The sequence below is a fragment of the Haematobia irritans genome, chromosome 3, assembly GCF_050003625.1.
Source record: "Haematobia irritans isolate KBUSLIRL chromosome 3, ASM5000362v1, whole genome shotgun sequence".
Classification (NCBI taxonomy): Eukaryota; Metazoa; Arthropoda; class Insecta; order Diptera; family Muscidae; genus Haematobia; species Haematobia irritans.
In genome coordinates, this window is record NC_134399.1 from 63,731,313 (window position 1) to 63,803,401 (window position 72,089).

The 72,089-nt window shown below is 35.3% G+C and overlaps 2 protein-coding genes across 2 annotated transcripts; one reads left to right on the plus strand and one right to left on the minus strand.

The window, feature by feature from the left end:
• The first annotated feature begins 1,248 nt into the window (after window positions 1-1,248).
• LOC142228561 (uncharacterized) lies at window positions 1,249-13,031 on the plus strand. The gene is made up of 2 exons (XM_075299018.1): window positions 1,249-1,580; window positions 10,659-13,031. Exons 1-2 carry the CDS (start codon window positions 1,578-1,580, stop codon window positions 12,855-12,857), a joined length of 2,202 nt encoding a protein of 733 aa, XP_075155133.1. The 5' UTR covers window positions 1,249-1,577; the 3' UTR covers window positions 12,858-13,031.
• A 24,810-nt stretch (window positions 13,032-37,841) lies between these two features.
• LOC142230960 (uncharacterized) lies at window positions 37,842-47,581 on the minus strand. The gene is made up of 4 exons (XM_075301578.1): window positions 47,545-47,581; window positions 46,402-47,478; window positions 41,670-42,047; window positions 37,842-38,598 (listed from the first exon to the last, which is right to left on the minus strand). The coding sequence occupies exons 1-4, from the start codon at window positions 47,545-47,547 to the stop codon at window positions 37,933-37,935; spliced, it is 2,124 nt and encodes a 707-aa protein (XP_075157693.1). The 5' UTR covers window positions 47,548-47,581; the 3' UTR covers window positions 37,842-37,932.
• Window positions 47,582-72,089: the final 24,508 nt, after the last annotated feature.

Consider the following 72,089-nt stretch of genomic DNA (forward strand, 5'->3'; position numbering starts at 1 on the left):
TGCATTGGCTTTTTGTTTTTAGATTGATTAACAATTGATTGTTTGAAATTAATTTTTAACTAAATATTTAAAAAATGTCCATCACTTTTTTTTAACTGACTTAGTCTTACGAGTTTGATTAAAAAGTTAATTGTATCAATTATTTTTTTAATTAAAAATTTAAAAATTTTCAATCATTGACTTAATTAACTTAAAGTTTCTATCTTGATTAAAAGGTTAATTGTATCAATTAATTTATTAATTGAAAAAAATTTTCAACTTCAATCAACTTTTTAATTGGAAATATTTTGGTGATAATTTTACTGTGTATGTGCATGCATAAGGTTAGGTTAGGTGGCAGACTATTCAGTCCATTGTGATACCACAGTGGTGAACTTCTCTCTGCATGCATAAAAACTTTTCCATTGAGATTTAGGTTTGATTCTTTCACAATCAAAAAATTTTTTTGGTCGGACTTTTATGTTTTAAAAACAACGTGAAGATATTATGCTTAATGAAGTTATGTATGTGAGTTTACAATCCAACCAAATATTTATTGCAGAAACAGCCCATAAATATGATTTGTTCGATAACCGTTGGATGTAAATGAGCTTATGAATATGTCACCTAGGCTTGATGCGTAGGCGTACCGCATAAGATCTCAAGATCAAGACAACATTATTAACATCTGCACATCGACTGTATCAATCAGTGTAACATTATCCGGTAAATAAACGCCGAGTTCTGATGATGCGGGCGGATCTGTCATAGTAGTAGCACCACAGGTGAAGCTTGTTGCCTAAGGCTGATGATGATGGTAGCGATAATAAAGTTGCTAGTGGAATTGATCTATAGATCTTGTCAGTGATTACACACAAAACTCATCCATTTCATGGATATGGCCCGTTGTTGTTGTTTCTTCTTTAATTGACTGAAACACACAATTGTCATTAAATATGAGAATTCTGGCTGGAAAGATTCTTCGTTGTCATTTTGATGGTGGGCGCGGATAGTGGTGATCGTAACATGGCTAAGCCGAGTTCACACATTGGCAGGCGGGTGTGACTGATGGACACGAGTGATGATGAGTGACATTTTGGGCATGAACTTGTCTCGAGAACCGGCACGTTAACCACTGAGCACTCATTGTCTTTCTCAAATACTCTAACTCAGTTAATGTGAGCAGTGCGCATGAGCGCCTATCTTTTGTACTTAATACCCATTAATCGTTTGCCGTAAATCCGTCTGTACCTCATCTTGGTTGTCATAGTCGTCATCATCAACCTAACTAACCATCATCTTCTTCTGCCAGCTCTATTGGCACAACATTGGGGATTTGGCTAGTGCTGGTAGTTGGGCATACGTTCTGAAATTTGTTTCTTATATAAATGCGTGTTGTGTTGGTCAAAATCTAAACAGTTCTAATTTTACTATCGCCCAACGCAGTTGTGTGGATGTGAATCCTATTTCGCTCTCCAAGTTTTTGTATTATCGCTTCAAAAATCCGTTGGAGTTAAAAAAAAATAAAACGAAAACTTGAAAAAAATAATTTATTTTTCATTAAAATTTGTGGAGAAATACAGAAGGTGTCATACAGAATGGTCAGTGATGTGATTTTCGTTTTTTTTGTTTGTTTAATTTTTGGAAATAATAAAAAAAAAATGCAGACAGACAGACATATTATTAATGAAATTGAATCGCAATATATAAATATACTCTGTGTGTCCTTGAAGAAACATCTTATTTGTTTTTAAGAAAACCGTGAGAAAAAAACAAAAAAACAGACATATAAAAATAAGTGAAAAATATTATAAAGTGATTACAAATTATTCAAGTTCTGATAATTAATGGTTACTCGTCTGTCAAGGATAAAGGCCAAATATCATGGTTTGGTGTCTTTTGAGAATATAAATGGATAAAATATCATAAAGTGATTAGAAGAAAAAAGAACCAACTTGATTTAAATGGCATTTAAAAATGTGGAAAATATTAAATTGCATATATGGTCAAAAGAGTAATGAGTGACATAAAATAAAAAAGAGCATATATACATTAATGCCATGGATTGGAACTATTAAAAAATGTTTATTAATTCAATGATCGGTATAAAAATGGTAACAATCTATGCCGTCTCGTTTCGGAGATTAATATGAGAGCCACGATTAGCAGTTCCGTTCATCTGGAATAAAATTCCGCGACAGAATCTTACAATTAAAACCTATTGTCCTAATAGAAAATTTAGGCATTTCAGGACACTAAATTATTTAATTAAAGAATTTTTTATTTCTATTTTAAAATGTGGCTTCTTTAAATTTAAGACATTCATCTTTTTTAAATTTGCGTCCCCTCGTCAGACTCATGTACCTTTGAAGTAAGGCTAACGTAAATATAAACATTTTTAATTTAAAGAAGTTATTCTTAATATAAATGAAATAAGATATATCTTGAGAAGTCTGAAAAAATTTAAACTATGGAAATAAATAATTTGGATTTTTAATGACGTATTTATTTATTCGTATGTAAATAGTTTTGCCAATATATCTCAAAAAGAAAATGAACATTTCGGTAAAGAGTTTACATTTATCCCAATTTTAATGTTACAGAAACTCTATTTAAAGATGCACTGAAAAAATATTGACGATAATATGCCACCTTAATTTTAGGTTAGGCAATTTGAACAATATTAAGGACAGATTTCTTTAAAATAATGCAATTTTAATTAAAAATTTATAATCTTTGCTTTAAAAATGTTTGTCATTGAATTTAACTTAGGAAGTTTGCGTTCTTTCGTTTAAGTCGTATGTCTTTGAAATAAGCCAAGATTCCATTAAAGTTAAGAAAAAACATTTTAGATTAAAAGAAATCATCCATAAATTAAGTGAAATATTGAGTCTTTAGATTTAACATAAAAGGGGCTTCAAATATAGGCTAGGACTTATTCCGAGGATTTAACATCTTTGGTTTGAAGTCTTTTTGGAATTAAGAAAACATTTTTTACTTTGTTTGTACATGAATAGGATTATTAATATAGCCCGAAAAGAGAATGAAAATTCGATAAATGATATTTGTATCCTAATTTTAATTTTATTGATCCTAGTAAATCTATGAGAAGCCAGATAGTTCACTTAAATTTTTTAATTTAAAAAAATTATTATTTTAAAGAAGCTGCGTCGTTGACACGGAATCGGTACCAAAATCCTTACGGGAAGTTAAATATCTTTGGATTCAGGATCAGGATCCTTAGTACAATATGTTTTTTCTTTGTACAACTCAATGAATTTCAAACCTAAATAAACCAAAAATTTTTCTCGAAAGATCCTAAAGTTAAATCGGCAATGGTTTCGAATTTTTGAAAACATCATGTATTACCTTCACTTACCCAAAGTCACCATACCCGTTCAATTAGTGTGGGTAATAAATCCAATTTTGTGCAAATCGGAAAATATATTTATGTAAGAGCTACGTGTAAGTCTAAATACGATCGGCTAATAAATCAAAATCTGAAATTTGAGTAAATTTGGTTATGGCCAAATTTGTGAAAATCGAGCGATACAGATATGTGGGAGCTATATCTAAATCTGAACCGATTTCGATGAAATTTTGCACACTCAAAGGGTAGTGAATTAGATTACGATTGGCGTCGATCGGTTAGTAAAGGATACATACATATATATGGGAGCTATATCTAAATTTGATCTGAAATTCGTCCTTGTGTCAAAGCAACAGCATATTTCATCAACATCGGTTAATAATTGCGACCGGAATACTGCGATCAACAAATATATGAACAGACAGACTCAGGAGTTGATTCTGAATAGATCGCTATATATTTTATGGGGTCCAAAATCAATATTTCTGGTATTTTTTGGCAGATCAAAGTATTATACCGTGACCATATGCTATCAAAGTCCTTTAAAAACGAAATAACGACAACTATATTTTCCAAATTAAGACTCGACTTCCAGTAGAAATTATGCTGTGTTTCAAGTAAAACACGTCTTTAAAATAAAGTGTTGAAAAACATGTCCTATATTTGAACGATTTTTTGCTTTGTAGTCAAGATGCAAAAAGACAACAAATTTAAAGACAATTTCATTAAATTTAAATATTTTTTTGAATTATTAAAGTCAAGTTGACCTTAGCCCAAACATTTTTTTCTTTCATGTTATGATATCCATTTTTAAATCAAATCACTTAATTATAAGGACAATACGACTTCATTGAAAAGTTTATCGACTTTTGGTCAAGGAAAAAAACTTTATACTAAAGAAATGCGTCTTTTATGCTAAGCAAAATTTGCATTCGTATTTTAAAGACATGAAATCTTTGACCTCACGACAATATTTTTTTCAGTGTGGTTTAGGGTATATGTTAGGTTAGGTTAGGCAGCCCGATTTAGTTTCAGGCTCACTTAGACTATTCAGTCCATTGTGATACCACATTTAACTAAAAGTACCAATTACATATGGGCACTTTTAGTTTTAACCACTGAACCTTCACTATTATTTTCTTTTGTTGAACCAACCAGATTGTTCCAAAAAACATTAACAGACTGCTTAAGTTAATGTTTTCCAGGTCCTCCAGTAATTCGCTTACGCCTTACACAAAATGCAGGACACTCACACAAGAGATGTTTAATTGATTCCTTTTCCTCCGCATCATGACATCTCATACAGTAGTCATTATACTTCGCACCAATAGTTTTTGTAAATTCGCCTATCAGGCAGCGAACCGTTATCCGAAGTGATATCTGACGTCTTGAGAACACTAGAATATCTAGTGTGCGGTTCAAGTTTAAATGGGGCCATATTTGCTTGGTGTCGTTACAACTCTTGCAATTATCCCATCGAACATTTGCCATCATGACGGCCTTCTTACGCAGTAAGAGCTTGCTGGTTGCCAGAGACATACCAACAGATTCTAGTTCCCCCGGAATATGTAAGGTAGTTCCTAGCCTTGCTAACTCATCTGCTTCGCAGTTCCCCGGTATGTTCCTATGGCCAGGCACCCATATTAGGTGAATATTGTACTGCTCAGCCATCTCGTTGAGAGATTTGCGGCAGTCGATGGCCGTTTTCGAGTAAAGAAACACATAGTCCAAGGATTTTATTGCAGGTTGACTGTCTGAGTATATATTAATGCCAACAATTTTTGGAACATTACTTCTCAGCCAATTCACCATTTCTCTTATTGCTAATATTTCAGCCTGAAAAACACTACAGTGATCAGGTAATCTTTTCGCTATTCGAAGTTCCAGATCTTTAGAATATACTCCGAAACCCACTTGTCCATCCAATTTGGAGCCATCAGTGTAGAAATCTATATATCTTTTATTCCCCGGGGTCTGTGTACACCACGCCTCACTGTTGGGAATTAGAGTTTCAAACTTTTTGTCGAAAAGTGGTTTCGCCAGAGTGTAATCAACTACGATAGGCACATCTGGCATTATTTTGAGGGTCGAACTGTGGCCGTATATTTTTTTCGACCACAGCGATAGCTTGCGCAACCGAACAGCCGTTGTTGCAGCTGACTTTTTGGCCAAAATGTCTAAAGGCAATAGATGCAGCATGACATTAAGGGAATCTGTTCCTGTCTTAAAGCTACCGTTGCTTTCCTCGCCCTTTCTTCAATATTAAGCCTAAAGTTCAGCTTCCTGTCCAAAATAACGCCAAGGTATTTTGCACACTCACCAAAGGGAATTTCAATACCCCGTAAGGATATGGGCTTAACCGTGGGAGTTTTGCGATCTTTGCAGTACATGACTAATTCTGTCTTTGCAGGATTTACTCCAAGACCATTCTCTTTCGCCCATTTCTCAGTCATCCGGAGGGCACTCTGTATAACATCTCTGATTGTGGATGGGAGTTTAGGTTTAGGGTATAAAAATCCCCAAAATATAATTTGAATATTGTCAATATCGATATATTTGTATATTCTTTCTCTTAGGTTATTGCCCTGCGGGAAACTGGTGCAGATTTCCGGTTTTGACAGCCATAAAACTATTGCCTATACTCTAGTTGATCTCAAATTTTTAAATTTAAAATAAATGGAAATAGTTTACTTATCATACATTTTTCATTACAAATTTGTCATAATAAGTCCAAAATTTTAGTAAACCTAACGACCGTTGCTTATCTTACAGACCCAGGAAGTGAATACTATACATGTAAAAAATAATTATTTTCTCCAAAACTAAATGTTAGAGCAACAAAGACCGTTTGAAATTTTCTTTTTACTGTTAAAAAAATTTTGGAGGAAGAATGAATTAAACCAAATATTACCAACAGTAGCGGTAATTTCGTAATAAATTTGAATGGGGAACGTATTACGGAATCGTATCATGTGAAGTATTTGGGTGTAACTTTGCAACGTAATTTGAATTGGAATCTTCATATAAGTAATTTGAGTTAGAATTTTCATATAAGTAAATTGAAGAGGAAAATTGCACCAGCAGTTGGGATATTATATAAGTTGCGCCATAAGTTAAACCAGAAATCTAAGTTTCTGATATCATTCTTTAATACAATCGCATCTTAATTATATGGCAGTCAGTTACGCTTATAATAATGCTAATCAAAATCTGGAGGCTCTACAAAGAATGCAGAATAAAGCACTGAAGTCTGTTTTTAATCTCCCACGTAATTATTCAACATTGACATTATTCAAAGAATTTGCGAGTTCAGTTTTGCCATTAAATGGACTGCATAATTACGGGCTTTTGGTTTATGTTGTCAAGTGTGTCAAGGATATTGGAAATCACCCAATATCTTTCACGCAAAACCAGATTAATGTAAATACGAGAGGTAGAATGAATTTAAGAGTACCCCTTTGTAGACTAGAAAGGACCAAGCAACGAATTGATATTATTGGAGCAAATGCTTACAATAATCTTCCTCCTGAAATAAAAGCACATACGAGAATTTCAAGTTTTAAAAGATCATGCAAAAATTATATTCTCGACACAGTAGAAACACTTTTACATTAAATTAAGGTAGTTTAATTGATTTCTTAAGTTTTGTAATTATGTGAATTACTATTGCAAATTTTTGTACAATCATGAATTGTGAATAGCAAGCCAACTAGCCCAATAATGCCTTGTGGCGCTGGGCCAAAAATTGTAATGGATAAAGGGTGATACGGTCAAAATTTGGTCAAGGGAAAACGCGTGTAAATTGGTGAAATCGTTTATTTAAAAAATCAAATTAAATTTCTTTTCAAGTTCAATTAGTATAAAATTCAGGAAAAATATTCAGTTAGGCTTTCGCTTTTCCAAATCCGAATTGCCGGGCCTCACGCTTGACACCTACCATCAGATTTTGTACAGCCACCTTGTCCACCTTCTTCGCCGCAGAAAGCCAGTTTGCCTTGAACTGCTGCTCGTCCTTAGCAGTTTTTTGGTCTTCTTTATGTTCCGCTTGACAATAGCCCAGTATTTCTCAATCTGACGGAGCTCTGGCGTGTTGGGAGGGTTCTTGTCCTTGGGAAGCACCTGCACGTTGTTAGCGGCGTACCACTCCATGGCCTTTTTACCGTAATGGCAAGATGCCAAATCCGGCCAAAACAGTACGGAACAACCGTGTTTCTTCAGGAAAGGCAGCAGACGTTTATTCAAACACTCTTTCACGTAAATTTCTTGGTTGACAGTCCCGGAAGCTATGAAAATGCTGCATTTCAAGCCACAGGTACAGATGGCTTGCCAAACCAGATTTTTCTTTGCGAACTTTGACAGTTTTATGTGCTTGAAAATATCTGCTACCTTTCCCCTTCCTTTTGCCGTATAAAACTCCTGTCCCGGAAGCTGCTTGGCTTTGACGTAGGTTTCGTCGTCCATTACCACGCAGTCAGATTTCGTCAGCATCGTCGTGTACAGCCTCCGGGATCGCGCTTTGGCCGTCGTATTTTGTTTGTCATCGCGATTTGGAGTCACTACCTTCTTGTAAGTCGATAGTACGGCTCGTTTTTTGGCTCGATGCACGGTTGTAGACGATACACCCAGCTTATTTGCGGCATCTCGGAGAGAGAGGTTAGGGTTTCGCTTGAAACTACCGGCAACTCTCTTTGTCGTCTCAGCGGCTTCCGGTTTTCGATTTCCCCCCCGATCCAGACTTCCAGGCTGTCGACAAACGTTCCCCAAACACTTTAATTACATTTGTAACGTTTGATTTGGCAACTTTTAGCGATTTTGCCAGCTTTGCGTGCGAGTAGCTCGGATTTTCGCGATGCGCGATCAAAATTTTGATACCCTGCTCTTCTTGCTTGGGCGGCACTTTGGCAACTGAAGAGTGAATTCCAAAATCAAAATATGAGCAACATTCTACACACACACACCTTCAAAATGAGGGATATTCAGGTTTTTTAAATGCAAAATTGAAAGAAATACGTCAAGTTTATATTGACCAAATTTTGGTTGATTTTTTTCTGTTTGGGGCAGTCTATTCGAGCTTTTGACTTCAAAGAGAAATTGCAACTCTTCAATCATCGGGCGCATTGAACGCATGGTATGTAATTCTAACTTAATTGTTTCAGTTACAGAAGAGAAAGTAGTGAAAACTCAATGAACTATTTCCATATAAGGAGAGTGCAATATAAAATTTAAGTTAATATATAGATCTCATGTATCGAATTGTTATTGAATTTTGTGAGGACCACCGTTGTAATCATAAGCAAACAGCCGGGGCACAACTTAATCAAACTGGAGTTCAGGCAATTTGGGGCATGTAGGGAAAATTAGAAGTCCTTAGGGGACTACCCAAGTGACCACACATATGCAGGAGCATATATCTCTGGTTTCTCAGTGTAGTCGATTTGATTTAGCCCAAAAGTTTAAGGCTAAATACAGGCGAAAAAGAAATTTTCATATGTTTAGGTGTAAAAATTATAGTTTGGAACTCAAATTTTTAGCACATTATTTTTAAGCGCAAGCATATAATGTTCATAAACAAGTATAACATGTTTGGTACATTACATTTTCTTAAATATAATATCTCTGGATGCAAATACATATTAATTTAGAAATTTCGTACAAACACATATATGTTTAGAAACGCCAGAGAGAGAGAGAAAGCGAGAAAGAATAAAAAAGATCGGTGAAAAAAAATTTTCCATTGAATTAAAAAATTATACATTTTCAGTGATTACATTAGTCCACCGGATCAAACTTTTTTAATTTATGGAACATTTCTCATTTCCGCTATTCAATAGCTATAAAGTCTAAAATTTCAGCAATCCATACAATTAAGATTGTGTAAGTTGCTGAAATGTTTAGAAATTGGAATTAACTATTTGGGGCTTGAAACATACTAAGTTTGCATAGTACAAACATTTTATTGTTTGGACATATAACAAGTGGGCTGATAAGTCCCCGGTCTAACAAAGAAAAACAAATTTTTTTGTCAAAATTCGTTTTTATTATTCAACATAGTTCCCTTCAAGAGCGATACAACGATTATAACGACCTTCCAATTTTTGATACCATTTTGGTAGCACTCCTTCGGTTTTGCCTCAAAATAGGTTCGGCGATCACCTCTTCATTGCAGCCAAATATTCTCTCTGCGAGCATCCTTTTGAGGTCTGAGAACAAGAAAAAGTCACTGGGGGCCAGATCTGGAGAATACGGTGGGTGGTGAAGCAATTCGAAGCCCAATTCATGAATTTTTACCATCGTTCTCAATGACATGTGGCACGATGCGTTGTCTTGGTGGAACAATACTTTTGTCTTCTTCATATGGGGCCGTTTTGCCGCGATTTCGACCTTCAAACGCTCCAATAACGCCATATAATAGTCACTGTTGATGGTTTTTCCCTTCTCAAGATAATCGAAATTATTCCATGCGCATCCCAAAAAACAGAGGCCATTACTTTGCCAGCGGACTTTTGAGTCTTTCCACGCTTCGGAGACGGTTCACCGGTCGCTGTCCACCCAGCCGACTGTCGATTGGACTCAGGAGTGTAGTGATGGAGCCATGTTTCATCCATTGTCACATATCGACGGAAAAACTCGGGTGTATTACGAGTTAACAGCTGCAAACAACGCTCAGAATCATCAACCAGTTGTTGTTTTTGGTCAAATGTGAGCTCGCGCGGCACCCATTTTGCACAGAGCTTCCGCATATCCAAATATTGATTAATGATATGACAAACACGTTCCTTTGATATCTTTAAGGCCTCTGCTATCTCGATCAACTTCATTTTACGGTCATTCAAAATCATTTTGTGGATTTTTTGATGCTTTCGTCGGTAACCACCTCTTTCGGGCGTCCACTGCGTTCACCGTTCTCCGTGCTCATTTCACCATACTTGAATTTTGCATACCAATCAATTATTGTTGATTTCCCTGGGGCAGAGTCCGGAAACTCATTATCAAGCCAAGTTTTGCTTCCACCGTATTTTTTCCCTTCAGAAAACAGTATTTTATCAAAACACGAAATTCCTTTTATTCCATTTTTTTTCACAATAACAAAAGTTGCTTCACAAAAGACGCTCTATTTCACAAACTAATTGACTTACAGACGTCAAATTTTGACACGAATCATTTGAAGGTTGGTACTATATAAAATATGTTACAGAGGCGATTTTTTGAGGGTGAACTTGGCGTTTACTTTTCGTCAAAAGTAATACCCACTATGTCTTTATCAAACGACATACTAATAATCTTATGTTTCTTTCTTTTTGTATTGCAGAAACTCTTTTTGGCGCTAGTCGCCCTCATCGCTTATGCTGGGGCTGATGTCTCCCATTTGGAAAACAATTATTTGCCACCACACACAGTGGCATCTGAATCACAAACAGTGACTTTTTCTCCCTCTTCGGGTTACTCATCCGCTAATGTAGCAGGTCGAAGTAATGCAGGTAGCGCCGGCTATAATTCTGGAAAAACTGGTTTTGGTTTTAATACATCGGGCTCCTCTTCAAGTGCTGCTGGCCGCTATAGCTCTGGCCAATATCAACAACAGTCTGCTGCTCCCGCTTATTCGGCTGGTAGAACTACTGCAAGTGCAAGCAGCTCTTCTTCGCGTACCGCTGTTAGTTACAATACCGGAAAATATCAACAGCAAACTGCAGCGGCTGGACCAGCCCGTGTTTCTTATTCTACTTCAGGTTCTACAGGTATTGGCCCTGGTCCCGCAAGTCAATCATTTACAACCACATTCAATAGCCAAAGTGGTTACTCGACCGGTGGTAAACAAGCTTTTGCTGCGCCAAGTGGTCAACAAGCTTACACCACTCAGACATATTCTGCACCGACTGTGCAACGAACCTATACTGCATCTGCACCTTCTAGACAGCAAACATACACCGCTCAAACCTATTCTGCTCCTGTAGTACAGAAGGCATATTCTGCAGCTCCAGCTGCCCAACAAAGCTATACTGCACAAAGAACTTATTCCGCTCCAGTAGTACAACAAACTTATAGCACTCAGAAGACATATTCTGCTCCCGCAGCGCAGCAGGTTATCTCAGGTCCTGGAAAATCATACAATAGCTACCAATCATATACAGCACCAGCTACTGGTCAGAAAACTTACTCAGCTCCTGCTGCTCAAAAAGTATCCTACTCAACTTCTTCGACCTCGCAAACCTACACTGCCCCAGCAGCTCCACAAACCTATACTTCCCAGAAGGTTACCTATTCCGCACCTGTAGTTCAACAAACCAGTGCCGGCCCCGGTAAATCGTATAACAGTTATCAGTCATACACCGCTCCAGTTAGTCAGTCTTTTACAACATCGTCTGCTCAACAAACGTATTCTGCTCCAGCTGCCCAACAAACTTATAGAGCAACAGCTGCTCAAAAAGTAAGTTACAATGCTCCAGCAGCTCAAAAGTTCACAACTAGTACCCAACAAACTACATCAGGACCTGGTCCTGCTTATAACAGTTATAAATCGTATAACGCCCCAACAGCACAAAGAGTGACCTATACATCGGGTGGAGGGAGTGTTCAACAATCTACAGCTGGGCCTGGACAAAACTATAATAGTTACCAATCCTATACCGCCCCTGCAGCTCAAAAGGTTACCTATTCTACTGCTAGCAATACCCAGCAATTGACCGCCGGCCCAGGTCAAGCTTATAACAGTTATCAGTCATACACTGCCCCAGCAGCACAAAAAGTGACCTATACTACGAGTGGCAGTGCACAACAAGCAAGTGCCGGCCCAGGTAAAGCTTATAACAGTTATCAGTCATACACTGCCCCAGCAGCACAAAAAGTTACCTATACTACGAGTGGTAGTACACAACAAGCAAGTGCCGGACCAGGTCAGGCCTACAACAGCTACCAATCATACACAGCTCCAGCAGCCCAAAAAGTTACCTACTCATCTACTACTGGATCCCAACAAGCAGCTGCTGCTGGACCTGGTCAATCCTATAATAGTTATCAATCATACACAGCTCCCGCTAGCCAACAATCATCGTTCTCAACTGGAGCAGTTACTCAGCCATCCTACAGTGGTGCATCAACTCAACAAGCTGTAGCTGGTCCTGGTCAATCGTATACCAGTTATCAATCTTACACTGCCCCTGCCTCTAGTGGTCAGAAGACTACTTATTCCACTGCTCCAGTAGTTCAAAAGACTTACAAATCTGCCTCTACTCAATCTTACACAGCTCCTGCTAGCCAGACAACTTCCTTCTCCACTGGTGGCAGTAGCCAGCAGACATTTGCTGGCCCCGGACAATCGTATAACAGTTATCAATCCTATACTGCTCCAGCGACTCAAAAGGTAGCAGTATCGGCTCCAGCTACTTCCTCGGCCTCTTTCAGAGCTCCAGCTTCCCAAGCCTTTACCAGAGGAGGAAATTCATATTCATCATCATCGTCGTCATCATCCATCGACACAAAATACGCTGCCAATGGTGGCTATGTCTATTAAATTGTGATTCTTTTATACGTCAGTCAGTTGATTATTGGCGACTAATGGATTTGTTATGTAACGAAATTTATAATTAGGACAATGAAATTAATTTTCACCTAACTTTATACTCTACGATGTCTTTCGAAAATTTGAAAATTTTACGAAAATATAGATTAGATTATTTTTTCCAAACTAATTTGTTTTTATATATGCTGATTGCACTGGAATGACGAAATCCAAAATGGGGCAATGGGAAGAGAATATAAGGTGGGTATGGAGTAATCGTGGAAAACAAATCACAAAATTTTCGGTGTTTCTTAGAAGGAAGTAACAAATTTTCTGAGCATTGGATGATGCTCAAGAAGTCATACGGGTAAGGAAATCGGTTTTTATAGGAGGTTATACCGAAATGTTGTCTGATAGTCGTCATTCGCGAGGCTTGGCTACCTAATGCAAAACTTTTCAAGCAATTAGGTCTGTTTATTCTATAGTTTCTTAGTGCTCAACCGCAATTGGAGGATGTCTTTCTTCACAGAGTCCCAGCAACAAATATTGGAAGTTGTTCCACAAACATTTCTTTAAACGCGCATTCCGGAATCCCTCATCAAGTCTTTCCCACTTCCGATGCAGTCCTTTTGGACAAGTCCACAAACATTTCTTTTAAAGCGCATCCCGGGATCCACTATCGATTAGACTTCACATCCGATACAATCCTTTTGGACAAGTCTTAGAAAGTACGGAATTAGGCCATTTTATGTGAAAATTTAAGTTTTGGACAATTAAATTTCGCAAAAAAAGAATAAAAAATCATTCCCGTTGGGATTTTAACCTGTGCCGTTTGACTTTTTCACTTCCATGGAAGTTCTTTTGAGAAGGTTATGCAAATTACGATAATTTTTTGTTGATTTTTAATGAAAAAATATATTTATACAAAAATGTATAATGTATAAAAATAAAATAACAACGATGTATAACATAAAAAAATAATTTTTAACAAAAATACTTAATTAAAAAATTGCCTCTGATGAGATTTGAACCAACGTTCTTTATTTTTTCATTCATAATAAGAAAGAACATCTCACGAAGTAGTTAGAATGTCATCCCGTGGTGTCCTATTAGGTTCATATCACAAACATTTGAATGGACATTTTGATGCATCGTGTTCAATGGCGTGGCATCGTGTTGTGGCTGAGTGTGCTAAGGCGTTCTGTTGTGGTGCCAACAGACCCCGGTTCAAACCCCGGTGGAAGCGAAGAAGTTTTTCAATTTGTAAAAATTAGATAATCAGAAAATAAAAGTGTAACAAAAAATACTGATAAAAATAAAAAGTTAAATTGGAAAACATTTTTTGTTTTTTATACCCTCCACCATACGATGGGGGTATATTAACTTTGTCCGTCCGTCCGTCCGTACGTCTGTTGAAATCACGCTAACTTCCGAACGAAACAAGCTATCGACTTGAAACTTGGCACAATTAGTTGTTATTGATGTAGGTCGGATGGTATGGCAAATGGGCCATATCGGTCCACTTTTACGTATAGCCCCCATATAAACGGACCCCCAAATTTAGCTTGAGATTGCTCTAAGAGAAGCAAATTTCATCCGATCCGGCTGAAATTTGGTACATGGTGTTAGTATATGGTATCTAACAACCATGCAAAAATTGGTCCATATCGGTCCACTTTTACGTATAGCCCCCATATAAACGGACCCCCAAATTTGGCTTGCGATTGCTCTAAGAGAAGCAAAATTTATCCGATACGGCTGAAATTTGGTACATGGTGTTAGAATGTGGTCTCTAACAAACACTCAAGAATTGGTCCATATCGGTCCATAATTATATATAGCCCCCATATAAGCCGATCCCCAGATTTGACCTCCGGAGCCTCTTAGAGGAGCAAAATTCATCCGATCCGGTTGAAATTTGGAACATGGTGTTAGAATGTGGTCTCTAACAAACACGCAAGAATTGGTCCATATCGGTCCATAATTATATATAGCCCCCATATAAACCGTTCCCCAGATTTGATCTCCGGAGCCTCTTGGAGGAGCAAACTTCATCCGATCCGGTTGAAATTTGCAACGTGGTGTTAATATAAGGCCGCTAATAACCATGCCAAAATTGGTCCATATCGGTCTATAGCAGTGTTGCCAGGTGATTTTTGATTCTTCCCCCCAAATCTTATGAAAAAAACCCCTAAATTGGTCTAAGCTTTTTTCACAAATTTCAGAGTATAAAAGTATAAGAAGTGGTCCCAAAATTACGTGAAAAAAATTCTGTAGTGATACACTTTAAAAATTAAATTTAACACAAATATATATCCTGAAAGAAGAGTTCTTTCCTGAGAAACGAAATTTTAGAAAAACTAAGTTTTCTTTTGATGCTAAAATTTCGTTTGAAGTAAATAAAAAATAAAATTTGCTATTTAAGAAAATACTTTAAAACAAAAGAGATTTTCGTTTGTTTAAAATTTCATCCCTGAGGAAAGTATTTTTTTTATGGATGTAATAATACAATATGTATATTAATTTAAAAAGCGGGCTTACTCTTAAAAAGCTTTCAGCTGCTAAGTTAAAATACGATTGTTTTTAATTTTGTCAAATATTAAAAATGCCCTTTCAACAGAAGAGTTTAAAAAAGATTTATTTAGGATCTTCTTGTTGACTTTCCGCATATTTTTTCTTACAACTCATGCTAGAATTGTTCCGAATTTGCTTGAGAATTTTACCCCCAAAAATCCCCCAATTAATTGTTACCCCTAAAAATCACCCTAAACGTGAAAAACCCCCTAAATTTGGGGGTTTTTCTATAAAATTTCTATAGAAAATTTTGACAAAATTTTATTTCTATAGAAAATTTTGTCAAAATTTTATTTCTATAGAAAATTTTTTTCCAATTTTTTTTCTATAGAAAATTTTGTCAAAATTTTACTTCTATAGAAAATGCTGTCAAAATTGTATTTCAACACTGTTAGAAAAAATGTTTTTCATATGTTCCGATATAAACAAAATGTGTTTCGGGCACAATTTTGAAACACAATACATTTAAGTGCAAACATGTAATGTTCCTGAACTAACACTAAATGTTTGGGACATCTATGTTAATATGTTAGAATATATCATGTTTGGGACATGAATGTTTCATAAAAATCATATGTGTGAATGCAAACATATATAAATTTACAAATTTCGACTAAACATAAATATGTTGTGATATTTTATTCAAAGCGACAGAGAGAGTATAGAGAAAGAAATAGAGATGGAAACCGGGAGAGTTGACGAAAGATATCAACATAACACAGCGAAAGAATCAAAAGACAACAATTTCTGTGAAACCGCTTGTATGTTGTTTCGGAAAACTGTTTTATGATCAGGCCAAAAATTTGATATGCTTAAGTCTAAATATTATTTAATTTGAATAAAGAGAAAAGACATTCGGAACCAAGAGAATAGACATTTGAAAAACAAAGATCATATGTTTTCGCCTTGAGAGCAGCATTTTATGTATGTGTGGACATGTGTTTTGTTTATCATTTTGGCATTATGGGCACAATTTTTCGTTAAAAGAAATCAGGGGTCTCCATAAAAATAACGAAAGGGCACTATACTCTCTTTAGAGTTGGGACAGTAAAATGAAATAAGGAGGAAATAGTGAAAAATTACACAGTAAAATGTATAAAAGCAATGTTTAGTTCCTCCTTCTTAATAAGTAGTCCACGAGGGGTTGACGCACACCTTCAAATATAAAAGCGGGCATAAAGTTCGAGTTTTGCAGCTAAAACAATTTAAAAAGTTTATTTTCTTTAAAATTAATTATTAAAGAAAAATAAAAGGAATTTAGGAGCGATGGTGTTAAATGCTAGTAAAAAAACTGTTCACGCCTAAATAAATGTATGTTTATATTATAAAATTATTTATGTATGTTTATACTCGACTCCACGTTCTTCTTTTGTTAGAGTTATTGAATTCCTTCCAACAGTTTTTGTTACAAAATTGTTACTTTTGCAATAAAAACAAGTAAGTAAAGTAGAAAGTCGGACGGGGCCGACTATATCATACCCTAAACCACCATTACAGAATTAGTAATCATAAGCATTTGTTAGGTAACATATAGGTCTGGGAGATAAACCGCAGTTGCATATTTAAGAAAATTAAGGGGTACATGTCTATGGGTGCTTTGTGTCAATCTGACTATAGCTCATAGTCAATGTTACCAGGGAAAATGTTCGGTTTACCCTACAAGGACAAAAAAAAGTTCCCTACATTCCCAAACAATTTTCCCTACCATATTTTTCGTTAAATTTAAAAAATGTTACAAAACAAAAATGGTTCTAAGTACTTTATTATCTTAAAACATGAATATGCAACGTATATAACTTAGAATATAAATTTGTATTACGACCACGGTTGCCACAGTTGGTAGAATTCTACCCAAATTAGTAATCTTTTTTGTTAAATCTCTATAAAAAATAAAATTTTGGAAAAAGTTTCTATAAACAAATTTTTGTGAGAAATTTTTCTATAGAAATAAAATTTTGAGAAAAAATTCCACAGAAATAAAATTTTGAGAAAATTTTGAAAATTTCTATAGAAATACAATTTTGACAAAATGTTCTATAGAAATAAAATGTTGACAAAATTTTCTACAGGAATAAAGTTTACCACACATTGTTAAAGATCAATTCTTGCCGGCTTCTAATTTCCTCCTCTAGAGCCACCAAAATGTAAACATTATTACAAATTGTGTTGAGTGAAAATGTCCTACATTGTGACCCTACGTCCCTACAAGACGCTAAATATTAGAAAAACCCTAGATATAGGGAATTTCTCCTACTTCTAGCAACACTGGCTGTGTTGATATTGCAACTACGAGTTTAGTATGCCACTAAATTGAGCCCATTATTAAAAAAGAGAAAATCGCCCAATTAGTGTGGGTAATAAATACTAATTTGTAAAAATCGAGCAATATTCTTATGTAAGATCTACAAGTACGTATAAGTACGATCGGCTAGTACATCAAAATTTGAAATTTGAGTAACATTGGTTAATAAATAAGAGTACTATGGCCAAATATGGGACAATCGAGCGATGTATATATATGTGGAAGCTATATCTAACTCTGAACTAATTTGCATAATATTTTGCGGGTTTGATTAATACCACAAAAGGTTACCTTGTGCACGATTTGAGTAAGATCAGTTAAGAAATGAGGCCTGTATGGTCAAACATAAGGATATTAGGGGCGAATTTTTCAAAATCGGGTGATACATATATGAGAGCTATATCTACATCTGAACCGATTTCGATGAAATTTTGCACATATAGTTAGTACTATAGAGGACTGGATCTAGCCAACTTTTAGTAAGATCGGTTAATAAATAAGGGTTCTATGGCCAAATTTGGGAAAATCGGGCTATACATATATATGGGAGCTATATCTACATCTAAACCGATTTCGATGATTTTTTGCACATATAGTAAGTGCTATAGAAGACTACATTTAGCCAAATTTGGGTAAGATCGGTTAATAAATAAGGGTTTTATGGCCAAATTTAGAAAAATCGGGCGGTACATATATATGGGAGCTATAGCTAAATCTGAACCGATTTCGATGATTTTTTGCACATATAGTTAGTGCTACAGAAGATTATATTTAGCCAACTTTGAGTAAGATCGGTTGATAAATAAAGGTTTTGTGGCCAAATTTGGGAAAATCGAGCGATACATATATATGAGAGCTATATTTAAATCTGAACCGATTTGGATGAAATTTTGCAGACTTGAAGGGCGATGGAAAAGATTACCTTTTGCCAAATTTGGTGACGATCCGTTTGAAAAAACGCGCAACGTGACCCCATTTGTCGAAATCGGGCAATACATATATATGGGAGCTATATCTAAATTTGATCCGATTTCTTCCAAATTCAATAGCGTTCGTCCTTGTGCCCAAAAAACTCCCTGTACCAAATTTCATCAAAATCGGTTAATAATTGCGACCGGAATCCTGTGAACAACAAATACATGGACAGACGGACGGACGGACACCAAGCGCTAGATCGACTCAGGAGGTGATTCTGAGTCGATCGGTATATATTTTATGGGGTCTAAAATCAATATTTCTGGTAGGCACATTTTTTGGCCGATCAAACTTATTATACCCTGACCACTATGTGGTTTAGGGTATAAAAAAGGTGCCAAGAACTAAAATATTTAGGGGAAGTGAAAATTACGAGTATGTTAGGCAATGAGCACAATCGTCTTTGGGAAAAATTCTTCCAAGCATATAATATTTTTCGGCTCAAAATGCTTCCAAAACATATAATATGTTCACATAAAACAAACATATTAATGTTTCGGCAGTATCCAATAATATATGTGCTTCCTGCAAAATATGTTTGGAACATATGTTAAAGAAGCGGTTTTTTTTTGAGGGTGTATAGAAACTTTAAACTTAATTATATACGTATTTAATCGGTCTTTATACCCTAAACCACATAGTGGTTAGGGTATAATAAGTTTGATCTGCCAAAAAATGTGCCTACCAGAAATATTGATTTTAGACCCCATAAAATGTATACCGATCGACTCAGAATCACCTCCTGAGTCGATCTTGCGCTTGGTGTCCGTCCGTCCGTCTGTCCATGTATTTGTTGTTCACAGGATTCCGGTCGCAATTATTAACCGATTTTGATGAAATTTGGTACAGGGAGTTTTTTGGGCACAAGGACGAACGCTATTGAATTTGGAAGAAATCGGATCAAATTTAGATATAGCTCCCATATATATGTATCGCCCGATTTCGACAAATGGGGTCACGTTGCGCGTTTTTTCAAACGGATCGTCACCAAATTTGGCAAAAGGTAATCTTTTCCATCGCCCTTCAAGTCTGCAAAATTTCATCCAAATCGGTTCAGATTTAAATATAGCTCTCATATATATGTATCGCTCGATTTTCCCAAATTTTGCCACAAAACCTTTATTTATCAACCGATCTTACTCAAAGTTGGCTAAATATAATCTTCTGTAGCACTAACTATATGTGCAAAAAATCATCGAAATCGGTTCAGATTTAGCTATAGCTTCCATATATATGTACCGCCCGAATTTTCTAAATTTGGCCATAAAACCCTTATTTATTAACCGATCTTACCCAAATTTGGCTAAATGTAGTCTTCTATAGCACTAACTATATGTGCAAAAAATCATCGAAATCGGTTTAGATGTAGATATAGCTCCCATATATATGTATAGCCCGATTTTCCCAAATTTGGCCATAGAACCCTTATTTATTAACCGATCTTACTAAAAGTTGGCTAGATCCAGTCCTCTATAGTACTAACTATATGTGCAAAATTTCATCGAAATCGGTTCAGATGTAGATATAGCTCTCATATATGTATCACCCGATTTTGAAAAATTCGCCCCTAATATCCTTATGTTTGACCATACAGGCCTCATTTCTTAACTGATCTTACTCAAATCGTGCACAAGGTAACCTTTTGTGGTATTAATCAAACCCGCAAAATATTATGCAAATTAGTTCAGAGTTAGATATAGCTTCCACATATATATACATCGCTCGATTGTCCCATATTTGGCCATAGTACTCTTATTTATTAACCAATGTTACTCAAATTTCAAATTTTGATGTACTAGCCGATCGTACTTATACGTACTTGTAGATCTTACATAAGAATATTGCTCGATTTTTACAAATTAGTATTTATTACCCACACTAATTGGGCGATTTTCTCTTTTTTAATAATGGGCTCAATATTAGTGGCATACTAGCTCTGTAGGCGCAATATCAACACAGCCAGTGTTGCCAGAAGTAGGGGAAATTCCCTATATGTAGGGTTTTTCTAATATTTAGCGTCTTGTAGGGACGTAGGGTCACAATGTAGGACATTTTCACTCAACACAATTTGTAATAATGTTTACATTTTGGTGGCTCTAGAGGAGGAAATTAGAAGCCGGCAAGAATTGATCTTTAACAATGTGTGGTAAACTTTATTCCTGTAGAAAATTTTGTCAACATTTTATTTCTATAGAACATTTTCTCAAAATTGTATTTCTATAGAAATTTTTTTCAAAACATTATTCCTATAAAAAAATTTTCTCAAAATTTTATTTCTGTGGAATTTTTTCTCAAAATTTTATTTCTATAGAAAAATTTCTCACAAAAATTTGTTTATAGAAACTTTTTCCAAAATTTTATTTTTATAGAGATTTAACAAAAAAGATTACTAATTTGGGTAGAATTCTACCAACTGTGGCAACCGTGGTGGTAATACAAATTTATATTCTAAGTTATATACGTTGCATATTCATGTTTTAAGATAATAAAGTACTTAGAACCATTTTTGTTTTGTAACATTTTTTAAATTTAACGAAAAATATGGTAGGGAAAATTGTTTGGGAATGTAGGGAACTTTGTTTGTTCTTGTAGGGTAAACCGAACATTTTCCCTGGTAACATTGACTATGAGCTATAGTCAGATTGACACAAAGCACCCATAGACATGTACTCCTTAATTTTCTTAAATATGCAACTGCGGTTTATCTCCCAGACCTATATGTTACCTCACAAATGCTTATGATTACTAATTCTGTAATGGTGGTTTAGGGTATGATATAGTCGGCCCCGTCCGACTTTCTACTTTACTTACTTGTTTTTAGTTTAATATATACCACGTATGGACTATGTGGTATATATTACGGTGTTAGGAAGTTTTAAGATACCTTGCCATCGGCTTCAGTAGAAGTTTCTACGCAATCCATGGTGGAGGGTACATAAGCTTCGGCCTGGCCGAACTAACAGCCGTATATACTTGTTGTTAATATATATCCCCCGTATGTACTAACTTACAATTTAGAAGACGGTGTTAAGGATTTTATAAGATACCTTGCAATCGGCAAGTGTTACCGCAACCCAAGTAATTCGATTGTGGATGACAGTCTTTAGTAGAATTTTCTATGCAATCCATGGGGGAGGGTACATAAGATTCGGCCTGGCCGAACTTTCGGCCGTATATACTTGTTACTATCTTGCAAGTTTACGTTTTACTGGATTTTATGTTACAATAAGTTGGTAAAATATCTTTTTATGTTAAAGGGACTGTTCCCTTGTGGTCTTTTTGTTATTTTAAAGAACATTTTTGTAATAAAAAGACCTCACAAATGTAAGCGACTTTTTTTATCATAATGCGACTTTTTGTGCGACCTTTTTGAATATGCTACTTTTTTGCGACTTTTTCAAAATTTCCAACGGTAACACTGGGTATAGCGATAGGATTGGGGGTATACTAACTTTGTCATTACGTTTGTAACATACCGAAATATTGGTCTCAGACCCTGTATGTATTGTGAGTCGTGGTGAAATTTTGAGTCGATCTAGCGTTGGCCGTCTGTGCGTCCATCCGTCCGTCCGTTGAAATTACGAACTTGAAACTTGACACAAGTAGTTGTTTATAATGTACGTCGGAATGTATTGCAACTGGGTGGTATCGAACCACTTTTAGTTATAGCTTCCATATAAACCGAACCCCAAATTTAGCTTGCGGAGTCTCTTACAGAAGCAAAATTCATCCGATCCGGTTGAAATTTAGTACGTGGTGTTTGTATGCCGTTGCACTCATTGTATATGATCAGTAACTGTTAAGTACATCCTCAAAGTTAAGTACACCGTAAAAAAAACTCGCTTCTATAACATATACCTCAAACACATTCTGCTTCAAGCATATATATTTTCAGGATTAGTCCAACCAAATATTGTTTGTATTGTTCAAATATAATATGATTCACCTTTAGACATACATTTTAATGAAGTTTTCTTTGTGTATATATATTTTTAAGATGCCAATTGGTTACTTCCATTCTTTTGCTTGCAGCATACTCTCTACACTGAAAAAAACAGTGAACCCACCAGGAAGAAAACTTTTTATTAATTTTAGAAAATATTTAATATTTTTAGAAATTTTTAACTAAACAGTATTACAAGCGCTGGCATCGCGCCGATATCACAAAAATAAGTAAATATTTTTCGATAAATTCAAGAAAATTTATTAGACATAAATAATTTTTTTCACTTTTTAAAGAAAATTTTGTAGTTTGAAGGAAAAAATTGGAGTTCAAAATTGCAAGTATGTCTTTAGTGACATACGAAGTTTATGATGGACGCTTTTGTAGTAAAATTTACAAATTTGAAGAAACAATGAACTATTTTATGACAAATACGAATTTAGTAAATCTCTATCCTTAACTTGTGTATAATTTTTTCCCGTCTTTTAGTTCATTTAACTAACGTACGCAAAAAATTATTAGAGTAAATGAAACTTTCACCAAATATAATCAGTTCATGAACTAAAATATAGTTAAATTGGCTTTAGTGAAATAGTGAGTTCACTTTTTTTTTGAGTGTAGGTCTCTCTTTTTAAACACATATATGTTTATAGGATATTTCTAAATTTGCATCCAAACATATTATATTTACAAAAATGTTATGTCCCAAACATGATATGTTCTAACATATTAATAAATATGTTCCAAACATATTATGCTGGTTTATGAACAATATATGCTTGCACTTAAAAATATTGTGTATTTGAGTTCCCAACATATAATTTTTAACCCCAAACATATGAAAAACCGTCTTTTTCGTCCGTGTAGATATTTTTCCCAATACACTAGTCTCCACATATTTCAGTGTATACCAAATATTTCCTGCACCATTCAAATATGTAAAGGGAATTTCCGTAAATAATCAAAAGAAAAATAATAATAACATGAACAGATATAGTAACCTTACACTGTTAGAAAAATATGTTTTTCATATGTTCCGATATAAACAAAATGTGTTTCGGGCACAATTTTTAAACACAATATATTTAAGTGGAAACATGTAATGTTCCTAAACTGACACTAAATGTTTGGGACGCATATGTTAATATGTTAGAATATATTAGGTTTGGGGCATGAATGTTTCATAAAAATAATATATGTGTAAATGTAAACATATATAGATTTACAAATTTCGTGTAAACATATATATGTTGTGATATTTTATTCATAGACCGACAGAGAGGGAGTATAGAGAAAGAAATAGAGATGGAAACCGGGAAGGTTGACGAAAGATATCAACATAACACAGCGAGAGAATGAAAAAGAGAGCAATTTCTGTGAAACCGCTTGTATGTTGTTTCGGAAAACCGTTTTAAGATAAGGCCAAAAATTTTATATGCTTAAGTCTAAATATTATTTAATCTGATTATTAGAATGAGTATTTGGAGTAAAGAGAATAGACATTCGGAACCAAAAGAATAGACATTTGAAAAAAAAACAGCATATGTTTTCGCCTTGGGAGCAGCATTTTATGTATGTGTGGACATGTGTTTTGTCTATCATTTTGGCATTATGGGCACAATTTTTTTCTTGGTTCGTTAAAAGAAATCGGAACGTACGAGGAATAAGTCAAAATATTCAGGCAAAGGAAATTTAAAAAAACGGTGGAAAATATACAAAAATTACAAAGGGATATAAAAATAACGAAAGGGCACTATAGTCTTGTTAGAGTTGGGACAGTAAAATGAAAAAGGAGGAAAAAGTGAAAAATTACAGTAAAAAGTATAAAAACAAAGTTTAGTTCTCTTTATTAATAAGTAGTCCAAGAGGAGTTGACGGACACCTTCAAATACAAAAGCGGGCATTAAGTTCGTTTTTTGCAGCTAAAACAATTGAAAAAGTTTATTTTCTTTAAAATGAATTATTAAAGAAAAGTAAATAGAATAAATATAAATGTGTAAATTAAAAAAAAATGGTGTTCGGTCGGAGCAGGGATTGAACCCACGACCCTTTGAATGCAAGGCAGACATGCTAACCACTGCTCCACGTGGCCAACAAATGTATGTTTCTGCTAAATAATGTTATGTTTGCATGGGCTCGTGGGCGCTGCAAACTATGCTATATAAATGTAACTTATAACGATAATTGTCTACTGGTGACTATAACAGCTGCGTAGCCCAGTGGATAGTGTGTTGGCTTACAAACTGTATGGTCCTCAGTTCGATTCTCCGTCCAGGCGAAAGGCAAAATTTAACAAATTTATAAAATTGAATAATTTCTTCAACATTATTTGTATTACATAAAAAATTTCGTGTAAGTGAAAATTATGTGAGGGAATGAGCACAATCGTCTTTGGGGAAAATTCTTCCAAGCATATAATATTTTTGGGCTCAACATGCTTCCAAACATATAATATGTTCACATAGAACAAACATATTAATGTTTCGGCAGTATCCAATAATATATGTACTTCCTGCAAAATATGTTTGGAACATATGTTAGAGAAGCGATTTTTTTTGAGGGTGTAGAAGAGCTTAAATTGTAAATGTTTACCTTAAAGATTAAACCCAAACAAAGCGGAACAACATTACAAATTTTGTGTGTGAATCTCCGTAAATGATTAATTTTGCCGTACCCAAATTTGGTGGCAAAGACATTGGAGAATAACCAAAATTCCATCTGCGGCTTATAACATTCTCTGACGGACGACGAGTAACTGAACATGGTTACATCAACTCAACTGGTCCATAGCGATCAAGACCATTGCCCTTATAAAAAGGAAGTAACATAAAACGCCTATGTTCCACAGAAATAGCGCATAATTATAGCATAAATCACTAGGTAAGTGTGCTTCAAACAATGTGTGAACATCTAACACTCTATTATTTTCTTTTAAGATTTAACAAATGTCCAAACTCTGCTCGCACGACAATAGTGTTATAGTAGTATATGTTATAATGTTTTACTCTGTTTAAACCCTTCAGTTTTGAACCCCGATTTGTCAAGTAATGTTTAAATCTTTGAAGTGGTTGCTATAAAATTATTTAATTAAAAATATCGTAAATTTTTTCATATACATGCGCCTAAACGTATGCTATACTCTATTGACTTCAAACTTAGCTTCTTAAATTTGAGCTTTGTTAAGTGTAAGCAAAGACTTTAACCACCAGAAAATCCAATTAGTTGAGAAGGTTCATTAGAAGGTTCATTTTTACAAAACAAATCTTTCCATATCCATTACTTGCTCATATATGTCTTGTGGTAGGCATCCGTGTTTTCAGTATTATTCTGGATCTAATTAGGACGTCTCGAAAAATCTCCAATTTAAATTAAAATCCCTAAATACATTTTTGACAAGTTTTTATGAAAAAAAGAAGTAGGCTCTGTGGTAGAAAATCAGTACAAATTTAAATTTTATTGATATACCAGCTTGTGAGCTGCAATGAGATAAAGATTTCGAAATTCAACACCATCAGTTAGCGTCTTCCAAATGTGCGAGAAATTAAAATGGGAGCTCGAAAATTTACTTCTAAATACTCAAGTAATGAAATTGGACGGTAGATAAACATGAAGGTGAACCATTTTCATAATTTCTGTATTTATGGGACATATTGGCCAAATCAGTGATGAACACTGATGAGAGGGCAACATTTACAGAAAAATGTCTTAACTAAGCTGAGTAAAATCATAAACTAGCGTTTGTGCCCCCAAAGTAAAAGAATACAAAGTGTTATCTACAAAAGTAATAACTACCCTGCAAAAAATTTTGGAAGTTCTCCTAAAGGCACAACTTTAACAGCACTTCCAAAAATGTCCTCCCAAAGATGTTCTTTATTTTAAGTGCACAAGCAGTTCATTTGAGTCAATTTTTGTATAACTCACTTTTTTCATATTTTTAATAGGAAATTTAATATTTTATTGTTTCAAGTAGGTTAAAAATAGATTAAGAATTAATAAAATAGTCCAAAATTATTTATTATTTTGCCGAAAAAAATACTAAATCTTTTCTAGAAAAATTGCGAATTTTTAAATATATTTCATGTCAAATGTTCCAGACAAGCTTTTTAATGCATTAAAAATTTTAAAAATTATTTATTCGTCAAAATATCACAATACTTCTTAATTAATATCCACAACACTGGATTAGCATCGCACCCTAAGAAGTGATGATTCAGTGCAACGGCTGTTGAAATGGTGGACATCCGTCCTATGACAATCCCATGTTAAACTCATCGCTTCAATTTTGCACCACTTCCGGATCCAAAAAGAACATTTTCACTACTTTTTTGGTGATGCTTTTTTTGCTGGGTAATAATACCACTACAATCCTGTGTTCGTTTCTAGTCCAAATGCTGCATTTATAACCTGATTTATTGTACTGAACCATTAAAAAAAAATCCAAAAAATTCGTCCCCATCCACGAAAAATATCCCCAATACTGGCGACACTGGAGAGCATTTGCGTCAGATCCCATAATGAGAATAGGATCAAAGACCGTATTATCAAAGTTTTTTATTTGAAGTCTATAGACGTACATGTATTTGAAATGTATACTGAGGTGGTAGTAAATTTTATTTTTTAATTTTTGAAAAATTTTGGCAATTTTTATACCCTGCGCCTCACTGTGTAACAGGGTATTATAAGTTAGTGCATACGTTTGAAACACCCAGAAGGAGACGAGATAGACCTATGGCAATATTGCTCTGTGAACACATTTTTGTGATCAAAGTCCAGGTCGCAGTTTTAGTCCAATCGCCTTCAAATTTGCCGCCTATTGATTTTGAAAGAAATCGGTTCAGATTTAGATATAGCTCCCATATATATCTTTCGCCCGATATGTACCTATATGGGACCTGAAGTCAGAGTTTTACCCCAAATTTGGTTGAAATTTTGCACAAAGATAACAAGTAGTATTATAATCAAGTATGCCAATTTTATTGAAATCGGTTCAGATTTAGATATAACCGCAGAGGCCACAGTTTTGCTCTGATTTACGTGAAACTTTGTACAGGGAGTAAAGTTAACGTTCTCGATATGCATGCCAAATTTAAAATCGGTCCAGATTTAGATATAGCTCCCATATATAACATATGAGTGAAAACTCGGGGAAAGATAACATATGACCACAGAGGTCAAAGTGGTAATCCGATTTATGTGAAATTTTGCACAGGGAGTAGAACTAACATTGTAGCTATGCATGTCAAATTTGGTTTAAATCGGTTCAGATTTAGATATATCTCCCATATCCATGTTTTTCGAATTTTTCAGTGTAGTAAATTTCTACGCAGTGTAATCGGAATCAATTTTGCTTATTCAAATGCTTAAACAATTTAATAATATCACAAAAAATATCATATGAAAAACCTCTCACCGCACTGAAAAAACAGTGAAGAAAACTTTTGGTTATTTTAAGAAATTTTTAAATATTTTTAGAATTTTTTAACTAAACAGTATTACAAACGCTGGGATCACGCCGATATCACAAAAATTAGTAGATATTTTTCGACAAATTCAGGAAAATTTATTAGGCATAAATAATTTTTTTTTTTCACATGTTAAAGAAAATTTTGTAGTTTGAAGGAAAAAATTGGATTGCAAGAATGTCTTTAGTGACATACGAAGTTCATGGTGGATGCATTTGTAGTAAAATTTGCAAATTAAAAGAAATAATGAACTATTTTGTGAGAAATACGAATTTAGTAAATCTGTATGCTTAATTTGTGTATAACTTTTTCCCAGTTTTTTAGTTCATTTAACTAACGTACGCAAAAAATGATTACATAAAGGAAACTTTATCCAAACATAATAATTCCATAAACTAAAATAAAGTTAAATTGGCTTTAGTGAAATATAGACTTTTTTTGAGTGTGGTAGGCCTTTCGAGCAAAAATTAAAAATAAATCAGTGAGTGGCAAATACTTATGCTGATAACTTATATAACATAGTTCCTCTACTCTTATGAATATCTTCTTCCACTTCTCATTATATCCTAAATCACTTATGTTAGTGGTTAGGGTGTAATAACTTTGATCTGCCAAAAAATGTGCCTACCAGAAATATTGATTTTAGACCCCATAACATATATATACCGATCGACTCATAATCACCTCTTGAGTCGATCTAGCCTTGGTGTCCGTCCGTCCGTCCATGTATTTGTTGTTCGAAGGATTGCGGTCGCAATTATTAACCGGTTTTGATGAAATTTGGTACAGAGTGTTGTTTGGGCACAAGGTCGAATGCTATTGAATTTGGAAGAAATCGGATTAAATTTAGATGTAGCTCCCATATATATGTATCGCACGATTTCGACAAATGGAGTCAGATTTCGTTCATTTACTCACCGATCGGCGTCAAATTTGCCACAAAGTAATCCGATGGACCACCCTTTAAGTGTGCCAAATTTCATCGAAATCGGTTCAGATTTAGATATAGCTCCCATATATATGTATAGCCCGATTTTCCCAAATTTGGCCATAAGTCCCTTATTTATAAACCGATCTGACTCAAAGTTTGCAAAATTGAATTTTCTATAGCACACACTATATGTGCACAAAATCATCGAAATCGGTTCAGATTTGGCTATATTTATAAACAGATTTGGCTATATTTATAAACCGATCTTACTCACATTTGGTTTACTCTAATGTTCTACAGTACTGACTATATGTGCAAATTTTTATCATCCAAATCGGTTCAGATTTAGATATAGCTCCCATAATTTCAAATGTACATGTATGAACTGATCGTATTTAGACTTAGATGTAGCTCTTACATAAATCTATTGCTCTATTTTTGGAAATTTGGATTGATTACCACACTAATTGATGGATTTCCTCTTTTTTTAATAATGGACTCAATATTAGTGACATACTAACTCTGTAGGATCAGAATCAACTATAGCTTCTAATATCAGACATTTCTGTTCATATTGTTGTAAAACTCCCATAACCATGTACCCATTAATGTTATTAAATATGGAAATGCGGGTTTATCTTAAACCTGTACCATTGATACCCCACAAACAATGTTTACTAATTCAGTAGGGGGTGGTTTAGAGTATGATATAGTGGGCCCCGCCCGACTTTCTACTTTACTCACTTGATTATATATGTAAGCACCTGAAATATTAGGTGCACTATCGTGAGACCAAATATTTCATGTTCTTAAAAGGCGAATGCGAATTTTCCATAGCTAGAAGACGCATTTCTCTGATATAAAGTTTTTTTCCTTGTCCAAAGGTCAATAAACTTTTCAAGTAAGACGTTTTGTTCTTGCAGTGGTTCGTAAATTAAAGAATTTTTTTTTTTGACTAAGGTCAACTTGACTATAATAATTCTAAAAAAATACATACTTCAAAATTAATGAAACGTTTTTAAATTTATTCACTTTTTGTATCTTGACATTAATGTAAAAATATAAAAAAATAGAATATGTTTTTCAATACTTTATTTTAAAGACGTTTTTTACTTGAAACATAACTTAATTTCTACTTGAAGTCGAGTCTGAATTTGGAAATTTAAGTTATTGTTAATAAGTTTTTAAAGCACTTTGATAACACATAAAGCGAAGAGCTTTAATAACGAATAAATTAAAATTTGTTCCTACAATCAAGTATGCAAAACTCGAATTTAAAAAAAAAATATTTCTTAAATGTGACCTTACTTTAATTCTGCTTCTTTGGCTCGGAATCAATACCAAAATCATTACTGAAAGACAACATCTTTGGAACCATGCTTTTTTCTCAGTGTATACTCTTAGAGTGTTCCTGTAAACGCCCCAATCTTCCGGTACTCTAGCGGATATTCTTTCCTAACTGACGAGAAATTTTTGATTAATTTCACAAGTCATTATAATTTCTATACTATGCATATATGAACACCGCCTAACATGAACACATTTTTTCTTACACTAACTATAGTTAGTTTTATTTTTATTCTAATTTTTTATTATAATTCTAATTCTAATTTTTATTCCAATTCTTGAAAAAATTACAAAATTAATATTCGTAATATTAACGAAACATGTTTCATTAATATAACGAAAAACCAAAACACAAAATTGTCTTTTAACGATTGATTTCGTTGTATTAACGATCACTTTCGTTCTTATAACGAAAAATTTCGTAATATTAACGAAAAATAATCAACGAAACCCGTTCGTTAATACTACGAAACATTTTTCTACCAGTGTACTCCGTAACGTTAAAGGAGATTCACAATGCCAAAAACAATTTCAAATACACTTACGGAATTTTTTAGTGATCTAGTTTGGCTTTTTTCGTGAGTTTTAATTGCTTTAAAATTCCATAACCACTGATATTTTCCGATATTTTTTTAAATTTTTTTCATGAAATTAAATTAAGTTTTTAATATTACTAATAACAAAAATAAAAGACCATCACGCTAGAACGTGCAAAACTTCCGAATATGGCTATATTTTGTTCTGAAATTCGCTGAAGTTCGCCAACGTGAACTCTCTTGGCTTTAATTAGTTCACGTTACCGCGAGTGCACACTGAAAAAAATCATGCCCGGTTCCAAAGATTTTGTCATTACTTTAAAAATTGAGGTATTGATTCCGAGCCAAAGAAACGGAGAATATAAGTAAGGATACTTTTAAGACACAATTCTCTTTTAAATTTAGGTTTTGTGTACTTGCTTCTAGGGAGCAAATTTTAATTTTTCGTTTTTTTCGGACTTTTTTCTTTTTTTTAAGACTTGACTTCCAGTAGAAATTATGCTATGTTTCAAGTAAAAAACATCTTTAAAATAAAGTGTTGAAAACATTTCCTATATTTGAACGATTTTTCACTTAATTATAAAGACAATACGACCTTATTGAAAAGTTTATCGACTTTTGGACAAGGAAAAAAACTTTATATTAGAGAAATGCGTCTTCTATGCTAAGCAAAATTTGCATTCGTATTTTAAAGACATGAAATCTTTGACCTCACGACAATATTTTTTCAGTGCAATGTATATTTGTTTTTCACCACCTAATAAATATAAAACGGATTCTATTCATATAATTCAAAAATCCAGTAGCCAAATGCTTTTGAATATTTCTGGTTTTATTGTCTACGAAACGATGTGCAAATCTTATCACTATTAAATTTTTAACAAGTTTGGAGAATATTGCAGATAAAAACAAAAACAAAAAAAGTAAGCAAGCAAATAAAAACCAAAATAGTTGAATTATTTTAAGTTATTGAGTAGAGCAATGGCAAATGAATGTTAGAGGAAACCAAAAAGCACAATTAATGATAACCTACAATGTTTTTCTGTGAATTTCCTGATTAATACTTAAGATTATTAACCGTGTCGGTTTATGAACAGGAATTGATCTCTCAATAGATTTCATTTCACGACTCCTCGATCATAAAAAGCATTCTTTTTGTGTTGTAATTAATGATCTCCAAACAATTTATTGACTAATTGGTTAATTGAATTGTTTATTTGTGAAGATGTTGCGTTGGATTTGAAATCCCAGACTGGGTTCAAGGTATTTTTTAGCCCATGTCCCCAAACCAAGATACGTTCGTCTCAAAAAATACATTTTTATGAAGAAAACGTTAATTTAATGTTAAAATGGTTGGACTGAAATACGAGTTTATAAGTATAAGGCTTTGCGACAAGTTGTATGACCTGAAATTTTCTTTCTTTAAAATAATTTTTGAAAAAAGTTCCGGCCCATCTGCAATGAAAAGGGCATGTCCGGTTCCAAAGATTTTGTCTATACACTATGTTAATGTTTTTGGTATTGAAGTGGAGAATTGAAGTAAGGATATTCTTAAGACAAATTTGTCTTTTAAATTTGAGTTTTGCGTACTTGGTTTTAGGTAACAAATTTTAATTTATTAGCTTTTTCAGCTTTTATAGTCATGTGCTGTCAAACATGTTAACGAAAACTTAAATTTCCAAATTCAGACATGGTTTTGAAATAAAATATTGAAAAACGTCTCCTATTTTTAAACACTTTTCTTCTTTGTAGTCAAGATACAAAAAGTGAACAAATTTAAAGAAGATTTCATTATGGTCAAATTGACCCTACACTAAAAAAAGTAAACTCTCTATTTCGCTAAAGCCAATTTATTTTAGTTCATGTAAATATTATGTTTGGAGAAAGTTACATTAACTTTAAACTTTAACTAAAAAACAGGAACAAATTATACCCAAATTAAGCATAAAGATCTACTAAATTCGTATTTCTCACAAAATAGTATATTATTTCTTTAAATTTGTAAATTTGACTACAAATTCGTCTATCATGAACTTTATATGTCACTAAAGACATTCTAGCAATTTTGAACTCCAAGTTTTTCCTTCAAACTACAAAATTTTCTTCAACAAATGAAAATAATTAATTTTGTATAATAAATTTTCTTGAATTTGTCGAAAAATATTTACTTCTTTTTGTAATACCGGCGTGATGTTTGTAATACTGTTTAGTTAAAAATTTCTACAAATTTTAAAAATTTTCTAAAATTAACTAAAAGTTTTCTTCCTGGTGGGTTCACTGTTTTTTTCAGTGTAGTCAAACGAATCGCTTAACTACACGGACGAAAAGGACTGTTTTTCATATGTTTCGGTGTTTGGTACACAAATTGTTAACACATTATTTTTAAGTGCAAGTATATAATTTTTATAAACTAATATAATATGTATGGTACATGTATGTTAATATGTTAGAACATATTATGTTTGGGGTATCACATTTTCTTAAAAATATAATATCTCTGGATGCAAACATATATTAGTATGGAATTCTCGTATAAACATATATATGTTTAGAAACGTCAGATAGTCCAAGAGAGAATAGAGAAAAAAGATAAAGATGGCGGTGGAGATAAATAAAGAAAGACATCTACGTAACACAGTGAGAAAATTAAATGCGAATGGTGCTATGCTTGGGAAACATATTTATACCCTTCACCACTACTGTGGTACAGGGTATTAGAAGTTTGTGCATTTGTATGTAACGCCAAGAAATAATTGTCATAGACCCATCTTTTAGTATACCGATCGGCTTAGAATTAAATTCTGAGTCGATTTAGCGATGTCCGTCTGTCCGTCCGTCTGTCTGTATATGTAATTTTGTGCACAAAGTACAGGTCGCAGTTTAAGTCTGATCGTCCTCAAATTTGACATAACGTCTTTCTTCGGGTTGAAGACAATCGCTATTGATTTTGGAAAAAATCGGTTCAGATTTAGATATAGCTGCCATATATAGTTATCACCGATTTGATCATAATTCACGTATTTATGAACCGACGATCTTCAAATTTTGAACATCTGAATGTTTTGTCAGTCCAGTAAAAACTGCCAAATATCAGCTAAATCGGTTCAGATTTATAGGCTCCCATATATATTGTTCGTCCGATTTGGACTTATATGGCCCAAAAGCGAGAGTTTTGCCCTGATATGCTTTAAATTTTGCACAACGAGTACGTTTAATAGTATCGTTAATTGTACCAAATTTAGTTGAAATCGGTTCAGATTTAGATATAGCTCCCATATATATCTTTCGACCGATTTGGACTTATATGGCCCCAAAAGCCAGAGTTTTGCCCTGATTTGCTTCAAATTTTGCACAACAAGTACGTTTAATAGGATCGTTAAGTGTGCTTAATTTGGTTAAATTCGGTTCCGATTTAGATATAGCTCCCATATATATCTTTCGTCCGATTTGGATTTATATGGCCTCAAAAGCCAGAGTTTTGCCCTGAGTTGCTTGAAATTTTGTACAAGGAGTACGTTTTATAGTATCGTTAATTGTGCAAAATTTAGTTGAAGTTGGTTCAGATTTAGATATAGCTCCCATATATATATTTCGCCCGATTTGGACTAATAAGCCCACAGAGGCAAAAGTGCTACTCTGATTTATGTGAAATTTTGCAGAGGGAGTAGAATTGAACTTTAAACTTTGCACAGGCAGTAGAATTAAGGTTCTGCATATGCGTGTTTATTTTTGCTGAAATCGGTTCAGATTTTGATATAGCTCCCATATATATCTCTCGCCCGATTTTCCGTCATATGACCACAGAGGTCAAAGTTGTTATCCGATTTACGTGAGATTTTGCACAGGGAGTAGATTCAACATAGTAACTATGCATGTGAAATTTGATTGCAATCGGTTCAGATTTCGATATAGATTCCATATATATATATAAAGGGTGATTTGTTAAGAGCTTGATAACTTAAAAAAAAAAAAACGCATAAAATTTGCAAAATCTCATCGGTTCTTTATTTGAAACGTTAGATTGGTCCATGACATTTACTTTTTGAAGATAATTTCATTTAAATGTTGACCGCGGCTGCGTCTTAGGTGGTCCATTCGGAAAGTCCAATTTTGGGCAACTTTTTCGAGCATTTCGGCCGGAATAGCCCGAATTTCTTCGGAAATGTTGTCTTCCAAAGCTGGAATAGTTGCTGGCTTATTTCTGTAGACTTTAGACTTGACGTAGCCCCACAAAAAATAGTCTAAAGGCGTCAAATCGCATGATCTTGGTGGCCAACTTACCGGTCCATTTCTTGAGAAGTTTTCCCTCAAAATGGCCATAGAATCGCGAGCTGTGTGGCATGTAGCGCCATCTTGTTGAAACCACATGTCAACCAAGTTCAGTTCTTCCATTTTTGGCAACAAAAAGTTTGTTAGCATCGAACGATAGCGATCGCCATTCACCGTAACGTTGCGTCCAACAGCATCTTTGAAAAAATACGGTCCAATGATTCCACCAGCGTACAAACCACACCAAACAGTGCATTTTTCGGGATGCATGGGCAGTTCTTGAACGGCTTCTGGTTGCTCTTCACTCCAAATGCGGCAATTTTGCTTATTTACGTAGCCATTCAACCAGAAATGAGCCTCATCGCTGAACAAAATTTGTCGATAAAAAAGCGGATTTTCTGCCAACTTTTCTAGGGCCCATTCACTGAAAATTCGACGTTGTGGCTCGTTAGTAAGTCTATTCATGATGAAATGTCAAAGCATACTGAGCATCTTTCTCTTTGACACCATGTCTGAAATCCCACGTGATCTGTCAAATACTAATGCATGAAAATCCTAACCTCAAAAGAATCACCCTTTATATGTTTTTCCTATTTATGCAAAACTAGCCGAAATACCTACATTTTCCTTATCAAATCGCCACTGCTAAGTCGAAAACTTATCAAAATGACTCAAATTTTCCTATTACTCTATTACACATCTATCGACCGATAAATCATAAATACACTTTTGCGAAGTTGCCTCAAAATTGGTTCATATTTAAATGTTTCCTATATTTTTTTACTAACATTGTGTTCCACCTCAGCGCATTAGCCGACTTAAATGTAAAATCTATAAGTATTGCAGAACTCTGTACAGATCTGCTCAGATATACAGAATATATGTGTATGGATTCATATAGCATCCAACACATTGGACGGATTTGATATGGTATCGAAAATGTGGACTTACAAAGTGGTGAAGGGTATAATAAAGTCGGCCCCGCCCGACTTTAGACTTTCCTTACTTGTTTTTATGTTGATAAATGATCTTGCATTCATCAATATCAAATATATTAAGTGCTTAAATCTAAACATTATTCAATATAAGTATTAAATAGTACATTCGGAGCCTTAAAAATATGCTTAGGGTGAAACATAAAATATGTTTGCATAGTACAAACAATTTTTTGTTTGCACAAATTCTGAGAATATATATGCTTAGGCAGAATATGTTTGGGAGTGTATGTTACAAAGTTTTTTTTTGAGGGTATATAAAGACAAAGCGACTTCAATGAAACATTTATCGACTTTTGTTCAAGGAAAAAACTTTATATTACGGAAATGCGTCTTCTATGCTAAGTAAAATTCCCATTCGCATTTTACGGACATGAAATCTTTTGCCTGACGACAATATTTTTATTTCATTGCGTATAGGTATAGTGGCAGCTTCATATTTCAGGCGCACTTAGACTATTCAGTCCATTGTGATACCACAGTGGTGAATTTCTCTCTTATCACTGAGTGCTGCCCGATTCTATGTTAAGCTCAGTGACAAGGGGCCTCCTTTTTATAGCCGAGTCCAAACGGCGTTCTACATTGCAGTGAAACCGGTTTTTTACACCCATAGAAAAAATCATGAACGGCGTGGTCATTTCAAAACTATCCGTTCATGAAATGGAATCACCACACATGTGTTGTCAAACTGAGAATATATGGGGTCAACCTTACAACGTTAAAATGACACCATGCGTTGTCAAAACAACAACCGGCGTTCATGATCTGAAAACGTAATGGTTACTAATTTAAAAACAAAATTAAAAAAAGATTTCCGCTAGCGTGACTCGAACCTGTGTCGTCTGCACCATACGTGTTAACAGTCGCCTTAGCACATTGCACATTGGATAATGATTATTTTAAGAATTTTCATGGCCAAAGAAAAACGAATGCCGTTCCTGAAATCGTGAACGCCCGTGGACGAAATCGTAAACATTCCATTTTGATTTTTTGTCAACGTTTCCGTTTCATTTTGTCACCTTCCGTTCACGATTGTGGAGCGCAATTTTTTCTATTAGTGTAGCACCCTTTTCTGTTATACAAACAATGTAGAAGAAATTTTTCGATTTTAAATTTTTTTTAAATTTTAGAATCGAACCGCGGACCATGCAATTTGTAAGCCAACAAACACACTATCCACTGGGCTACGTAGCTGTTATTGTCATCAATAGACAAATATCGTTATAAGTTATATTTATATAGCATATTTTGCGGCACCCACGAGCCGATGAAAAAAAATTTTATCTAACAGAAACATACATTTAGTTTGGCACCGTGGAGCAGTGGTTGGTACGTCCGCCTTGCATACCAAGGGTCCTGGGTTTTACATGTATTCCAGATATGTTCGGAAGATTCGGAAAAGGCGTTCAACATCACAACATCATCATGTTCAACATCACTGTAAAATGTGTCTCATTAAAGACTTAAAATCGGAAAAGAACAGTGCTTGATATAAACGAAATGGACTGTGCTGTTGGCTCAAAAATAATTTTTTTATTGAAAAAATAAAAATTTTGTAACAAACTAATTTTTTCGGTGACAAAAATTTAAAATTTTCGAAGAAATTCAAAAAACTTTAACAAAAGAAAAACGTTGCGGGCATAATGAAAACATTCAACAATATTTCGATATTCATTAATTACTTTTATTTAAAAAAAAAATGTTATGTCTACACTGTCAATTTTGTTATGAGTCGGTGTTCGCTGATATTGCTTTAATTGCGAGCATAACCTCCATTTGATGCGTATTGAGTGCCACCAACACTGCCAGAGAATCCAGAAGAGGTATGATGTCCATAATGCTGAGAAGGAGTCGAGTAATTGTTAACACTAGGTGCTGAGTAATGGGTGGAGGCAGCTTGGGCGAAGCTATTGGTATAACCACCACTTCCATGGCCATGAGAAACAGGAGCAGTATATCTGGTATTGGGAGCTGAGACAGCTGGAGCTAAATACTGGTTGGAAGGTACAGAGGAAAAGGCACCAGATGAGAAGCTTCTCCCACCATTCGAAGCATGAGAGAAACCTTGAGAAGTAGGAGCTGAATAACTCACTGCTGGGGCAGAAGCGACAGGAGCCAAATATTTTCGGGAAGGAGCAACAGGAGCACTATAATGGGAAGAAGTAGCACTATGGCCACCATGGGAGAAACCTCCAGAGGAGTAATGGTTCGATTGTACTGGTGCAGAATAACTTGCAGCTGGAGCCAAGTACTGACGAGAGGGTTGGGCATAAGCTGAGGCAGATGCTTGGAAAGAATTCACCGAATGACTGGCAGGTGAGAAACCACCAGTATTACCTTGATGGGGTGGAAGATAATGGCTACTCAATTGGCCCACGGCTGAGGATACCAAAACAGCTAACGATAAAACGAATAATTTCTGAAAATAAAGAATAAAAAATTTCAATAATCAGAATTTACAAAAAAATTAAGACTTCTATACCATATTTCTGGTGTTTGAGTTCTATATGATTGAGTTCTAATCCAATGGATAAAGCACCTGTAACTGATATCATTTTCACAGATTTTGCTAAATTTTATACCAAAATTTTTGAAGATTTCTTAGTAACAATACAATTGTGTTACCAACTTTGTATTGGTGGATAATTATACCCAATATGGGTGTAAGTATGCTATGGCAGAAACACAAAAAAAATCTCTTCCTTGTTGTCTGGGTTCAATTTAGAGTTGAAAGTCACGCGTGTGCGCTTTTTGTTTTATTCTTCGTCTATTTTTTTTTTTGCTATTTAATGAAGTTTTGTTAAAAAAAATATTTTTTTTGTTTTTCTTCGATTATGTTTTGTCATAATTAAGACATATTATTGAAATACAATTATAAATAATTTGTATTGCCACTTGTAATACCTTTTATGGGATATGTTCATAATATTGCAAAACGTTTTGTGGGGATTCCCATAATGTCGAAGATATCTTTTATAACATATACCGGCGAACATGTTTAAAAGTATCACCTACATGTTTTAGCGAACAATTTTACAGGCCTCGAAAATTTTCCACGAATTCTCCATACAAATGATTTACTTTACAACGACGACGGATAAACAAATTTATGGTAATAGCAAACATTATTTCTGGCCCCTTTACCACATTTTCAAGCTTGAAAAACTACACAGAAAAAAGTCTGTTGTTAAACAGATGCTAAATAGAGGTATGCACGTGACTCGAAATTATCGTGACTAGAGCTCGATCGAAGCGGTTTTTTTGGCCGTAGCCGATATTCGGCAAAAAATGCATTCTTTTAGAACTAAAAGACTTTTTAGTATTCAAAGTTTAGTAGTTTGATATTATAATGACAATCAAGGATTTTTTTATAAAATGTTTTCCATTTTATTTGTACTGGGTGTTTTGACCGAGGCAAATTCAACACTGTGACAATTCGATGTGAAATAAATTATTCAAAAAGCCTCGGCTTCGGTTAATCGCCCTCTTGCCGGGACTTTACAAAATATACTTTGAATTATTAATCAAATGTAATGTAATGGGCCAGTAGGGACCCTTTAGGCCAGTAAGGACCACAGCGAGTCAGTAGGGAACCCAAAGTTTAGGTGTTCGAGATGCTGGTCAGTAAGGACCATGTTGAGTCAATAACGGCTCTGCGGATCAATAAGTTTCAGCAAATATAAACAGATGGGCATAAGCGTAGGAAGGCCTCTGGGGGGGCTTAGACCCCCCAGAAAAATTTTAGCCCCCCCCCAGAATTTGAAAATCTATTTACGATTTTACATTTTTATAAATTTTATAATAAAAATTTGTGCGTTGTACGAGTATATAGTACAACGCACAAAGTTCCACTAAAGACTTTCATGCACAATCGAATTACTTGGGTTGTGGTAGAAGTCTGATATTTATGAAATAAAGCTGTGGTTGAACTTATGATTTAGTTGAATAAAAAATAGTAATTGATATTAAAACTATTCTTTCATAAATTAATATCTTAATAATGCTGCAAAAAAGCGTCGCCAAAAAAGAAGTGAAAATGTTCTTTTTGGGGCTGGAAGTGGTACAAAATTGGCGGAGAAGCGATGAATGTAATATGAACTTGTCCTAGAACGAATGTCCACCGTTTCAACAACCGTTGCAATGAATTTGCATCACGTCTTAAGGTGTGATCCGAATTCAGTGTTTTGAATGTGAATTAAAAATTTTGTGATATTTTCCCAAATAAATAATTTTTATACTTTTTTATGATTTTTAATGCATTCTAACGCATGTTTGAAACGTTTTCCCTCGAATATTTTCATATATTATCGATTTTTCAATAATGGATTTAACATTTTTGTTGCAAAATTTGAATAATTTGTACCATTTTATTTATTCTTACTCTTTTTTTTAACTATTTGAAAAAAGAAAGCAAAAAATTACGCATTAAAATATAAAAAAAATGTAGTAAAAAAACTTCCTGTGTAGTTAAAATAGTTAACTTCTTTTTGAAGATATTTTTGGAAGTGCTTTTAAAGTTGTGCCTTTAGAACAACTCCCAATTTTTTGCTGGGAAAAGTGTGGAACTATCCTACAGCAAATGGATCAACCACAGAACTGGTACAGGACTAGTCCCTGGTGTGTATGGACCAGTCCCAGTTCTGATCAAAACGTATGGAAGGGACCGTCCACTTTAACATGGGTTTGTCATTGACGGAGTAAACTTACATTTTAGGACGCGTCTTGGACTCATCCCAAAGGACACGTCCTGGGACAATCATCAGTCTCAATTTTATGAAATAAAACATTAGTTGAACCTATAAGTTCAGTCTATAAAGTTTTAGCTAGGGGGGCTATAGCCCCCCCTAGGAAAATTGTCTAGCTACGCTAATGCAGATGGGTCAGTAGGGACCCTATTGAGCCAGACAAGGTTTAAAATTCCAGATGTCAGAGACAGTAAGAGGGCATCATGTGTTTTAAAATGGGCCAGAAAGGACCCCCTGGGCCTTTAGGTCAGTAAGGGCCACCGCGAGACGATAGGGACTCCCGCAGTTAGATGAATATAAAAGGCTCAAATGTATAGCAATATAGCTGAAAAAATAGAAGGCAACAACCCTTGGCTCAACAACCTTATTGTCCAACTTAAGTATAGTGTCCTTTATGGCAGGATGTTATCAATTTAGATAACGAGAGCAATGTACACCGAGTTATAGTTTCTACACAAAACGTTAAGTGGATTAAATAATTCATAGTTATGTCTACAAAAGTCAGTCTTTAAGAGTACAAAGTTTCTAGTTAAACGATTAGGAACATTATAGCAAATTTTCGAGGTTAGGTAGTGTGGATCAATATCTCCATTAATAAGTTTAGTGAGAAATACAATATCATGCATAAACCTTCTACTCTCTAGAGAAGGAAGATTAACAAAAGACGGCTAGAATAAGGAGGTAAGTCATATAAATTATTCCAGCCAAGCCCTCTCAAAGCAAAAATAAGAAACTGCTTCTGGACAGATTCAATGCGATCAATAGAACAGCGATAACTTGGTGACCAGACAACGCATGAGTACTCCAATATCGGCCTAACCAGAGTCGTAAAGAGCCTTTTCGTCAAATAAGGATCAACAAACTCCTTAGACCATCTCTTAATGAAACCCAAAACACCCTTACCCTTATTTACACATTCCTCAGTATGAGAACCAAAGTCAAGCATGGAATCGAACAAAACGCCTAAATCATTAAATCTATGCTCATTCTCTAGCTTATTGTTCCCAATACTGTACTCAGTCTGTTCACAAACTCTACGAGAAAAAGTCATCTTCTTACACTTTACAAGATTAAGTATCATACAATTAGAAGCACACCATTCGACTAGCCTTTCAATGTCATCCTGAAGAAGGAACGAATCTCTAGCAGAATTAAGTCAAAGAAACAACTTAACATCATCTGCGTACATCAAAATTCTCACTAATACTATAACCGACGGAAGATCGTTCAAATATAGATTAAACAGAACTGGTCCTAAGTGGATACCTTCAGGCACGCCAGATGTCACATGTATAAGCATAGATAAAACATGTATAAGCATAGATAAGGCTCACTTAGACTATTCAGTCCATTGTGATACCACAGTGGTGAACTTCTCTCCTATCACTGAGCGCTGTCTGATTCTATGTTTAGCTCAATGACAAGGAATCTACTTTTTATAGCCGAGTTCGAACGGTGTTCGACATTGCGGTGAAACCACTGAGAGAAGCTTTAAAATACTCAGAAATGTCATCAGAAGGGATCATTCATCGTTGAAGAACATGTTGGTGTTCGGTCGAAACTGGTCTTTAACCCACGACCATATGTATGTATGGCGGGCATGCTAACCATTGCACCACGTGGTGGTGAATTGTGAAAGATGATCAATTGTGAATTTACGCGCATGAGCCCGTGTTCGCCGGTAAATGTTATAAAATATATCTTGGACTTTATGGGAATCTCCACTAAATGTTTTGCAATATTATGAACAAATCCCATAAAAAACGTATTACAAGTGGCAATACAAATTATTTAAATTTTAATTCTATAATTCGTCTTAATTATTAACAAGTATATACGGCCGTAAGTTCGGCCAGGCCGAATCTTATGTACCCTCCACCATGGATTGCGTAGGAACTTCTACTAAAGGCTGTCATCCACAATCGAATTACTTGGGTTGCGATAACACTTGCCGATGGCAAGGTATCGTAAAACTTTTTAACACTGTCTTCTAAATTGTAAGTTAGTCCATAAGGGGTATATGTATATTAAACAAAAAAAAGGCCGATTAAATACGTATATAATTCAGTTTGACAAAATTTTCTATAGAAATAAAATTTTGACAAAATTTTCTATAGAAATAAAAACTTGACAAAATTTTCTATAGAAATAAAATGTTGACAAAATTTTCTATGGAAGCAAAATGTTGACAAAATTTTCTATAGCAATAAAATTTTGACAAAATTTTCTATAGAAATAAAATGTTGACAAAATTTTCTATAGAAATAAAATGTTGACAAAATGTTCTATAGAAATGAAATGTTGACAAAATTGTCTATAGAAATAAAATGTTGACAAAATTTTCTACAGAAATAATTTTTTTACAAAATTTTCTATAGAAATAAAATTTTGACAAAATTTTCTATGGAAATAAAATGTTGACAAACATTGCTATAGAAATAATCTTTTTACAAAACTTTCTATAGAAATGAAATTTTGACAAAACTTTCTATAGTAGTAAAATTTGACAATTTTTACATGGCTGTTAGAGGCCATATACTAACGAAATGTACCAAATTTCAACCGCATCGGATGACTTTGTTCCTCCAAGAGGCTCCGGAGGTCAAATCTGGGGATCGGTTTATATGGGAGCTATATATAATTATGGACCGATATGGACCAATTTTTGCATGGTTGTTAGAGACCATATACTAACACCACGTACTAAATTTCAATTGGATCGGATGAATTTTGCTCATCCAAGAGGCTCCAGAGTTCAAATTTGGGGATCGGTTTATATGGGAGCTATATATAATTATGGACCGATATGGACCAATTTTTGCATGCTTGTTAGAGACCATATACTAACATCAGGTACCCAATTTCAAACGGATCGGATGAATTTTGCCCCTCCAAGAGGCTCCGGAGGTCAAATCTGGGGATCGGTTTATATGGGAGCTATATATAATTATGGACCGATATGGACCAGTTTTTGCATGGTTGGTAGAGACCATATACTAACACCACGTACCAAATTTCAATCGGGTAGGATGAAGTTTGCTCCTCCAAGAGGCTCCGGAGGTCAAATCTGGGGATCGGTTTATATGGGAGCTATATATATTTATGGACCGATATGGACCAATTTTTGCATGGTTGTTAGAGACCGTATACTAACATCAGGTACCAAATTTCAACTGGATCGGATGAATTTTGCCCCTCCAAGAGGCTCCGGAGGTCAAATCTGGGGATCGGTTTATATGGGGGCTATATATAATTATGGACCGATATGGACCAATTTTCGCATGGCTGTTAGAGACCGTATACTTAGACCACGTACCAAATTTCAACCGGATCGGATGAATTTTGCTGCTCCGGAAGGCTCCGCAGGCCAAATTTGGGGATCGGTTTATATGGGGGCTATACGTAAACGTGGGCCGATATGGCCCATTTTCAATACCATCCGACCTACATCAATAACAACTACTTGTGCCAAGTTTCAAGTCGATAGCTAGTTTCGTTCGGAAGTTAGCGTGATTTCCACAGACGGACGGACAGCCGGACAGACGGACGGACGGACGGACATGCTTAGATCGACTCAGAATTTCACCACGACCCAGAATATATATACTTTATGGGGTCTTAGAGCAATATTTCGATGTGTTACAAACGGAATGACAAAGTTAATATACCCCCATCCTATGGTGGAGGGTATAAAAAGCATAATCGAAGACAAAAAAAAAACAATCAGATCTATATCCATATCGGTCTAGAATTATATGTAGCCCCCAAATTTCATACTAACAGAAATGCAGTAAGATCGGGTAATACATCTTAATTTGAAAGTCGAGGACCATTGCTTAATATTTAAGTGTATTATGGCAAAATTTGTGAAAATCGGGTGATACATGGATGATTTTTTGCAGGCTTAATTTATGCTAAAGAAGATTACATTTTGCCAACTTTGAGTAAGATCGGTGAATAAATAAGGCTATTATGGCCAAATTTTGGAAAATCGGGCGATACGTATATATGGGAGCTATATCTAAATTTGAACTGATTTCGAAGAAATTTTGCGCAATTGAAGGGTAATGAAGTAGATTACGTGGTGCCAAATTCGACGCCAAGCGGTTAGTAAAGAAGCTCGATCTGACCCCATTTATCGAAATCGAGAGATACATATACATGGTAGCTATACACACAAAAAATATTTTTTAGATTTTAGAATTGATCCGCATTAAAATTTTTTGATTTTGTAAAACAAAATAGATTTAAATTTTAAACCATACCTTGTGGTGCTCTTCTTCGAAACCGTGTAAAAGTTGCCGGATTTGCCATCAGGCCTGCTGCAAGAGAATTTGGGTGTGCTTCTATTCTTAATTTGTAATTTTGTAATTGGTGTAGTATTTCTTCCTTAACTGTTCTCATAGCTCAGCTCCTCAAGTAGTCGCTTGTTTTGTTATGTATTGCGGTGCTCCGGATATTTTCCTCAGAGTTTTTGACTGAAATTGTTCCAGTATTTTTATTGTAGTATTTGAAGCAGTTCCCCATAATTCGATTTCATACGTCCAGACAGGTTTTATGATACATTTGTAGAACTTTATCTTCAAATGAAATTTTGGATGGCGGCCCAATAAGAAACTTCATCTTATTGACCTGAATATCGAGAGCTTTCCTTTTTGTTTTTATGTGGGTAGTCCATTTCAGTTTTTTGTGATTATGAGTCAATCAATGTAGGTTAGGTTAGGTGGCAGCCCGGTGTATCAGGCTCACTTAGACTATTCAGTCCATTGTGATACCACATTGGTGAACTTCTCTCTTATCACAGAGTGCTGCCCGATTCCATGTTAAGCTCAATGACAAGGGACCTCCTTTTTACAGCCGAGTCCGAACGGCGTTCCACATTGCAGTGAAACCACTTAGAGAAGCTTTGAAACCCTCAGAAATGTCACCAGCATTACTGAGGTGGGATAATCCACCGCTGAAAAACTTTTTGATGTTCGGTCGAAGCAGGAATCGAACCCACGACCTTGTAGGCGGGCATGCTAACCATTGCACCACGGTGACACCCTATGTATGTTTTATGGGTTTTAAAATCAATACAAATTTTACTAATGTAGTTTAAAATTTCCAAAAATTCAAGAATTTTGAACTTCATATGGCGCTAAAGATATTTTTACAAATTTTAGCTCCAATTTCTGCTTTAAAAATATGAAATTTTCTTCCACAAAAATTTTTATTATTAACATACAGAAATGTTGGTCTAGCATCTGGTAATGTCCGTCCGTGTGTCTAGGCAGCCCTAGCCAGCACCAATCTGTTCGAATTTAGACTACTCAATTGTGGAATCTGCAGGAATATCTTTAGTTGTTGTTCTTTCTTTTGTATATGTTTCCCAACGAAATAATACTTTTGATTTACATTTTTAAAAATATAACATTTATTAATTTATTTAAGATCACAATTTGACTAAAATTTGTGGGTACCATCTAGTGACGGACATAACCACCATTGGCGGCATATTGAGTGCCGACAGAGCTGCCGGAGTAGTGAGCGGCAGGGGCAGAGTAGCTGGCAGCAGGGGCAGAGTAGCTGGCAGCAGGGGCGGAGTAGCTGGCAGCAGGGGCGGAGTAGCTGGTAGCGGGAGCAGAATAGCTAGCGGCAGGAGCGGAGTAGCTAGCGGCAGGAGCGGAGTAGCTAGCGGCAGGAGCGGAGTAGCTGGCAGCAGGAGCAGAGTAACTAGCAGCAGGAGCAGAGGCAGCTTGAGCAAAACCACTGGAACTTCCACCGTATGAGTAGCCACCGCTGTGACCATGAGAAGCAGCAGGAGCAGAGTAACTGGCAGCTGGAGCAGAAGCAGCATGGGCAAAACCACTTGAGTGGCCACCGCTATGACCACGAGAAGCAGGAGCAGAGTAACTGGGAGCTGGAGCAGAAGCAGCATGGGCAAAACCGGTTGAGTGTCCGCCGCTATGACCATGGGAAGGAGCAGGAGCCGAATAGTGGGCAACTGGAGCAGAAGCAGCATGGGAGAAGCCACCGGAACTGTGGCCATAAGAACCGGATGAAGCTGGAGCAGAATAACGGGCAGCAGGGGCAGAAGCAGCTTGAGAATAACCACCGCTATGTCCACGGGAAGCAGCTGGGGCTGAATAGTGGGCAACTGGAGCTGAGGCAGCATGAGAGAAACCGCCGGAGTGACCACCCGAAGAGAAACCACCACTATGACCATGAGAGACAGCAGCTGGGGCAGCATAATGGGCAGCTGGAGCAGAAGCAGCAGGAGCCAAATATTGTCTAGAAGGAGCAGCGGCAGCAGGGGCGGCATAATGAGCAGCAGGAGCCGAGGCAGCATGGGCAAAACCTCCAGAGTGACTAGCCGAAGAGAATCCACCAGAATGACCATGAGAGCTAGCAGCAGGAGCAGCATAATGAGCTGCTGGTGCAGAAGCAGCCGGAGCCAAATACTGTCTGGATGGCGCCGAAGCACTACCTTGATGGGGTGGCAAGTAAGTGCTGCTCAAGGGACCTGCCACAGCAGAGGCAACCAAAACGGCCAAGGTTAAAACAAAGATTTTCTGCAAAGAACCATGAATGAATATCTCCCATCTTCCAGACCATTGGTAGGATCTTCTTCTACTTACCATGATGTTGGTGTTTGGTGAATAGATTCTAATCCAATGAAGGTAGTATCCAAAACTGATGTCTTACTCCAACTTAGAAGATACTTTTATACAAAACTCAAACGAAAAACAAAGAATGAGCACGAATAAATGAAAGAGAATACCCGAATTACCCCACGCCAGTATTTAGTAAACAATTAATCCAATAATCGATATAGTAAACCAGCATTGAGACAACCAGCTACCAGGCCAGTCGGCAAGTCATCCAAACTCTTCCTTAGCCTTAACAAGTCAGAAAACATGTTGCTCGTTCTTTTTTCTATCTGTGGTCTGTCATTGTCTTCGTCGCATGTTCTGGACATCTTGGATAAATTATCGTTTTGCCACCATTGATATTAATGACGAAATTTTAATTGGCCAAATCCAACATTTTGTCCGATTACCCAATAGTTTAAGTTTATTGTGTTTCAGCAAAAAAAAAAAAAAAAAACAAAAAAATTGCAAATATGTTTTTCTGGGTTTGTTAAAAACAAAAAATCGAGAAAGTAACCATTCAAGAATAGCTCACAATCTCACATAATTGGTACATGCTGATGCCATTATGGCTGAAGATGATTTGGATGTTTTTTTTTGTGTTTGCTTTGCATCAATACGAGGGTAAAAATCTGAACTACACTCTGCATATTTTTGCTAATTTCGGCTCCACTAATTGGCCAATTCGATTGTGTACTACGGATAGATTTGAAAACAAATTTCGTGATCGTTTTAAGAGCATAGAATAGAATCTCATCAGTGTCAAGATGATCGAGTGATCCATTTCAAGGTTCATTAACTTTCGAGGAGTTACTTATTCGAAATAGTAGCCTGCATATAGGTTGACTTTGATAACTATTAAAATGAATGCAACGATATTGAACAAAATAAACCAATTCAAAATTATAAAACCAACACTGAAAAAAAATTGCTTGAATGCAAAGAGTTTGACATTCCCTTAAGCAAAGATGCGACTTCTTTTAAGAAGCATTAAATCTACACTCAAAAAACCAATTTTCCTTTATTTTAGTTCATGGAATTATTGGAGAAAGTTTCCTAAACTCTAATAATTTTTTGCGTACGTTTTTAAATGAACTAAAAAACGGGAAAATGTTATACACAAATGAAGCATAAATATTTACTAAATTCATACTTCTCACAAAATAGTTAATCATTTCTTTAAATTTGTAAATTTTACTTCAAATGGGTTTTTGAACTCGATTTTTTCTTCCTTCAAACTACAAAATTTTCTTTAACAAGTGAAAAAAATAATAAATAATTTCTTGAATTTTTGAAAAATATTTACTTATAATATTTACCCTAAACCACATAGTGGTCAGGGTATAATAAAATATTGATTTTACACAGAAAAAAATTTCCATAGTTAAACTAACGCTAAATTTAACTTATTTTTATTGGAAAAAATTTATTTGCTTGTAGTTAAATTTTATTATTTTTATTGAAATTTTCCACAGCTTAATGAAATCTTACTTTTTTTAAGTATGTCCAAAAATTTTATGAACTAAACGTGAGTATAAAGTTCAATGACCGTACACATAAGTTCATTTTTAAATAAAACAAATGAAAATTTTCGTACGATTCCCAAAAATAGTAAGAATGAACTACATTATGGTTAAAATGGTCATGATTCGGCCCAATGATTTTCTTCTTTAATTTTAGTTAATTTTAGTTGATTTTAGTTAATTTGCTATAGAAGTATAATTTTGACAAAACTTTTTATAGAAATAATATTTTGACAAAATTTGCTATAAAAAACAACTTTAAAAAAATTTTCTGTCAATATTCCACTTATGTATATGACCTTAAAATAAAATTAAAAAAAAAAAATAATTTCGATTGTTCGAAATATTTCAAATAAATTGATATGGGCATTAAAATGGATCGATCTAGCCCATCTGCTAGTCTAACATTCTAGGAAACATAAAAAGATAGCCGTAATTGGAAGTTGATTTTCATTTACAATCATGCTGTACATTGATCGAATGAATAAAGCAATGGAAACTAATTTGCGTAAAAACTTGCTTAGTTACACAAATGTGAAGTGTTTTAAAAAATTTGGTTTAGCCGGAGTTTCAACTTGGGTTTCAACTTAAAAAAAATATTCATATAATCTCATGTGTAGAAAATGTTATTTATGCATATGTATGTATACAATATTTATACCCTGCGCCACACTGTGGAAAAGGGTATTATAAGTTAGTGCATATGTTTGTAACATCCAGAAGGAGACGAGATAAACACATGGTGTCTTTGGCAATAATGCTCAGGGTGGGTCCCTGAGTCGATATAACCATGTCCGTCTGTCCGTCCGTCCGTCCGTCTGTCTGTGAACACAATTTTTTGATCAAAGTCTAGGTCGCAATTTAAGTCCAATCGCCTTCAAATTATAACATGTGTGCCAAATTTGATTGATTCAAATTTAGATATCGGTTCAGATTTAGATATAGCTTCCATATATATTTTTCGCCCGATATGGACTTATATGGACCCAGAAGCCAGAGTTTTATCCCGATTAGCTTGAAATTTTGCACAAGGAGTACAATTGGTGGTATAGTCATGTGTGCCAAATTTGATTGAAATCGGTTCAGATTTAGATATAGCTTCCATATATATGTTTTTCTGATTTAGACAAAAATGGTCAAAATACCAACATTTTCCTTGTTAAATCGCCACTGCTTAGGCGAAAAGTTTTAAAAATTACTCTAATTTTCCTAAACTTCTAAAACATATATATCGAGCGATAAATCATAAATAAACTTTTGCGAAGTTTCCTTAAAATTGCTTCAGATTTAAATGTTTCCCATATTTATACCCTGCGCCACACTGTATTATTTTTTACTAAAATTGTGTTCCACCCTAGTGCATTAGCCGACTTAATTTTTAAGTCTATAGGTTTTGTAGAAGTCTATCAAATTCTGTCCAGATCGAGTGATATTTAAATGTATGTATTTGGGACAAACCTTTATATATAGCCCCAAGACGTTTGACGGATGTGATATGGTATCGAAAATTTAGATCTACAAAGTGGTGCAGGGTATAATATAGTCGGCCCCGCCCGACTTTAGACTTACTTGTTTTATAATATTAAATTGAGCCGACGGGCTTTTTGGGCAGCAAATAAATCAATGACTTCTTCAGTCGGCACATTTATTCGGCGATGAACCGACATTAATGCCAATCCATTGAGTCTACTCTCGCTAGTCGAATTTCTAAGATACGTCTTTAATCTCTTCATTGTTGAAAATGAACGTTCGGATGAGCACGTAGTAACTGCAGGGATGGAAAATGCAGTACTGTAGTACTTTTTTCAATACTTTTTCACCCCAGTCAGTACCGTAGTACCCCCGCGAAGGATTTAGTACCTTTTGTGTAGACATTTTTGAGTCGATATCAGATTTATGGTACAATAGCTTTGACAAAATATTTTACTATTTTGAGAAAGTCTTTATCAACCTTATTTGCTAATAGTCTTTTACAAATATGGCAGAAATGTTCATGTGGGAAGAAAATCTCGATTTTGTAAAAGGCATAGTCAAAAATAGGATTTTATTGAACTTCAAGAAAGTTTTAGTCGAAAAAAGAATGCGATTCTATATTATCGATTTTTTATTTCGGTAGAAAATGTTGTCAAAATTTTATTTCTATATAGAATTTTTGCAAAATTTTATTTTTATAGATAATTTTGTCAAAATTTTATTTTAATTGAAAATTTTGTAAAAATGTTATTTCTATAGAAAATTTTTGCAAAATTTTATTATATAGAAAATTTTGTCCAAATTTTATTTTCTTTAAAATTCAGTCTCTTGACAATAATCTTCCAGTGAAATTTTTTGTTGAAATTTAGTAAAAAGTACCTTTCCGCTCAAAAAATACATTTTTTGTACTTTCTTAAAAATTGTATTTTCCATCCCTGAGTAACCGGCAAAGTGACCAAAATTTTTAAAAGAATATGCACGTTTGGAAATATCTCTTTATTGCACTTTCCAAGTGCTTCCATCGCTGAATTAGGCAGGTTCTTTTCGCAGTTTTGCGCCATTTCATTTACAAACAAAGCGAGTCATGTTCACAAAAAGAACAACAAACACACATAAAAAGCAGAAAGACATTTTCCAAAAATGAAATTTGTGGTGCGAGAACAAAAACAATTTGTTTTTTTTCGACCGTCGTTTGACGGGCTTTTCAACTAGTATTCTAGGATTTGTGCAAGTTTTATAGGTAAGCGTTTTTCAAAATAAAACCTTCAGCTTTTCTTCAACATCTTCGATAAGATTTTTCTATGCAGCTAAAAATATATATTTATTTATATAAAAACATTCATTCATTTTGGGGGGGTTTGATCCCCCTCATCCCCCCCCCTGAATACGGCCTTGCTGGTACGACCACGTTTAAATTCAGCAACCCAATTTTTTACTGTTGCATATGAAGGAGCACTTTCACCTAACACATTCACCATATCAATATGAATTTCTTGTCTCGATAAACTTTTTTTATGTAAATATTTAATGACAGCACGCATTTCTAATTTTTCCATTGTAAAAAAATTGCGGATGCGTCTTTTTTGAACACCTGTTTCTATATGAAGGAGTTGCCAGATCGAAACAAAATTTAACATGTGTTCATAAGAGAGATGAAAGTTTCCAAAACTTTTTTCTGTTTATACCGCGCTTTTTGTGCTAGGCTAAGAAGTTTCCGAACTGACCTCGTACATTGGTCCGTAAGTGTAAGATGCGGTAAAGTTGTTTTCCATTGATCTCAAGTGATTTATTGTAATGACGGATCGTTTAGCTACCGACCAGATGACATGATGAAGAATAAAAAATTTCAATATTTGGAAACGATAATACCACTATGTAACAAATTACGAAAATTTTAATCATCAAGACCCCGAGGAAGATTAAGAAGTATGGTTGCTCTCGCAGGTGATCATATTCCTTCTCTGGGTGAACACATCTTTGGAACTCGGTAAACTATATTGTTGGCTAACCTAACCTAACCATATTGTTGGCTAAGGCACCGATGCCATCCATATGGATTTAGAATCGAAATGTACAAACAAATATGATAGCAAATTCCAAATTCTCGTCGACTTACAGCAATAAGAGCTACTTGTTCTATGGCGAAATCTTTTTCGCTCGGAAGTTTGCGTGATTTCAACAATTGGACGGACGGACGTACATGGCTGGACCAACACAGACTTTTCCACAATCATAAATACAGGTGTGTAATTCCAACGTTAATATAACCACCATTCTATGGTAGAGGATATAGAAATGATCAATTGGAATAAAAAATATTCGTTGTCATATTAGTGATCAGAGATTCTGACAAAGATAAAATCAACATTTCTATAGGTGGTTAACAATTTTTGCTGCAAAGTGTTGTCAGTAAAACCACCCACCATATAATTAATAAAATGATGTACGTTTTGATGAAGACACCACATCCCATGCACGTTTGCCGATTTGTTATTGGTTTACTTAGTTAATAGTTTTTGTTGTCGTTTTAATCATAATGTGCACTAAAATTGTTTTAATAAAACTCGTTAGCGATTGAAAGACAATTGACACCCACATGACAATGGATATGATGTTTAATAATTTAGATGTTATACCGAAAAAATATTTCGTAGATTTAAATTACCAATGTAATTTGGTCGTAACGACACATTTAGCTGATGAAAAGATATATTTCTTGATTATTGTGAAGGGTGCATTCAATAACGCGAATCCGAATGTATATTGTTTATGAGATAAAGGTGCTAAAAACCCGATCTCTAATTTTGTTCAATTTTTAAATTTTCTTATAATTTATTGATTTCTATACCCTATTGATATTAATATCTTATTGAATCTACACATTTACTGAAACACAATTATCAGAGTAATCGACTCTTCAACATGTTTAAAAAAATGTTTCATTTCTTGTGCAATTCGGACGCTGAACATGAAACAGGTTTATTCCAAACTGGTTCATGAGGAACTGTCCTACTGGATTGTCCCAGGACATGCCCTTTGGAATGCGTCCAAGTCGTGTCCTAAGGTGTATATTTACCCCGTCAATGACATACATGTTTGATTGATCGGTCCCTTTAATAGGTTTTGACCAGAACTGGGACAGGTTTATACTAGAGGTGTGTGTGTGTGACACAAAATTTTCGTGACACGTGTGACTTACACGTGAACTACGTAGGTCGTGAATGAAATATAATCTAAATCTCGTGGATGTCCATGTCCAATGGGAACAATCAAAACTATGTTGTGCGTGAACGTGAGTGAAAATGAAATTCTCTTCGTGGATGATTTTCGAAAACATGCTTACGAAAAATTCACGTTCACGATGAAATTCACACTCACGATAAAATCCACGTTCACGAATCAATTCTCGCTCACGATAAAATTCACGTTCACTAACAAATTCACGTACACGTTAAAATTCATGTTCACGATTAACTTCATGCTCACAGTTAGATTTCAATAGTGTCTATTGTTTGATTGTCCGCTGATGATAGATTTTTACTTTGTTCTTTTGTTAATGATTTCGTCGAGGGGAGGTTTGCCATGAAACAAAAGAATCATGCGAATTGCCGTGTCCCGAAAATGTTCGTGAATCACGAGAATTGTCGTAAACTACGCAAACGTTCGTGAATCGTGCGTGAGCGTGGAGCTTTAAACCTTGTTCGTGCGTGGGTATGACCTTTCATTTCGTGAATGTGTGTATGAACATGAATTCCTACCCACATGTCGTGCGTGAATGTGTGTGAGTAAAAAATATTTCTTCGTGAATGTGCGTGAGGGTGAGTCACACACCAGGGACTAGCCTAGTACCGGTCCTGGGATTGATCCATTTCCCGTACGAATGGTCCAAATGCCGGACGAAAGTTGTGACTCTTTTGTGCAAAGCCGAATTGCACCCAGATAACGAATATGACTTCCCCAAACCATAATGTTCACATTTCATGGGAAAAATGAAACATACAACATAGAGGTGTGCGCGTGACACGAAATTGTCGTGACACGCGTAGTAAACGCGTGTATCACTTGAGTCGTGAATAAAATTTGAAGCAACTCTCGTGAATGTGCGTAAATGGGACTAAAATAAATATGTTGTGCGTGAGTAATAAAATCGGTTCGTGAATGTACGTGAATAAAATTTCTGCAAACCACGCTCACGAAAAAAATTAAGATTTAATTCTTACTCGTATGTTAACTGAAATTAATTTAGCTGTCGAACTATATTTTATTTATGAATTTTGTTACCTTTGCTCATCCCCGGTTGGAAAATGTCGTGAGTCTAGTGAATTTGTCGTGAGTCACGTGAATTGTCATGAATCGTGCATGAGCGTGAGTCTGCTTTTAATTTCGTGAGTCTGCTTTTAATTCTGTGTGAGTCTGCTTTTAACAGGTTGGCTGATAAGTCCCCGGTCTAACAAAGAAAAACACATTTTTTGTCAAAATTCGTTTTTATTATTCAACATAGTTCCCTTCAAGAGCGATACAACGGTTATAATGACCTTCCAAGTTTTTGATACCATGTTGGTAGTACTCCTTCAGTTTTGCCTCAAAATAGTCCTCAGTTTCGGCGATTACCTCTTCATTGCAGCCAATTTTTTTCCCTGCGAGCATCCTTTTGAGGTCTGAGAACAAGAAAAAGTCGCTGGGGGCCAGATCTGGAGAATACGGTGGGTGGGGAAGCAATTCGAAGCCCACTTCATGAATTTTTGCCATCGTTCTCAATGATTTGTGGCACGGTGCGTTGTCTTGGTGGAACAACACTTTTTCTTCTTCATATGGGGCCGTTTTGCCGAGATTTCGACCTTCAAACGCTCCAATAGCGCCATATAATAGTCACTGTTGATGGTTTTTCCCTTCTCAAGATAATCGATAAAAATTATTCCATGCGTATCCCAAAAAACAGATGCCATTACTTTGCCAGCGGACTTTTGAGTCTTTTCACGCTTCGGAGACGGTTCTCCGGTCGCTGTCCACTCATCCTGTCGATTGGACTCAGGAGTGTAGTGATGGAGCCATGTTTCATCCATTGTCACATATCGACGGAAAAACTCGGGTGTATTACGAGTTAACAGCTGCAAACACCGCTCAGAATCATCAACACGTTGTTGTTTTTGGCAAATGTGAGCTCGCGCGGCACCCATTTTGCACAGAGCTTCTGCATATCCAAATATTGATGAATGATATGACCAACACGTTCCTTTGATATCTTTAAGGACTCTGCTATCTCGATCAACTTCATTTTACGGTCATTCAAAATCATTTCGTGGATTTTTTTGATGTTTTCCTCTGTAACCTCCTCTTTCGGTCGTCCACTGCGTTCACCGTCCTTCGTGCTCATTTCACCACGATTGAATTTTGCATACCAATCAATTATTGTTGATTTCCCTGGAGCAGAGTCCGGAAACTCATTATCAAGCCAAGTTTTTGCTTCCACCCTATTTTTTTCCTTCAGAAAACAGTATTTTATCAAAACAAACAAACGAAATTCCTTTTTTCCATTTTTTTCACAATAACAAAAGTTGCTTCACAAAAGACGCTCTATCTCACAAACTAATTGACTTAGAGACCTAAAATTTTGACACGAATCATTTGAAGGTTGGTACTATATAAAAATAATATGCATTTAATACTAGCGATGCCATCTATGTGTCAGACCGGGGACTTATCAGCCAACCTGTTAATTCTGCTTTAATTTCGCACGCACGTGCGTGAGTACTGCTTTTAATTTCGTAAATGTGCGTAAGTGGCTACGACACTTATCGAGTGTGAGCGTGCGTGAATAAATATTTGGCTTAGTGAATGTGCGTGAGTGTGAGTGAAATTTCACTCACGTGCACCTCTAATACAACATTCCCAAAGAAAGTGCTGCTTTTTGGATAAAATTTTATCCATTAAATTTTATTTAATAAATTTAAAACTTTATTGTTATTAATTGTAGGATTTGATAATAATGACATACTAGTTGTTACATTGAATAAGTTTATGTCCCGCAAACTTATTAATGTTAAAGTTTGCAGGACTTTCTTTTTGGTATATACATCGAATTAAAAAAGAATACCTTCTTATTGTTCTCATGTGATAACTACAAATTAATTCTAACAAGTATATACGGCCGTAAGTTCGGCCAGGCCGAATCTTTTGTACTCTCCACCATGGATTACGTAGAAACTTCTACGAAAGATTGTCATCCACAATCTACTTGGGTTGTGGAAATACTTTCCGATGGCAAGGTATCATAAAACTACTTAACATCGTCTTCGGTTTATCTGAGGGCTATATAACTATAGACCTATATGGACCTAATTAGGCATGGTTGTTAAAGGCCATATACTAGCACAATGTACCAAATTTCAACTTAATCGGATGAAATTTGCTCCTCATGAGGCTCCAAAACCAAATCTGGGGATCGGTTTATATGGGGGCTATATATGCCCAGCAAAAAAATTTGGAAGTTCTTCTAAAGATATAACTTTAAAAGCACTTCCAAAAATTTCCTCTCAAAGAAGTTCTTTATTTTAGCTGCACAGGAAGTTCTTTTGAGTCAATTTTTTATAATATACCTTTTTCATTTTGTAGCGGAAATTTTTAAAGTTTTTGTTTCCAATAGGTCAAAAATATATTAAGAATTAATAAAATGGTAAAAATTATTTAAATTGTGCCGAAAAAAATATCAAATCCATTCTAGAAAAATTGCGAATTTTTTAAAATATTTGATGTCAAACGTTCCACAAATGACAAGCCCATGTTAAATTCATCGCTTCTGCGCCAATTTTGCACCACTTCCGGATCCAAGAAGAACTTTTTCACTACTTTTTTGAAGACGATTTTTTGCTGGGTGATTATGGACCGATATGGACCAATTTTGGCATGTTTGTTAAATACCATATACTAACACCACGTACCAAATTGGATCAACTGGATTGGATGAATTTTGCTCCTCCAAGAGTCTACAGAGTTCAAATCTGGGGATCGGTCTATATGGGGGCTATATATAATTATGAACCGATTTTTTGGATGGTTGTTAGAGACTATATACTAACACCACGTACCAAATTTCAACCGGATTGGATGAAATTTTCTTCTCTAAGAGGCTCCGCAAGCCAAATCTGGGAGTTGGTTTATATGGGGACTATATATAATTATGGACCGATGTGAACCAATTTTTGCATACTTGTTAGAGACCATATACTAACACCATGTACCAAATTTCAGCCGGATCGGATGAAATTTGCTTCGTTTATAAGCTCCGCAAGCCAAATCTGGGGATCGGTTTATATGGGGGGTATATATAATTATGGACCGATGTGGACCAATTTTTGCATGCTTGTTAGAGACTATATACTAACACCATGTCCCAAATTTCAGACAGATCGGATGAAATAGCTTCTCTTAGAGGCTCCGCAAGCCCAATCTGGGGGTCCGTTTATATGGGGGCTATACGTAAAAGTGGACCGATATGGCCCATTTGCAATACCATCTGACCTACATCAATAACAACTACTTGTGCCAAGTTTCAAATCGATAGCTTATTTCGTTCGGAAGTTAGCGTGATTTCAACAGACGGACAGACGGACGTACATGCTTAGATCGACTCAGAATTTCACTACGACCCAGAATAAAGGGTGATACGGTCAAAATTTGGTCAAGGGAAAACGCGTGTAAATCGGTGAAATCGTTTATTTAAAAAATCAAATTAAATTTATTTTTCAAGTTCAATTAGTATAAAATTCAGGAAAAATATTCAGTTAAGCTTTCGCTTTTCCAAATCCGAATTGCCGGGCCTCACGCACAGAAACAAATTTCACGAACATTTTTCCAATTAAAATCTTAATTGAGTTTTAAAAAATTTTCAATAAAAAATTTAATTGAATCAACAATTTTTTTAATTGAAATAAAAATCAATCACACAAATTAATAGTATCAATTAATTTTTTAATTGGATCAATTAATTTTTTAATTGACTGCCAATTAATTTTTTAATTGATACTATCATTTCTGTGATTGAAGACATTTCAATTAAAAAATTAATTGGATCAATTAATTTCGTGATTGAATCAGAATTTTTTTTTTGTGCGCTTGACACCTGCCATCAGATTTTGTACAGCCACCTTGTCCACCTTCTTCGCCGCAGAAAGCCAGTTTGCCTTGAACTGCTGCTCGTCCTTAGCAGGTTTTTTGGTCTTCTTTAGGTTCCGCTTGACAATAGCCCAGTACTTCTCAATTGGGCGGAACTCTGGCGTGTTGGGAGGGTTCTTGTCCTTGGGAACCACCTGCACGTTGTTGGCGGCGTACCATTCCATGGCCTTTTTACCGTAATGGCAAGATGCCAAATCCGGCCAAAACAGTACGGAACAACCGTGTTTCTTCAGGAAAAGCAGCACACGTTTATTCAAACACTCTTTCACGTAAATTTCTTGGTTGACAGTCCCGGAAGCTATGAAAATGCTGCTTTTCAAGCCACAGGTACAGATGGCTTGCCAAACCAGATATTTCTTTGCGAACTTTGACAGTTTTATGTGCTTGAAAATATCTGCTACCTTTCCCCTTCCTTTTGCCGTATAAAACTCCTGTCCCGGAAGCTGCTTGTAGTCGGCAGTCAAACTTCGTCAGCATCGTCGTGTACAGCCTCCGGGATCGCGCTTTGGCCGCCGTATTTTGTTTATCATCGCGATTTGGAGTCACTACCTTCTTGTAAGTCGATAGTCCGGCTCGTTTTTTGGCTCGATGCACGGTTGTAGACGATACACCCAGCTTATTTGCGGCATCTCGGAGAGAGGGGTTAGGGTTTCGCTTGAAACTACCAGCAACTCTCTTTGTCGTCTCAGCGGCTTCCGGTTTTCGATTTCCCCCCGATCCAGACTTCCTGGCTGTCGACAAACGTTCCCCAAACACTTTAATTACATTTGTAACGGTTGATTTGGCAACTTTTAGCGATTTTGCCAGCTTTGCGTGCGAGTAGTTCGGATTTTCGCGATGCGCGAGCAAAATTTTGATACGCTGCTCTTCTTGCTTGGACGACATTTTGACAACTGAAGAGTGAATTCCAAAATCAAAATAGGAGCAACATTCTACACGCACACACCTTCAAAATGAGGGGTGTTCAGGTTTTTTAAATGCAAAATTGAAAGAAATACATCAAGTTTATATTGACCAAATTTTGACCGTATCACCGTTATATATACTTTATGGGGTCTTAGAGCAATATTTCGATGTGTTACAAACAGAATGACAAAGTTAATATACCCCCATCCTATGGTGAAGGGTATAAAAAGGACTTTTTGAACATTCAAAGGCATACAATACAATTGAATATATAATTTTAACTGTACGAGTATGCTTCAACACGTTCGAAATGCGAAAGCTACATATCGCTGTATTACAAATCATACCAATTTTTTAATGAAATCCTCATTAACAAAATTAAATGCAAGTTCATTAAATGAAATTGGTTTTTTATTTTCGTTATACTAATCTTCAGCAGGTCCCCCTTAGAAATGAACATTTGCAACTGTAAACCACATAAAGAAGTATTGAGGCAAACACTAGCAGCTAATTTGTCGAATACTATTGATTGCAAAACTGCAAACAATAGTATTCGACTTTTGGGAATACCCGTTTAAAACTCTAATTTAATGTACACTTTGAACAGAAGGTTTACAAAAAAGACAACCACGTTTAAATAAAATATTTTATTTGAAATACAAAAACAAATGAATTTTGCACCAATCATTGTTTAATTAATTTCGGTGACCAATATTTTAAAAACTTCTTTGTTGTTGTTTCACGCCAACTTTACTTTCGGTATTAACCAAAATTTTCTTGGGTTTAAAACAAGAGCCTTTTCAACTAGAGCTTTAATTTTTATAAAGAAGCTTTAATGTGTATAAATATTTAGTTTCGAAATTATTAGATTATTATTAATATCGAAAACACAATTAACATAATAACATTTATGCTACTAACGATTAACTCTTCTATACAAATTTGTTGGAAATCAATACCCTCAAAAAAAAGTTATAAATTTCAACTAGTCTGGCAGTTTATCAATGTTTGTTTTCATTATAAATTCAATCATTAATTACTTAGTACACTGGTAGAAAAAGTTTCGTTATATTAACGAAATGTGTCATTAAAAGTGAGCCAATGAAACAAATTCGTTAATACAACGAAATTTTTCGTTATTATAACGAATTTTCTGTTAATTAACGTAACGTTTCGTACTATTAACGAATATTTTCGTTGTATTAATGAAAATGTTTCATTATATCAATGAAAAATTTTCGTTTGCTCAATTTTAATGAAATTTTCTTTGTGTGTATATTGCTATTGATTACACTAGTTTACAAAATAAAATTTTTTATGTACATAAGATGAGATGTGTCTTATGTATTTTGATCTTCTGAATTCGAAAATTTTTTTTCTAAATTTCTTTTCCCTCTTTTTTCACTAAACAAGTTATATTTGTAGTTAGAAATGTCCGATTATATCGTTGTCGTGAAAGGTATTGAGATGACGAATATTCGTGTATAATTGGATCTGTGATGAGTTAAGTGGTTCAAAAAATATTGATGTAAAAAGACAAATTTTCAAAAAATGTTTTACAGTGGCCCTTTTCCACCGGAAAAGTACAAACCATTAAAATTTCTTTTTTCTCTTCATGGTCGTATAGATGATACTCAAACGTAAGTAATAAGACCAACTAGTAGAAAAACGACCGAAAAATGACAAAGTTATAAGCAATTGAGTGAACAAATCCGATGGCGTGAAGAAGAAACGAGAAACCGGCCGTTTTTATACCCTCCACCATAGGATGGGGGTATATTAACTTCGTCATTCTGTTTGTAACACATCGAAATATTGCTTTAAGACCCCATAAAGTATATATATATATATATATATATATATATATATATATATATATATATATATATATATATATATATATATATATATATATATATATATATATATATATATATATATATATATATATATATATATATATATATATATATATATATATATATATATACAGTCGAAGCTCTGTTTAACGAATATCCCATTTAGCGAAAATCCAATTTAACGAACGTCAAAATTCTTAACATTGAGTATTCTAAATAACGAACAATTGAACAAAATTTACGTTCGATTAACGAAAAGGCTTTTAATCTTAAGAAAATAAACAACAAAAAATCAGCACTATTTGACGATTGTGAGAATGGCTTAAGTCCTTAGTACGGCATTCCCAAGATATTTAGATTCCATTAAAATGTTTGAAAACACATACTCAATGGCCGGGTAACTGGTAAAGTTAGGTTAGATAGAGTGGCGCAGCTTCGCTACGGGAAATGGATCTACAACAGAGCCACAGGACTACTCCCTGGTGTGAATAGACCAGTCCCAGTTCTGGCCGAAACGTATGGAAGGGACCGGTCACTTCAACACGGGTTTGTCATTGACGGGGATAAATTTACACTGCAGGCCACGGATTGGACTCATTCCAAACTACATAACCTGGGAGAACTTAGTAGGACTAGACAGGTCCTCATGAACCAATCTGGGACAAACCCTTAGGTACCGGTATTATTTTGAACATCCAAACTGCACCAGAAAGAAAAACTTTTGGACTATGTTGGCCCATAGGTAAATGTCTAGATCAAATAAAATTTTAAAATGAAGAGAGTATAGAAATCAATAAAATATATGAAAATTTAAAAACTACGACAAACTCGAGCACTGGTACTAGTCCTGTGATAGGTTCGTTAGTGGCAATATTTCGTAGGATTGCCAGTTGAACAAGTGGTGAATTTTTCTCTTAATAATGAGTGCTACCCGATTCTATATTTAGCTCAATAACAAGGAACCTCCGTCTTATAGCTGAAGAGAAACTATAAAATACACAGGTATGTCAACATCATTAGTGAGGGGGATAAACTACCGCTGAAAAACTTTTTTGGTGCTCGGTCGAAACGGCAATCTAGCGTTGAGAGTACATCTATGCCGACAGGAGCAGCAGAGTAATGGTGTATGTAGGGCGTTTTAGGAAGATGTTACTATGAACACTACCTATGCCTGGCCTATCTTGAAACCGGGGACTGGAAACAAATTAGGCAATTCGTCTAAGAAGTTAAGAGCACACAAATTATGACATTGGTGTATATAGGCCCCCATACGACAACGAATCTTGGATCCTCTTTTCAATCTAACCTAACCTAGATATATCAAGTTCATCAGGATTATTTTAAGTATTATTTTTTAAGTGTCTCTGTGCTTTAATTTTTTCAAATGATTATGAATTTTTACTCATCTGGTAAAAAACTACGATTTTCAATAAAAGTTAACATTTAATATTCCCGTTCGATTTAACGAATTTTTCTAAATAACGAAAGAGCCTGACAATATATCGTTCGTTAAACCGAGTTTCGACTGTATATATATATATATATATATATATATATATATATATATATATATATATATATATATATATATATATATATATATATATATATATATATATATATATATATATATATATATATATATGTATATATTCTGGGTCGTTTTGAAATTCTAAGTCGATCTAAGCATGTCCGTCCGTCCGTCTGTTGAAATCACGCTAACTTCCGAACGAAACAAGCTATCGACTTGAAACTTGGCACAAGTAGTTGTTATTTATGTAGGTCGGATGGTATTGCAAATGGGCCATATCGGTCTACTTTTACGTATAGCCCCATATAAACGGACCCCCAAATTTGGCTTGCAGACCCTCTAAGAGAAGCAAATTTCATCCGATCAGGCTGAAATTTGGTACATGGTGTTAGTATATGGTCTCTAACAACCATGCAAAAATGGGTCCATATCGGTCAATAATTATATATAACCCTCATATACACCGTCTCTAATGGCCATGCAAAAATTGGTCCACATCGGTGCATAATTATATATAGCCCCCATATAAACCGATCACCAGATTTGACCTCCGGAGCCTCTTGAAACACCAAAATTCATCTGATTCAGTTGATATTTAGTACGTGGTGTTAGTATATGGTATCCAAAAACCATTCAGGAATTGGTTCATATCAGTCCATAATTATATATAACCCCCATATAAACCGATCCCCAGATTTTACCTCCGGTGCCTTTTGGAGAAGTAACATTCATTCGATCTGGTTGGTGGTAGTATATGATATTTATCAACCATGCCAAAAGTGATCCATATCAGTCCATAATCATATATAGCCCCTATATAAACCGATCCCGAGATTTGGTTTTGGAGCCTCTTGGAGGAGCAAATTTCATCCGAGTCAGTTGAAATTTGGTACATTGTGCTAGTATATGGCCGTTAACAACCATGCCTAACTAGGTCCATATCGGTCTATAGTTATATATAGCCCTCAGATAAATCGATCCCCAATCACACAAAAATTTGTCCATATCAAGTTCATAATTGTATGTAGCCCCCATATAAGCGACCCCCATATTTTTAATTCTGGCTCCCTACGTACCGTGCGTACGTACTACCCTACGTACTATCGATTCGTAGTTATTTGTAGACTTACCTACACATACCTTTTTGGTCTAATATATACCACGTATGGACTAACTCACAATTTAGAAAACGATTTAAGATACCACAACCCATGTAATTCGATTGTGGATTACAGTCTTTCGTAGAAGTTTCTACGCTATCCATGGTTGAGGGTACATAAGATTCGGTTTGACCGAACTTATGGCCATATATACTTGTTTTAAATGGTTTGTACTTTTCCGGTGGAAAAGGGTCTCTGTAAAACATAGTTTTTTTTTTGTTGAAAATTTGCCCCTTTTACATCGATATTTTTTGAACCACTTAACTTATCACAGCTCCAATTATACACGCTTATTCATCATTTCAATACCTTTCATTTGGCGATTCAGCGATATAGTCGGACATTTCATTCATTCATCAAAGCAGATCAAAATACATAACAAAAATACATTTTCAGTGTAAACTAGTGTTATTAATCGATTGAAGTGTGAAATAACATATTAGATGTTTTCATTTGTTACACCATCCAAAATTAATTAATCGTTATATTTATTGTTCATTGAGAAAGTTGGTAGCTATATAAGTACTCATGCTGTAAAGAAATTCGATTTGTTAATTACTTGTCCAACGCCCAATTTAGAGCCAGATCAAATGGAATGACATGTTTATCTTTGGTATGTGACATATCGAAGCGCCCATCAGTTTCTTCAATAATGAGTTTTTTTAAGAGCGAAGAAAAATCACATCTACACCAAATGAATAAATTCAATTTATTGTCATATATTTCATAAATATTGAAAGAAGCTGTGGTAAAAAGTTGATAAGACGAAAAACTTGGAAGTTAATTTAAAACAAGAATATACGGCTGTAAGTTCGGCCAGGCCGAATCTTATGTACCCCCCACCATGGATTGCGTAGAAACTTATACGAAAGACTGTCATCCACAATCGAATTATGTTACTTGGGTCGTGGTATCTTAAAACTTCTTAACATCGTTTTCTAAATTGTGAGTTAGTCTATACGTGGTATATATTAGACAAAAGAGGTATGTATAGGTAAGTCTACAAATAATTACGAATCGACATGGCCTTTTGCACGGTACGTAGAGAGTCAGAATTGAAATATGGGGGTCGCTTATATGGGGGCTATATACAATTATGAACTTGATATGGACCAATTTTTGTGTGATTGGGGATCGATTTAACAGGGGGCTATGTATAACTATAGACCGATATGGACCTAGTTAGGCACGGTTGTTAAAGGCCATATACTAGCACAATGTACCAAATTTCAACTGACTCGGATGAAATTTGCTCCTCCAAGAGGCTCCAAAACGAAATCTCGGGATCGGTTTATATGGGGGCTATGTATGATTATGGACTGATATGGACCACTTTTGACATGGTTGTTAAATATCATATACTAACATCATGTACCAAATTTCAACTGAATCGGACGAATTTTGCTCTTCCAAGGGGCTGCGGGGGTCAAATCCGGTGATCGGTTTATATAGGGGCTACATATAATTATGGACCTATGTGGACCAATTTTTGCATGGTTATTAGAGACCATATACTAATAACATGTACAAATTTCAGCCGGATCGGATGAAATTTGCTTCTCTTAGAGCAATCGCAAGCCAAATTTGGGGGTCCGTTTATATGGGGGCTATACGTAAAAGTGGACCGATGTGGACCAATTTGTGCACGGTTGTTAGATACCATATACTAACACCATGTACGAAATTTCAGCCGGATAGGATGAAATTTGTTTCTCTTAGAGCAATCGAAAGCCAAATTTGGGGGTCCGTTTATATGGGGGCTATACGTAAAAGTGGACCGATATGGCCCATTTGCAATACCATCCGACCTACATCAATAATCAACTACTTGTGCCAAGTTTCAAGTCGATAGCTTATGTCGTTCGGAAGTTAGCGTGCTTTCAACAGACGGACGGACGGACATGCTCAGATCGACTCAGAATTTCACCACGACCCAGAATATATATACTTTATGGGGTCTTAGAGCAATATTTCGATGTGTTACAAACGGAATGACAAAGTTAATATAGCCCCATCCTATAGTGGAGGGTATAACAAATATGTATTACCAGATGTTAGATATTGGTAACTATTAAGCGAGTGTTAAATTAAATAAAAAACTAAACTACCACAGTGGCTTCCTAAGTCAATAATGTACTAAAGTAGATATATAAATAAAATAATGTAACAGGTCAATTAAAAAGTAGCCGGCCTACCATATTACAGCCTGTTTGTATGCCTTTCAACCTACGCGTTATAGATTGAAAGGGCTTTGAATGGAATGCCTTATTTCACACGTTGATGAACATAAGGGCTTTTGAGTTTGGTTTCGTTTGGTTATCGCGCACGTCATATAGCGCGAAGCCTAAACCTTTCTTAAAGAAAAGACGTTCGTTTAATTTTCTTTTCTAAGAATTTATTGGTCTTCGTGACCTTCTTCTTTGACAATTCAACCGTAACTAACTCTAATAGAGAAAAATTCAAAGTTAATTTACAAATTCCGTTAACACGGTAAATCTTAACGAAAACAATAGAAAAAGGATAAATAAAAGTAGAAAATGAAATTCGATAAACTTAAATAAAGAAAACATGACAAACATTCTCTTAGAAAACAGAATATTCAAAACTTAGAGAATACGGAATTATTAAATAAAAGAAAGAAGAAATTAATGTAGAGGCAATAAAATGTGTTGTTGGAGCGAATCCTAATACGCTCTCCAATAAAATTGAAGTAATGTTGTTGAACTCGCTTCAACATATTCCCGCCTCAGCATGGAAGAGTGATTTGGTCTCGTCCTTCTTTTTATAGGCATGTGCAGCTTTGATCGCCCCTGACTGTACAATCGGTGTAATATTGCATTATAGCTAATGCTGCTGCGTCAATGGCATATATTGACCTGTAAGTAAAGAACAGAAAGAAGTTCGTACAAATGATTAAGTAGTTTGTGGGGGTGATCAAATCGCGCGATTGTGCTAGATTTCTTGAGGCGGTGTGGTTTTGTGGACTGTATTTGCGTTGGGCGGTATTAGTTACCAATGTGCATAATTTAACCATCGGTCGAGTTTTTGTGCCGTTTTGTGTTAGAGTTTCGGCTACCCTAACATTTCGATGGTCGTTGTAGTGGACTTTCAAAACTCGCCTTTCGGTGGGTGGTAGCAAGTCCCTGATTACTGTAAAATCATTTGACCGAATATTATTATTGTTCGTAATCCATTTTGCTCGCTGTTGAGGTTCGATAATGTATTTAGATTTCCACCGATGTGCGAAGATTCGGTGGAGAGATTTTAGTCGTTCCCAGCAATTCAGTAGCGATAGCGAGTTTTCTGGAACGTCGTGAGATATTTCAGGTGTGGCGAAGATTGGTGCTCTGCGCAGGAGATGGACTTTATCGCCGATAAATGGATGAACGGGGAGGTGTCTGTTTTGATTATATACTCTTCGTTTATCTCGTAGATTTCCATTTTCTCTTGGAAATGCAGTCTGTTGTGATAGAAGAATGAGACGATGTCCTACAAATAAGATTTCTTCTTGACGTAGAAAATTGTTATTGGTGACTATTTTTCTTTTCCAGGCGTTATAGAATCGGAACATATAGCATAAGACTCGTAGACAGCGATTGAGTGACGAAAATCTTGAACTCATATCTTCTCCGTCGATTGTGGTGCAAAAGGTAGCAACCCACTTTTCACGGGGTTGTGTTTCGAGTGTTTTCTTGGCGCTGTGATCTTCAATGTTTAAAAATTCTTCGCCCAGAAGATCTTCTCGGGGCCAGCGTTGTAAATGAGCCTTACTATTGGAAGTAAGCTTCTTAAGGGGAAATCCAGCGGATGAAAGAGCCTTTACTAGCTGATCCTGTTTGATTTTGGCTTCCGCGATGGAATGAGCGCCTGATAATACGTCGTCGACATAGACTTCGTGTTGCAAAATTTGTGACGCTTGTGGGTATAATAGTTTGCAGTCTCTTCCCAATTCTAATAGGGTTCTAATCGCGAGGAATGGGGCGGCGTTTACGCCGAAGGTAACGGTTTTTAATTGAAAATTCTGTACAGGCTTATTGGGTGCGGGACGAAATAAAATTCGTTGAAATTTCTGGTCGTCTTCATGGACCCATATCTGGCGGTACATCTTTTGAATGTCGCCGTTGAATACGAATTGATAGTACCTCCAGTTTCGTAAGACCTTCACCAGGTCTTGCTGCAGAATCGGCCCAGAATGGAGAACGTCGTTTAAAGAATGTCCACTGGAGGTCTTTTTCGACGCGTTGAACACCACGCGGACTTTTGTGGACTTGCTTTCTGGCCGAACCACGGCATGATGAGGAAGAAAATAGTTTATTTCGTTGTTCCCGTCATTTCTTTTTACAAGTGTCATGTGGCCTAACTCCTCATATTCGCGAAGAACTTTATCGTATTCGCGTTTTAGTTCTGGCGTTTTACTTAAATTCTTTTCCATCCGGATGTATTGACCGAATGCCATGTGTCGCGAAGACCCCAGGAATATTTCGTGTGGATATTCCTGTTTGAAGGGTAGTCGGACTACATATCGACCGTCACTTTGTCGATAAGTCGTTGATTTATAAAAATTTTCACACCATGTGTCAGTATCGGATTCGATCTGAGGTTTCTCTACTTCTTCTAACTCCCAAAACTGTTTTAGCTGCTCGTGGAGTGCAAATGTCTCAGATTCAGACACAATAGTTGAAAATGCGTTAACTTGTTCGGCATCTGCTGGACCTGACAAATACCAGCCAAATTGAGACTCTCGGGCCTCCAATCCACCATCAATCTGAAGTAATGATCCCGTTTTATTGATGAACGGAAGGTAGTCGCTACCGATGATCATATCGATTGGGGCTGGCTTATGGAAAAATGGGTCTGCGAGGTTCAGACCCTTCACTTTATTGAGAAGTGTCGTCTTGATTGGCCGCGAAGGCAACAAATGAGCCAAACTTGATACGACCAATGCTTTAATTATGATTTTGAAATCAGATTTCGGAGCCTTTACAGTTAGAATACATTTCCCCTTGCAACTGCTTACGACCGTGCCACCCAACCCTGAAATCTGAGCGTTATGGGTCTCCATCGGGATGGCCAACCTCTGTTGAACGCGTTTGGAAATGAAACTTCGTTCTGACCCTGCATCTAGAAGTGCCCTAACCGCAAAAAGTTCTCCGCAATGTTCCAAGAATATTCGTGCTGTTGGTAAAATAGTTGTACTTTCATTTTGTGAAAAGAGTGTATTAATTTCTTCCACCGGCTCGGTGGTATTCAAAAATGTATTTTCATGTGCTTGTTTTGAAGTTGATGGCCCATCCTGCTTAGGATTTCGGGACCCGTTTTCTTGAACTTTTTCTTGCGTTTGATCACATTTCGAATTTATGTGTAACATCGTGTGGTGCTTTCTCTTGCATTTTGCGCACCGCCTCTTGCTGGTGCAGTCTGACTTGAAATGGTTAGGTGAGAGACAATTTAGACAATATTTGTTTTCCATAGCGAATTTGGTACGGTCAGTGGGTGACAAATCTTTAAACTGTTTGCACGACATAAGCCAATGATTCTGATTGCACTTCTTGCACATTGTTTTTAAGTTTTGATTTGTCGCGGAGATATGGAACGATTGGGATTTTGAATTTTGATTTTCCCTCGTATTGGGTTTTCGAAAATCAAGTACTGTTTCTAGTTTCTCAATTCGATTTGATAGAAATGAATCCATTTGTTGCCACGAAGGCAATTCCTTGTGGTTTGACAAAGAATCTTCCCAGGCTCGTAACGTGTCGTCGGGAATTTTAGAAGAAACAATATGTATGAGGATCGGATCCCAATTATCGACGGCTATTTCATAAGACTTGAAAATCGCCAGACTATCGTTAATCGCGCTTTGTATTTGTCGAATTGACTTTGGTGACTCGTTTGAAACAGATTGAATCGAAAAAAGCTTTTTCATTTGTTGATTCACCAATATGCGCTTATTTTCGTAGCGATTTCTCAATGCTTCCCATGCTAAACTAAAATTGGCGTCGGTTAAATCAAATTTCTTCACAATGTCATTCGCTTCCCCTCGGGTTTTACCGCGAAGGTGATACAGCTTCTGAGCTGGGGATAAATGTGGATGATTTCCAAATACAGCTGAAAAGATGTCTCTAAATGCTGGCCATTTAGAGTATCCCCCCTCGAAAGGTGGAGTAGCGCAGGGCGGCAATTTGAGAGAAGGCGCACTTCGTTGTGGCGGAATATGATCGACACTGTTTTCTTGTTGACTATTTGTTTTAGAACAAATAGCTATCATTATGCTTTCCTTGCATTTTTGATATTTAGCGCAAGCTTCTTCAAATTTTTGGCCATTAACGTCATTATAATCATGTTCTTCTTTCTCATCTTCTAATGCTAATGCCTCATAACTCGCAACTAGCTGTGGCCATCTTCTTTCCAATTCCAAATCTTTAATTTCTAGTAACTGAACCGATAGTGTTTCTGCCTTTTGATTTTCGAGTTCCTGGCAGAATGTTACGATCTGATTATGATTAAAAAGAAATTTTCGACGCGTAGCCATTTTCCTGTGTGATTTTTTACACCTACTTGAGAAACACCAAAGAAAATTATACGTTTCTGGGTCGCAAAGATTTACTTTTGGATTGTAATATCCCGAAGATTTGCCCGCTTATGAAGACGATTCGACAATATATCAAAATGCAATCGCAATGAACGTATTGTGACTGTACAATTGAATGTAAATATATTTTTATCGCAAAATTCCCACTAAATATTTTTGAATGACGGTATGCTCAAATGTTTCAGGCTAAAATCTCCACCGAACCTATTATTATTATCTTTTACACGAAAACCAGTAGAGAAAATAGCAAAATGTTGAAAATTCGTAAGGTTGTATGTAATTTTGTTGAATCTCTGGCGGATGTTCTGCGAAAAAATTATGCGGCAACGCTATGTCGTTTTGTGCATACGCTGTGTTTTTTGCTTTCTTGGTCGCGATGACCCAATCGTAAAAATTACTTAAGTTGGAACAACGATATGTGAAATGAAAAACTTTCCGAGTGTATGTGTATCGTGTACAGGGGCTCAAAATTCTCAAAATATTTCTCTGCCACCAAGATCGTCTGTATTCTTCTTGTCCGCAGTCGTTTCTGGCCAATATTTTGAAAATTTTCCAAGAAAAATAAATTGGAACGACTCACCGAATAATTTTTGCTGGATGTGTCTCTGGAACCGCGAAGGAAATTACCTCCGCTGTGACATTATTATTTAAGCAACCCAAAATTTATTTTATTTTTCACTGCACAATTGTTTTTAATCAAATTAATTTTTAATTAAATTTTGTGAAAAATATTTAATTTTTTTTTTTTTAAGTCGTTATAATTATTTTCTATACCACTATTATTTGTTTTCACCACAACACCGTTTGTTGATTGTTTATTATTTTGTTTTGTATGTGGGATTCTTTATTCTGTCCGCGGAGGAAAATTCCCTCAAGGTAGGGTAACCCTATATAATTTGGCACTTTTTCCCACTATCACGGCAACACTATTATAGCGGTACTTTGAAAATAATTTTTTGGTTCCTTTTCACCTTTCTTTCTCGATGATTTTGTAAAATTATTTTAATATAATAATTCCAATATTCACATGGCGGTTTAATTATTTATTTATTTTTTTCTTTCTATTTTTATTGTCACTATCACTTGTTTTCCTTTTTGTTCCAATAATTTTTTCTCACACACACACACACTACCACTATTGTAAGGCAAATATTTTTACCGTTTATTTTCGATCTAGTTGCCTTTATTTTTAATGTCACCACACTTTTATTTGATTACTTACATTATTTTCTTTCACTTTTTGTTTATGTGAAACCGTTTCTAAATTGTTTTACGTTCTTTTTTAATTAAAAACTTTCGCGAAGAATTAAAACGTTTTTT

Coding starts and splice junctions, on each gene's coding strand:
- LOC142230960 (XM_075301578.1), bottom strand. Junction 42,048..46,401: donor ATGCCGCCAATGGTGGTTAT/GTCCGTCACTAG, acceptor TTCCTTCTTCAG/GATGACATTGAAAGGCTAGT. Junction 38,599..41,669: donor CTATTGATCGCATTGAATCT/GTCCAGAAGCAG, acceptor CTTTATTTTCAG/AAATTATTCGTTTTATCGTT.